Below are 72089 nucleotides of genomic sequence, written 5' to 3' on the forward strand. Positions count from 1 at the left end.
ATAGCAATGCAGGAGAAATACAGGAATGAAAAAGCATGGGCCTAACAGAAGAAGCAGTGGATTAATGAAGAGGAAAGGAAGGTGGCTCTGAGTAGTCCCTGACTGGCACAACTTGGGATGGGATTCACTGTAGGTTACATGGTGCTGTGGCGGCCCTGCTGCTGTGTGGCACCATCATCTAGCTCAGATGAAAAGTCAGATTTGTTTAGAGTGACGGGTGACAGCAGGAATTGTATCCAAATCAGTATATCCATCTTCTGTTTCTACAGGTCAGAAATCAGCTTTGCCCAGGCTAATGTAGGCAGTACCACAGTAAACAGGATTTCTGCGAGATAAGCCACTGTCTGTTTTATTAAGGAAGAATTTTCCCTTACAGATTATGCAAGCAACAAGCCATTTCAAAACACCATTGGAAGGATTGTGGGAATGAACATTAAGTGCAGCTTGTTCAGGCTTGTGCTGGTATTTGGTGCTGAAAAGAGCTTTTAGTGATGTCTGTGGGAAACTTCAAATAACAGCTTTAAGAATTTGCCTGACAATGAGCTTAGAGAAAATACCCTGGCATTACAAGATATTTTCCTTTCAAAATAATCACACGATAATCATATATATTATAATAAGTAATATCACTTCTTCACACAATAAAATTTAGTTCTATATTTCTAACACTTCAATCTAGGCTCAAACCACAGGTGGTAAATACTATTTGCAGTTATCACTTTTCATTGCTTTTCAGTTAGAAGTCTTTTTTTCAGCATTGCTGGAATGAATAAAACAAAAATATATATGTGCTCAGGAAATTTATCTGTTTTGTTTGTCACTCATAGTGGAAAGAAAAAAAGCAAGAAAATTTTTTGGAAGAAAAAAGCCAGTAATTCCAATTCAAGCCAATAAAATATTTTCTACATCTTAAGCATGGGATTCGGCTCATTTAACTATAATTCACAGTGTGAGCATGTACCTCAACGCTAGTTACCTTAGATCTCCTTTCCAGTCAACAGAGAGAACTAAACATTTTTAGGGTGCAAAACTCTAACCCATTTCAGATATCTACTTTATGGAGAGATGAATTTCACTCTACAGGTTCTTGTTTCTCTCCACTGCCCATAAAAGGATGGTATACAAGCAGACATCTACTTTTAGTCTGATGAATCCTATTTTAATTGACTAACATAAACCAACCTGCATTGAATATAGGCAGTAGCTAGGGTTGATGTGTTTTATCCAACGCGTATTTTTTTTCCTGTCTTCCTATGAAGGAAGGCAAGAAATACATTGGGGCTAAAACATGAGAAATGGATGTAGGAAATATTTTTTCCCTGTGTCAGATTGGCAGGACTTTGGGATTGTTTTGCTTCTCTGTAGTATGGAGCTCTTCCTAGGCTCATCTGAACAGGTTTCCTGAGCTGCATACCAAAGTCTTTATATACTGAAAGCCACAAGACACACACCTAACACCTTGGAAAACTGAGAAGGAGAGCTTGGGAAGGGGTACACAGGTAGGAGATGATGATGACTTCTAAGTGACCTGCTACTCCACTGTAGATTAGAAGCAGGCTAGGTAAGAAGCTAGTCCAAGATCAACAAGGATACATAGGCCTCAAAAGCCCTTGCTCACTCAATTTCTTCTCTAGACAGGGATTTCATTTGCCCACAAGGGCCAGGTCTGTTACAGGGAACAATCTCTTGTACAGGAGCTAGCTGCACCTGAACTGTCTGCAAGATCCACACAGTTCCACAGTCACAGTTGTTGACCTGGCCATATTTTTATAGGGCCCATGTACTAGGCAAAAGAGAAAAGAGAGGGTATTTTATAGTGACCTTAAGCACTGACACCATATTCCTCCCTAGGAAACTGCTGCAAACATGTTTTTGCATCTGGCTTACATGTCCTGAAGTTGTGGAAGGAAAAGAGTGCTGTTGAAGTTTGAGACCTGAGACCATCCCCCATTTACTCAGTGTTTTTCTCCTCTCTTGAGCCATAATTGGAGAAGTGAGAGGTGAAGCATTAAATCTTGTTAATACTTTTGGTTGGTTTATCCTTTCCTTTTTGACATTAAATCTTGTGTTTGCCATTTTTATACAAGTACATAAAATTGGTTTAAGGAACAAATTCAATTTGGCATCTAATTTTTAACCAGTGTTGCTCATAAATCATACATGGTATGTATCAGTTTCAAGAGGAAAAGGCAATGATGTCCAAGGTTTATGAATTCCTCACAGCTCATAAATTCTCTGGCAACCTGGCTTGTAATAATGTGGGCGTACAGTTACCACTTCCATTTTTCTGTAATTTTGACTAAATCTCAGACTAAATATTAAAACCTGACTTACTTTTAAGAGTTCATGAATTGTATCAGTTTATTCATTTGGTTAGAAATGTGGCATTATTAAGCCTCACTGATTTTTCTCTATCCCTCATCTTTGATCATACTAATAAGGATGACCATATTGCTGTGCATAGATGTAATAAAGGGGGAGGTTTACTTTTATATATTAGCTGTAGAAGTTTGAATTTCAAAGCTGCTGAACTGATTTCCAGTGGCTGTCTGCCACTGATTTCCAGTGGAGCTGTGGTATCAACTTGCATTTTTGTGCATCAGAACTTTATTACTCTCCTTTTGCTTTTTTATGTCATTTTTTCTCATACTTGTCTCTTAGATAACTCTTAGAAAATGTTTATGACTCTTAGAATTTTGAAGTTCTCTTCCCAGGAACCAAAGCAGCATGGACCTCTTACAGGTGAGTACTGGAAAAAAAGGTGTTGTCTCCCAGGAAACTATCTTTGATATGAGAGTTTCTATACTTCAGGGAGGGATCAACCCCTAAGGGACTGAATGAGGCTGACCATGATTTCTGGGACTGAACTGATATTTTTGTTGTTTCTGGAGGAATGGGACATTTCTTTTATAGAAGCAGTGCCGATTTTGATCAATGCTAACAGAATGTTTGATCAGACTACTGCAATGCTTGTGTGAGGTTTAGTGCACATGAGAAAGGAAAACTTGTCAATAGCAATTAGTTTTGAAAAAACAAACATTTTCACACAGTTGTATTGTAATTCTTTTTTTTTTTTGGATCAATCGGAAACCTTCTCATAAAAATGCTTTAATGGTGCTTTAATTAAAAAAAATCACTTCCAATCATGAATTTTCTCTTTTGGTCAAGAACAATTTAAATTTTGGGTTTCTGATTATATTAATGTGCTGCCTTAAGACATTTAAGACTTCACTTTTTCTTATTTGCATGAAGTAATTACATTTCGTGGTTAGCGATAAAATTCAAAAAATCACCTTTCCTCTTTAAAGGGAGATTAACTTTTTCCATTCCTTCATGTTCTCAGAGCTCTTCCTATACAAACAGCACAGCAATCTTGTGCCTGGGTGTCACTTGGAACTAAAAGGCTTTGCAAAGGAAAGTTCTATCTGTTTGATTTAAACCTTGCATAACACAACAGTAGTTTAGATCCAGAGATTTCCAGGTGTGGGTCCTTCCTCAAAGTTCCTACTTCTACATCTGGGTTTTGTCAAGCCTCATTTTAATTCATGACCTGAAGGGACCATGTTGTAGCAGTAGCCAGAGGGCAACATTCACTCATAAGAAAGTTTGCACAAATGATTTAATGAAGTGCTTCCACTTCCATTTCATATAGAAATGATTGCGTGCCCATTTTTTGACTTCTTGAATTTTGTAACCAGTGCATTTTTAGTTCTAATACACATCATATAGATGGAGGTTACACTTCCTGCTTTCAGAAGTAGATGCTTTTTCAGTTCCAGTCTGGGACAATGATAGTCTTTTACTGGCTTGCTGCACTTGTTCTTTCTAAACCAGTAATTCCAGAATTACAGTCCTGACATTTTGTCACTTCTTATTTGTGACTCTTAAAAGAATGCAAGCCCAAGGGGAATTTGATTGCAAAAGCGAGGCTCACAGCTGGAACAGAAATCAAGGCTTGCAAGAGAGGGAATATGACTGAAAATGGGGTTGTGATTCAATAAACACCGTTAGCATGTGTTTTTCTTCCCTATTCCTACTTCAAAGACTCAGGAGCGGCTCCTATTTCAGCTAATTTTCTTTCAGAAGGATATTCTGAGAAATGAAACCAAGCCTATGATCAAGGATGCACAGAAGCAGAGAATCAAAAGTCATTCTATCCTCACAGCTCAGATGTGAGATCAATTCCCCCACAGCATGGACTTGTCAAGTTTAGTTAAATCCTCTTCCAGAAATTCACTATTCAAATTCACTGTCATCAGGAAATCAAACATTCTTAAAAGTAGTTCCTATGCAGACTGCTTTTGGCATTACTTGGCTGTTTCACTGTGCCAACGACATTCATTACAACAAAATATTGTCACCAGGTAGGCTAGAATACATTCTCTTTGTGATTTCAAATCTAGTCCATAAACAATGTAATGTCAATAGTCTGGGAAGGTTCCGATCAATAATAAAGCATGGAGCAAGTTTATTTTGACAGACAATGAATTCTCTTTTACTTCCTGGACTTAATTTAATTTTATATATTTTTGGGACCCTTCACTAATGCTGTTCCTTTGGAATGATTTAAGAGGTAAGTGTCTCTGCCAACTCTGAAGTACAACAGTATATTCTCAACTGATGTGATGTGCTGGTTTTTAGTTTACCATCATCCAGCAACATTAAGATTTGCAGCATGGCTTACATCCAACGTAGTAAACATATTCTCTTCATAATCTAACCAGACTGCTCTTGCTTTATAGGTATTAGACCCTATTTTCATGCTTTATAGGCATCAAAAATGTAGGTAATATGAAAGCAAGTTAGACAGTGTAAATGTTAACTTATATTTCCATTTCCAAATCTCTGGTTTGATTTAGCTCAAAAATTGGGTGATAATTTAGAAGGGTAAAGTTTCCCTTTGGAGTAGGATTCCTAATGTTTCTGACATGATAATGTAATTAAGGAGAAAAAGAAAGATGGGAGAGATGGCAGGAAGTAGAGGATGTTTATCTTAAAAAGAAAACTGAGATCATCTGATATAGTGAGGGCTTTAGGTTAAATTGTACCTTGAATAGCTTTTCCTAAGGCAGGAAGAATACTGGTAAAACAATGATTACTGAAAAGCTTATATCTTTAAACAAAATGTTGAGTTGAAGAGGTGTTATTTCCAGAGAAAAGTAAAATATTTAAGAGGTCTATTAAACATAATAACATGTCCTCCTGATGAGGTAGTGAGCTCAACAGTGCTTGGAAAAACCTGTCTTGCATGCTGTAAATAGATCATATGTTTGTTTATGCAGCAGATTGGCCAGTGGAGGAGGTGAACTTGCTTTATCCTGTAGTCTGAAGTTTTCTGCATTGCAGACAGTCAGAAACAGGGTCTTTCCAAACCCAGGGAGGGTGGGTGAATTCTGTTAGGCTTATGCTTAGATAGTTCAGTAGCACTGAGCTGTTTTTGCAACTGTGCAAGTGATTAGGTTGATTAAAACATATAAGTTTAGATAGTATTTAATTATTAAAATAAGAAAAGTGGCTACTTCATTACCACTGTGGCATGTCAATTATTTCTTTTCTAATACAGAGAGTTTATAACTTTTGAGTTGGAAATGGTAGGCTTGATCCTTTACTCTAGTATGCTGTTTATCTGATCAGATGATCTCATTAATGCCAGTGCAGATACAGGGGTTGAAATTGAGGCAAGTGAGAGAGGAGCTGGTACCACAAATTATCCTAAGGAAAAAAACAAACGGGGCAGGTCTAAGGGATGTGTGAAGAAGCATCTGTCAGCAGTGGCAATGAAAATTCATAAAAAGGAAACAGGAAACAAGGAAAGGCAGGATAAGAGACCTTATTCCTAATTCTAGGACAGGCAAAACAATGTTAAGAACCAGCCACTGTGGCTGGGGAGAAATACCGCAGGTGCTGTAACTTGAAGTGACACAAGAAGTCCTGGTTAGGGAGACAGGACGGCGGGGGAGAGAATACTGAGGCAATGAGTCTATGATCATTCTTTTATGGGGACAAAGATCAGGCCAATTCCTCCAGAAAGTATTCCTGATAAAATTCCCCCATGGAAATACTAATGGAGACTCATCCTGATAAGATAATGAAGCCTGACAAATATGACTGAATATGCAGCTTCAACAGTCAAAAGGATCTTTAAACAAAGCAAGATAGGGTGCCAGGTTAAATAGGAAAGAGCTGAGGAAACTTGATTTTTAAAATGTATGATGTACTTTTTTCTTCTGTGTAGCTTAGCTAGGTTTAGGAATTCAGGAAATTAGGAAATCTAGTGTACAAATGTCTACTTTTGTTTTACCACTACTTACTCGTTTTTTTAAACAGAACTTACTGTGCAAAAAGGCTGATTGACTACTTAAGTTTTAAAGTTATCAACACGATTCTTCATTTCTTTTATGACTATAGTTGATGGCATGAATTGGGATTTTCTATTTAATGCACTGTATAGGGCTCTAGCAGATAACTACAAGACAGAAAGTGGCAGATACACTAGTGAAATGTGTATTAGCAAGGACGCGCGACAGAACACCTCTTAGAGAAGCTTCCTTCAGTAGTAATACCAAGTTTACAGGGAGAAGAGTGGCTCCACTAATGAGTCTCAAGTAGAGATCAGGACAGTGTGAGCGACCTCTGATCTTTTTCTATTGCAAGTCACATGAAATACAGTGTTTTTTTGAAAAACCTGGCCTAAGTGCTGGATGACTATGATAAATTTCAGCTTCCTTTCTCATTTTCTTCTAATTAAGCTTTTCACCCTGCCTCCGTGATTTGGAGTAAACATGGCAACTTAAAATCATAGGGCTGGAAAAACAGAAGACAAAGTGCAGGGACACCAGAATATTGTTTTTTGAATGTCATTATTTTTAAACCATTCAGTGATTTTGAAAGCAAAGGTTGACAGTATAACCTGTCATTTTAGTTGGAAAAGTAAATAATTCTGACAGCTTTGGAAAAATTTCTCTTCAAATTTTACCAGTTTTAAAATCTAGCACGTATTTAACTTAGATAATGCCAATTTACTATGCATATATTCATGCGTTCATTTTTGTTAAAAATATTTCTGTGCATATATTTTCTCCTGTGTTTTTTAGGAAGCTTGCCTATCCAGTCCTTGTCCATAAGATACATAGTATGTAATCAGTCAAAACAAACACATGAAACAAGAAAACAAAGTATTCAAGAATCTACTGTATAAAACTGTTCATCCTTGTCTTTGCTATTAATGTAACAGCAAAGCTATCAAATCAGGGTATTTCTTATGTCTGTGAGTGCCGTCTGTATCTGATCTTTGTTCTTTCCTGAAAGGGTTTGGTTTAAACAATCCCAGTAGTACAAAGTCTCACATTCACAGTCTTCTATTTTAGTTCTCCTTTCAAGGGAATTATTGCAGTTTTAACCTGCTTCTTACTCTCTCTCCTAGTACAAAGCCGTGTGATTACAGGGGAAGGGTGATGAAGCACATCGGCTCTGTCTCTTAATCTTCTTACAAACCCTAACAGATTTTAAAGATGAAATTTGGCAAATGTTAATTGTATGTGCGGAATTCATGCTGGGAAAATCTCCCTTAGAAAAGAAAAGTCAAAAAAAATAGACAAGAAAAAAGCTGAGTGCACAGCCGGACTGTTATGTAAGATGTTTATTTCCATCAAATCTAGCCCAGTGTAGGCTAGGCAGAAAATAGGCCAAAGCTGCAGAGCAGTGACATCATAACACCATCAGAAAGGTCAAAGAAAACATTGGCACAGTGAGAAAGAGTACTTTATAGCACTGGTAATTTTGTTCTGTATTTAATACCTTTCTTCCCCTACATATTGGAATTTAGCGTGAGAGTGGATAAGCAAGCCTGAAGTGTTGTTTTAAAACTTTCAGAGAAACATGTTTGTGACAGCACATGGCAGCACAGGATCCCAGCTGTGAGAACTACTCATCGTTTTGATGATGAAACTGGAAAACAGAAAAAAATCAAGAAAAAGTTTGATAGAAAGTGAAAAGTCATATTTTGCTAAAATTTGATTTTGGGGTTTGTCTTAAACTAAAAAACTGAAACATTTTATGTACAGAATATCTGAATGAATCTACTGGTTTATTTACAAAATTAATTTTTTTTTTCTTCTGTCAGATCAAGACCAAAATCATAAATTATTTTAGATGCCACGAAACTGTTTTTTTTTTCTGTTGAATAAACCTATGATTGGAAACATTTCTCTGTCTCTCACTGTATTATTGTCAGGCCCAGAATCGCGCTGATGCATGGTTGCTGTTCTGTTCTGTCCTTGAGGGATTTACAGTTTAACCAGGTGTTTAATTACATTCATGTGGATAGGCTTTTCTATTGATATGCTTAAAGTGAGACATATGACCACATTTATAATACATTCTACACAAAGTAGGCATTTTTAATCCAGCTTGATTTTAAATTTCATGCCTCCTTATACTTGTGGATAGATTAAAAAAAATACCCAGAATGAAACAGGGCAATATCTATTCACAAATGATTTTAGGCTATAGATATGATTGCCTCAGTATAATAATAATTTAACTCTTTTTTTACATACTTATTAATGCCCATTTTTAATTGATTTTGTTTTTCTTATATGCTGCACATAATCAAATACCAGAAGCATTTTAAGTAACCATGTGGAGGTTTTCCTCTTTGGGTGTAGGAAAAGATACTGTTAGAAGAGTTCCACCATAGCCTATATATTCACATAGATACAGTTTTTCTTTTAAAGATTTATTATATCCCTATCAATCTACTGTTTCAGTCTCAATAAGGCCCCCACAGTACTACTACAGGACAAACAATAATAGAATCTTACCTGCTTGGGAAATGAGGACATGAGGAAGGATTGTTTTGCTATCACTGTTGGACTTCACTGTCTTAGTTAATTCATGTTTTATTCCCTTGTCTGTGTGAATTAAGTCACTGCAAGAAAGGAAAGAATTTTGTGTTATGGTGGATAAGCTTGTCCCCAATAGGCTAGCAGGTCAGAGACACTAGTGACTTGATAGCTCAGAGAAGTTAGGAAAGGTGCATGAAGTTTTTAAATTCCAAGCTGACATTGCTGTGCAGGCAAAGCCTCCTACTGTAGGTCTGGCAAAGAGAGGCAGCCTGTTGTAGGGGCACAAGAAGGGGAGAAAGTAGCAATGTAATATCCACTATATGATTTGCTGCTCGAGAAACGATTACAAACATTTGATCTATGCAATTTTTTTATTTTTTTTTTAGCAATACATATTGGGTGAAAGCCTTCTGTAAACAAAGAGTGACTTTCCAAAGACAAATCTGGAAACCAACCTTAACAGCAGATTGTATTTGCCTCAGCTTGTCTATGCAAGACAAGCAAGGGGAAGAGAATGCAACGAGGCTGAAGATTCATCTGACCAAGTGTAGATACCTACAATGCTGTTGCCATATAAGCTATTCACCAAGTTTCCCAGCAAGAAATAGGCATTATTAGAGGGAAATTTTTCTCATCCTAAAGCAGACGTCCAAAAACACATCAGATGAATCATGCCATAAAAGGTCTACTTCTTTCATGCCGTTGTATGACATCTACAACATAGATGTCTGAAGTTAGATGAAATGAATCTCATCCCAAATCTCCTTTTGCATCTCCATCCCTTCTGGGACAAGAAGTCAACCCAGCTTCTCACACAAACTTCTTTTGGACACTAAGCCTACATAGCTTTGTGTGAGCTTGTATGGTGTCTGTCACATGTTTTAAGTTACCTTTGAAAAAGGCTTTCTTCATACAGTGCAACATCTAACTCTTCAGGGATAAGGATATTTTCCAGTGGCAGAACAGATGTTTATCATCCAGCTCTAATGTTCCAGCTCCAATGTAGAAATATCAAAATTTTGGTATTTCTACAATGATTTCTGTGATTAACATGAATTTTGGGGCTAAACAAACCCTAGAGGTCTTACCAGTCTAGACTTTAATTTTTGATAGTAAAAAGTTTAGCTGAGGAAGTAATTTAAGCCTTCCTCTGGGGAGCACAACTTACTGTTGCTTGCTTACTCACTAATGGGCACTTACAAATAGGAAATGATCCCACAGACCACAACAGGGTTAGGGCTACAGGTCTATGCTGCCTGCACAAACTAGAGGACCAGTTTATACTCCAGCCAGAACATTATGGCACAAACTCAATGTTTGCAACGACTTTATAACTTCTGCAGAACATTTGATGCAACTGAGTAATGGAACACCTCCTTCACCTATGGATAACAATGCTAAAATATTTATTTAATTCCCAAGAAAATATTTGATTGAGAACTCCTAATGAACTATGCCCTTGCTTGTTTGCATTGTGTGAGCTAATGTCTGGTGATAATGATGGACTTTGAAGACAACAGAGGATGGATTTGCAGCCTCAGAGCTGTTCAAATAGTTCGGCCTTCTCTTTTGTTACATTTCTCCTTCTTTACAGGCTAAATACTTTGCCCCACAAACATTCAACCTTTGAATGCCAGGAAAACCATCTATTGATTTATTTTCATTTGCTTAAGCTCTGTCCCTTGGCTAACTTCCAGTGGGATTTATTTGATCAGGTTATAAACGGGAAGAAATGGAATTATAATAAGCATTCAAACAAAACCAAACTTTGTCATGATTATTCTGTTTTCTCTTTTCCTTTCACCTTTTGACTTTCACCATAGAAAGAGTTTTAGATGATCACAACCTTTGCTCTGCTGCCCCTTCCCACTTTCAATTATAGTTGGATATTTTTAATATATTGATCTTGTCTCTCTTTTAAACCACAGTGGCTGTCCCCAATCTTTGTCTAGATAGCTCGCTTATTAAGGCTCATTCTATGCTGAATTCTGATAAGCACAAGCACATACTACTTTGTTGGCACGTGCAAAGTATGTGTTCATAGAAAAAAGCTTTATAAATAAACAGCTGTGTGTGTTTTCCTGACAGTGGTGGAATAACCAATATCTTCAGACTAGACTTTCAAAAGGATGTTCCTGATAATTGCTTTTTCCTTTTGGTTTCCCTCAGCTTTTATTTTGCTGACCAAGGAAAATAACTTTCCTGAACAATATAAGAACACTTTAAAGGCTGTATATATGAAAGGCTGTACACCTTTATGTTTGTCCTTTCAATTTCTATGTGAGTGACAGTGAAAGCAGTGCTTGATAAAATTGTTAAGAGGTTTCATTCTGTTACCTAGTGAACCTTTTTCATCTTCCCCAACCTCTGCACATCATCAAGATTAATGCTTCAGGTTACGGAAAGCTCAGTCTTCAGAGCTTGCAGATGGCAGCTATAGATGAAATTTCCCAATATTGATTCCTTCTTCCCCCATTTCTTTTCTTTCTATGTCTGAATCATATCTGTCTGAATTATGAGCCAGCACAGATTTCTTGTTCCTGTAGATTCTATTAGAATCACACAGCGCTAGGCCTTGTGTATCGATTAGCAGCAGACTGACTCCTGCTCTGTTAACCAGACGTTTCTTTTTATGCCAGAAACATTTCCATTCACAAATAGCGATGTGGAGACACAATCTACTGCACTGTAGGGGAAATTTTGCCGCCATTGTTTGAATGGATGTTAGTAAGAAGACCAAAACTGTTCTGTTTCTCTGGTGTCCTACAAAATTGACACAAACATAGCTGAGCCTCTTTTGAGAGAAGGTGTGTGTGTGTTGGGGAAGGCTGAGTGACCCTGAGGTCTCTTTCAGGTCTTTGCTCCAGTGATACATTAGTAGGAAAACCAATAGCTCCATGATTACTGATAAAAATGTAGCTGTGCTGATTTAGAAAATGCCACATTGGGGGAAACTGGCCATGACTTTTGGGCTTGATCCACAAAAAGACTTACTCATGGCAACGTTCAGCTTCACTTTAAGGTGCCTTGTTGTCAGTCTAGAATTCACAAATGATGCATGGGAAGGCAATTGTCTTTGGTGAATTCTCATGATAGGAATGCAGATGTGGCACACTGTAGTATGCCATATAGATTCAACAGCAGCATATTTTGTTATTTACCAGAACAAATTTTTGTATTATAGTGTTATTTTAAAGGGGTTATCCACAGAGTACAAACATTTTAAGACAGGAACAAATGAATGTAGAAATTTAATTTTATAAAGCCTGGAAAATGCGCATCAGAGAGTCAGCAGTATAGTATTTTAATGAGTGACAGAATTCCTACACGTAGTTCATTTGTTTCTCTTTCTGAGAAAAAATCAGTAGCGAAGTCGAAGGCCCAGATTCATGTAGTGAAGTGAAATGCCAACCTTGGAAGAATAGTCACCTGATTCTCCTTGCATGGCAGTGGAGAAAGATAGGAAGTACAAGAAGATAACTCAAACTCACACATGCTAAAATACCTTCTAGAGCTGCTTATATTCCTCCATTGTTAATTTGGGGAACACACAAGAGGCAACAGTCATCAGTCACAAGAAAGGAAGTTCCATTTGGATTAAGGAAAAAACCCTCTTCACAATGAGAGAGATTAAGCACTGGAACAGGTTGCTCAGAGAGGCTGTGGATGAGGCCATGGGCAACTTAACCTAGCTTTGAAGTTAACATTGTTTTGAACATCTGATTGGACTAGAGGTTGGACTAGATGATCTCCAACTTAAATCCAACCTAAATCTTTCTATGATAATTTATGCTATTAGCTTGGGTACTTTGGTTGTTTGAACACTGGAGAGCTGAATCCAGACCATACTGAAAGAAAACATGGGAATTATACATACTGAGAACAAGAAACAGGAATTATCAAAAAAGGCACATCAACATCCACATTTACAATCAAAGCCAAGAGAATGGATGGACCTTGGTGCAGATGTACAGAAACAATGGGGCCAAGAGTCTACTGAAACAACCATGCAGGAAGAATCAGAAGCAGAAAAACTGATCTACAGAGGAAAAAAAGTTAAAATGCTCATACCAAAAAAAAAAAAAAAAAAAACACCCCACCCAAAACATTCCTATACAGAGGTCTTGAAATGTAAATAAAATATTAACAGAGAGATTATTTTTTTCCCAGTTAAGAAGATAAAGCTGCTACTTTTAAAATCTCTGGGAATGGTATAGGATTTTTGTTCTTTTGAAATTAAAAATTATCATCACAAGATCACCAAATTAAAATAATTGCAGTCAGTTGCCTGTAGTGTTTCATTATGTTTTGCATCCTCAGAATCATACTGAGTAGTGCAGATGCACTTTCTTTATGAATTCATGTCAAAAGCCTTGAAATGACCTATGACAAAAAGTCAAAAGACTGGCTTTTTGTTGTGTGTTTTCTTCTGAAGCACATTACAACCCCCATCTGAAGACAGCTGCTTTTGTGTGGGAATCAAGGGGGTAGGAGGTAGCTACTGCATACCTGTCTCTTATCTCAGTGGGGAGTCAGAAGACAGACACTATAAAGGCCCCCATCTGGGATGTCCATCCAAGTGTGGGGACCAACACAATCTAGATGTAAATTGAGCTGTTCATTTCCCCTGACTTCACTTCTCATCCCAAATTTTCCTCTTTTCATGGTAGTATTGATCCTGAACATACAGGTGTACGTGGTCATTGCCTTTACTAGGAATACTTGTATGCATAAAATTAAGCATATTTGTTGAACTAGGCAACATATATATGGATACTGCTACAATCTTTTTCCTATCCTATCCTTCCTCCTTCCACAAATGCATCAAAAAATGAAACAAACCCCATGGAATTAATAGTTTTTCAAAATTTTTTACTAACTCCCATTCCAATTTCTATGTTTACATATGGCTGTAGTCCTTTATTTTTTGAAATGATTTCTATCTTGATTCCACAGAGATTCTAGTTGCCACTGATGCAGAAATAAAAAAATGTTATCTTTTTTCCATGCCCATCAAGAAAAGATCTTGAAAATGACTGGTAAAAGACATTCCTTTTGCCTCAGAAGTCGCTTGCATTTTTTGAATAGGAAAGGTAACTGAACAATATCGGTGAATTCTCACAGAATTCCTCAAAGACGAGTCACTACAACTGGCAAATGCATCCTTAAAAACACCAATAAGCTGTTTTCCCTTTTGTGTTCATCATTATGCTGACTGAAATGCTACCTTGATGTAATTTTCGTATGCTAGCATTGTGCTGTCCTACATTACACCGCATGAAAATTGTATTTACTAACTTACTTCAAATGGTCAAAGGCATATGATTTATATTAAAATGTTATGGAAAATTTGTATGAGCGGTGGTAAAAATCCACATTGCCTCTGATAAAATACACAGACCCTTTCAGGATCAAGTTAGATTCACCTAGCTATATAAATTCAGTAGAAAGGATATTTTCATGCTAATTATAAGATACTGCATATGCTCTGCTCATAAAAATATGTCTATATATGTGAGTACAAACGCATCTTCTCTTCAGGTGAATGGGAGGGGAGAGTAGTTGATACTGTTTAGCTTGAATTACCAAGAGATTTATCGCCATTGACAAACTGCTGAAATACAGGCTAGATAAGTAAATGATGAGTTGGACTGGCTGAATTCCCAGGCTCAAAGTGTTGTGATCAGCAGCACAAATTCCAGCTGGAGGCCAGTCACTAGTGATGTACCCCAGGGGTCAATATTGGTGCCAATATCTTCATTAATGATGTAGGCAATGGGACTGAGTACACCCTCAGCAAGTTTGCAAATACAAAACTGATGGGAGTGGTTGATACACCAGATGGTTATGCTGCCATTCAGAGGGACCTTGACAGGCTGAAGAAATGGGCAAACAGGAATCCCTTGAAGTTTAACAAAGGGAAATGCAAAGTCCTGCACACGGGGAGGAATAACCCCATGAACCAGTACAGGTGAGGAGCCAACCAGCTGGGAAGCAGCTCTGCCGAGAAGGCCCTGGGGGCCAGGTGGACGAGTTGACCATGAGCCAGCAATACACTCCCTGCCCTGGGCAAAGAGGGCCAACAGCATCCTGGGCTGCATTAGGAGGAGCATTGCCAGGAAGTCGAGGGAGGTGGTCCTTCGCCTCAACTCAGCACTAGTGCATGAGGCCACAGCTGGAGTGCTGTGTCCAGTTCTCAGCTCCCCCGTACATGAGACATGGATATAATGGAGTGGGTTCAGTAAAGTGCCACAAAGATGATTAAGGAACTGGAGCATCTGACATACAGTAAGAGGCTGAGAGAGCTGTGACTGTTCAGCCTGGAGAAGACAAGGTTCAGGGGGATCTTATCAATGTGTATAAATACCTGATGTGAGGGTGTGAAGAAGGTGAATACAGACTTTCTCAGTGGTGCCCAGTGAGAGGACAAAGGGCAATAGGCCCAAACTGAAATACAGGAAATTCCACTTAAAGGCAAGAAGAAAGCTTTTTCACTGTGAGAGTGGTCAAACACCAGAACAGGTTGCCCAGAGAAGTTGTGGACTCTCCATCCTTGGAGGTATTCAAAACCTGACTAGACATAGCCCTGAGCAAACTGCAGTAGCTGACCCTGCTCTGGGCAGAAGGGTTGGAACAGCCGATCTCCAACTGTCCCTTGCAACCTCAACCACTCTGTGATTCTGTGCTATTTCACATATATTCAAGAACAGTGGTTGGCCTAATTGTAACTCAAGCACCATGGTAAAGAAATTATAATATCTAAAAAAACAGGTAAACTAGCTTCTCTGAACAATTAGAAAGATCATCACCTAAGTAACTTCAGTGAATTCTGCATGCTCATTAAATATTTTTGTCCACCTGAATTGCACAACAGACTTGTGCAACAGACTAACGGTTCTTAAAACCAGTGTAAGTCCTAAAATGAAAGGTAATGCAAGGATATAAAAAACTTGATAACAAGTCATTCAAGTGATTAAATGCAGAAACTTATTTAAATGTAATTGTATTACATACAGACAACTATTTTGAAGAAATAAAGGCTATGAAGACATAAAAACAAAAAGGGAATTTATGAGCTGAAGCAAACACTCTTTAGAGGAAAGTCCTAGAGAACATAGAAAATGCTAACCTTTCAAAAGGTTTTGCACCAGCCTATGCAATTTAATGGGGAATTATATCACTTGTATAGATTTCTATGGGGTGCTTCAAAAAAACCTAGACTAAGGTTATCACTCTATTACATCTGAAGGCCTTTTAGCATAATTTTCATAGACCCACATTACTTCTCTATAGAGGACTTTTGACTTCCTTCCTTAAGAAAACTATTGTTCAGATCAACACCATTGTGAACATTCATTTATTTTACTGTTATTATTTTCTGCTTTCATAAAAATACTAATTTCCCAGTAATGATACACTCAATTCAGAGTTGTTGTGTCTAGTTATTAGAGCATACATTGTACTTGCCATAGTCTTTTAGGCCTCATAGAATAAACAAATGCTTTTAGCCTTTGTGACTCCTTATGGATAGAATGCATACATTACTCTGTTTTTTTTATACCCACTTCATGGGGCTGCAGCTCTTTTTTTTAAACTTTCCAGTATTATCTCTGAGCCATAACAGCTAAAAACACTATTATTTAACTTCAAAAATGTTTTAACTTTCTAACACAGGGTGGCTATGAAAAATCTGAGATAGAAAAGTTTTTTTTTTTTTAATATGTGATTGGTTTAAACTTAAATTTCTTTCAAAAGTAAAGTAAAATTAAATTAAATTAAATAATAAACAAAAACCTTGCTCTACCAGTTTATCTGAAAATGTCCTAAACATTTTTGACAATCGGATATTTGATAATCAGATAGGTATATAATTATCTCATCAGTGGAATTATACAGAAAGTGTATGACAGCCAGTCTCATTTCTGTATGTTTTATGTCAATCAGGAAGTGAAAATGATTGCATCTCAGGCCCATCTGACCTATTTTATATGTCTATATTAAGATGAGATGAATCACTCCCTAAAATGTCTGGCTATACAGGGAGCCTAGGCTGATTAGCTTAGATGTAGATGTCTTTCTTGTAGACATCTACATGTAGTCAGATGAATATCACTCACTGGAACTCTCTCTCTGTTGCCCCTTTTATATCTGTCTTTCACGTACACTTCACGTACACATGGTCAGTGGAAAACATTCCCATTTTGAAACCTAACCAATCGTGATCAAAACAACAGTCCCACATTTTCTTCATGTCATTTTTTTGCATGATCTTTACCTTCCTGTATTAGAACAAAATTGATCAGAAAAGGGCCTTATACTATTGAAATACCACCTGTTGTGTAAAACTCTTCTGATAAGCTTCTTCTGACACAGAGTGCAGAACTCTTATGCACTAGCCAAGCAAATCATTTTAAGTGAAATTTAGTCTTTAGTATGCACCTATGCGTGGTAGTGGAGAGCATTTTAGTACTGCACATGCTGTGGTTGAGCTTGTCTGTGCTTTCTTTTGTTGAAGAATTCTCATATTAATGAAATGTGTCTTCCAGTAAAGGTAGAATAGTTCTTCCCTTCCATAGGTGTCACATAAGAGTCTCCATAAGAGAATCAATGAAAAAGCATGTGTTTTCATGGTTGATAATTTTTTGTCTCTACAATTTTGAAATTCACATGAATCCAGTGATTTTATTCATTATTTATTTTTACAGAAAAACAGGTATGTCACTAATCGTAAAATGCACACTACATATTATTCAGTAAAAGTCCAGATGATTCTTCACTGGTGAACATTTTGGTTTTTTTCTGAATCCCTCCCTTGATGTTTCCTATCATTCCCTCAGCTAAGTGTAAGAATATCCAGCTCTTTTTTCTTTGTATTAGACAAAACTCTACTGTCTGCTAAAATTCATAGTGTTACAGTAAAGAGAGAGACTACATGAGACTTCACGGGGTGCTAGGAGGTTTTCTTCTACAAAAATGTACTTGTTCAGTGGGGTTTCAGTTGCATTTTATCAGGGTGTCATTTACCTGCACATATTTTGGCTCTGAAAGTTTGCAAAGGGCAAACTAGGTAATGTGATTAGTGACTGAACACAGTAAAAGTTTCAAAAACTAGGTCATTATTGAGATTAACGGCTGGATTAAAAGGATTTAGTAGAGTGGTAGGATTTTGATTTGCATATTACTCCAAAGACCTTTGACTTATGTAAAGCCTCCTCTCAAAGACTATCAAGCCAAAGTGTTACATCAAGCAATTTAGTTGTTGCAGATTACTCTTGCCTGTTTTTTGACCTTGTGCATATTACCCATATTCCTACACTGGAATTATTTTGCATAACTCAGCATTTGGATTGCTCCTTTGGACACAGCAAATGCAGGAGGAACACTAATGTGAAAGAGAGAAATTGTAAAATAATTATATCTTATCAAGTATAAGCTATGGGATTCTTGAAGGTTTTCACCTGAGAGTGTTTTAATCAGGTGCCAAAACAAGAAACTTTGTTTAAGAGCAAATTCTAGCCATTCAATCAAAATCCAAAAGCATCCTGAATTTATTTAGATTAACCTTTGCGTGACTCTTGTAGAGACAGCTGTTTTGGTATATGAACATGGCATCTAAGAGCTATAACTACTTTGGGAAATGAATATTGGAGGGTCTGCAGGGCTGAGGTCAGCCATTTAGCAACAGCTAAAGGAAAGCTAAGGTCAGGGCTTATTTAGTATAAAAATCCATCTACTGACAGTGCATGTTTGTGTCTCAGCCCGTGCTGTTCATGGTACTTGTATGTTTCTATTCATGAAAGGGAAGGGGGGAAGGGGGGTCTATATGGGCAATATAGCACAAACAAATCTGGTTATTGGCAAGAGAACAGATGACATTCTCCAGTGACTCTATAAGATGCTGTATTTGTGACAATAGGCAAAATTCTCTCAATAGACTACAGGGTAAGAAAAGGTAAATCATTTTACATTTTTCAGCATGAACTTGATAAATGACAGCAAATACTTGCAAATTGTATTCTCACAGAACATATTTTTCACCTATTAACCAGCCACTCATATCTCAGCTGCACTCTATTCATTTTTATAAACCTTTAACCTGGCAAAAGCTTTGATTATTTTATTGCTGTGCTTTTGAGCAGTGTTACTTCAAAATGTCAGTCTCCACTGGCTGTTCAGAGTTGGGATGATGCCATTCCAGAAATTGATGCAATCAACTTCAACCTTAAAAGTCCAAATTCTACTCAAAAGTATTAATTGTATTTCTGTTTCTGAGAAAAAAAATATATGCAGGGTATATAGGATTATTTGTTCAACTCCGGGATTCAAGTACATGCATTACTCATTATACGCATAAGTTTTTTCTGGACTCAGGGGGAATGGTTGACAAGACATCCCATTTAAATCAATTGTAATTCTTCAGCAAGTGAATGAATACAGAATACAGGCCAAGGAATAGTCCAATACTATGAATTTAGATTTATGGTTCAAGAATTGTTTTGCTGTCAGGATTTCATCTGTGCAATACAGTGTGAGATTCTTGGTAACTTTTAGTTCTATAAAAAGCCCAAACCAAAACACACAATGCTTGCATATAGAAAACAGCAGTGTTGCTCTCTGAAGGCAACTTCAGCTTTAACTTGGTTAACTGTAGCTTTCAATATTTTCTTTTTTCAGGATCTTTGTGGAAGAGTCATGATGACAAACACAGAGCTTTTTCACCTCCTGGCTTCATCTCTTCATTTTGTTTTCAGTCAAGCTGGATGTCTATTTTCATAACATTCAGACTTTGTCAAATGTTTTCTCCAATCTAAAATTGTTATTCTAGCTTTTTTCATTATTATTCTTTCTTTCCTTAAGCACTTTACCACTCTAATTGAGAAAAGAAATATTTTAAAAGTGTGTTGAGACAAGGTGTCATTCATAAGGAAAAACTCCAAGAGAAAAACACTGTAGTTTTAATTTTGGTCTCTAAGATCTTGAGCCTGAAATGGACCACATGGCCAGAGCCGCACTACAGCCCATGAGGTTCCATCTTTATATTGTCTCACACTGATCAGTTTTTGGAATCAGGGTTCAAGAATTACATTCAGCAAAAGACTTAGCTGCTTACAGATTTTAGACTGTAGCACCTAACTTAGATGCTTTGCTACATTTCTAAATGCCTGAACCAGGGCTTCAGAGACATCCTGCCATCCTTTGGGATCCAGGGCACAGAAATCTCTTCTGATGTAAGGACCTTCAGTTCCTTCCATCTATCTTTATATAATCAAATGGCTAGGACATGCATGAAGGAGCTCTCCAAAGCACATTTCCTCTCAGAAGAATACACCAGCCACCAGACAGAAAACTAACTGTGGTGGGGAAATGTCCTCCAGCCCATCTGTTGAAGCTATAGAATTGTGCAGAAAGAAAAAAAGAGAACAAAAGCTTGGGTGGTACACTGACCTTAGACTAATAAGTATGGTTCTGACCAGGTCCTGGATTTTGATCCCAGCACTTTTTCTCTATTTTACCTAACGGCTGTTGACTTTAAAATGTGAAGCTCAGAACCCAGGCTGCCTCACTTACAAATGAGCAGCCCAATATCCAAGCGGCAGACTTAGCTTCTCTGTATTGCTTGCTTATTCTCTCCTGAAGTCTTGGCTGTAGTGTCTTCAGAAGAAAAGCTGGAGAGTCCCCTCTACCCAAAAGTGCTTGTAACCTGATGGTAAAGCTGATCACTTCAGAAGCAAGAGCTGTGCCTTTGAACTTTGTTAGACTGAGGAGATGACCAACCAGATCCTCAAGTCCTGGAGAAGTGATCTAGCCCCTAAGCTATAGCGTTAGAAGTGATTTGTAGTGATAAGTAGTTGCCACTACCTTTTATGAAGAGTCACATCTTGTTGATTTACTTTGGATGTGTGAGGATACACAGAAGATTAGTCCATTCAGTGGATTCACACTGAGAATGCCACTGGATTACTGGATTCTCTTCAAGTTTGGAAGGAAGGCTGATGCTGAAAAGTTTAACCAAGAACACTCACAGTCCTGTAGAAAACAGAATTTTAGCTGCCCTAGAAACTTTGAAGTTAGCCAGGAAGGCACCTAGAGGTAAGGTAAACAGCTGAGTAAGAAACCTGGAACTGTAATATTCAAATCTGCTGCAGTGCTGGTTTTTGTGTGCAAGTCCCTTAATGAAGTCCTGTAATGAGACCTCTAGTTCTCAGGTTCAGTACATTAGAACAGAAGTGTTTTGAAAGTGAATTCCCATCCCCTATGTTCTCCCCAGCACTTTCAGAGAGGTGACTGCTGTCCCTCTAACCAACCCTGCTTAGAGGTCCCAGGAAGTGTTGGATGAGATTCTCACTACTCAGAGCCTGTGATTGCATAAAAGCAATTAGTAGCAAACAAGCACATATTTGTGGCTTTTACTAGTTCATAATTACTGAGATCAAACTGTTTATTATTATCTACTTTTGGCTTTAGTAGCTGTATGTTTATCGCTCCAGTAGAGGTTTCCGTTTAAGGAAGGATTAAATGATGTTCTCCGCAAAATAAGGAAGACGTAACTAAGCAATATTTTTGTTACTTTTGAGGATGAGAAAAAGTTGTTTCAAAGCAAATGTTTTGATGCACACTATCAGCATTATCTTTTAGGGAAGAATTATTAAGTGGGTTAATTGCTAAAACTTATTTCAAGAATCTAGAAGGAAGCAACCCTGAAAGAATAATCAGTAAACATCAGTTATAACATTACTGCAGAACAGCAGAGAATCTGGAGAACCCATACCTTCATAAATCTGGAGAAACCATACCTTCTTCAACTAATCAGAGATAAACCACAATTTTTCATCATAATTCTTGCAGACATTGTTTGTATTTTGAAAACTGATTCCTCATTTCTCTCTGTTTCACATCTCTGAGGCAGTGAAAAGTAGCTGTGTTCTGCCTAAACATAGCCAGTGGGGAATGTCATTTCCAGAAAGAAGTTCCATGTTGCTAGACAATTAGTGAAGTTAGAGTGTTTGGCCAATGATGGCTTAAAGCAGCTTGGCTATTGCAGCTGAACATGAACACGTGTTCAGAAAGCTCACTACCAAAAAATTTTTAAAAATTCAATGTTCTACTTGAAAATTCTGTTTTTCAACCAAAATGAATTTTAAGTCTGTGTGTGTGTAGGACAAGGACAGTAAGAAGGGATTCTTGGACCAAAAATCTTTTTTTTTTAATGCAAATCAATTTTATTCTCCTAAGAAGCCACTGGAAGTGCCAAATATTTTAATACAGTATTTCTAGTTTTGCTTTCACACAAAAATAATTATAAATCTAAAAACTCAGGTGTGCACCCCATAAACCTAAGTAGGCGGTCATAAAGAGAGCTCTGACTATAGCACTGGTACAAAAGAACTGTGCAGTACCATTGAATGTTTAACAACTGGAATTCCCAGTAGTTCCAACAGGTCTCAAGCAGCCCCAAGGTCACAATGCCCTATTTAGGCACCTAGACATAAAGGGCCAGCTCTTCCAAGATACTCAAGATAGGTCTGGAAGATGTCAACAGAAAATTTTTGGTAGAAACCAAAAAATGTGTGTATGTGTGGTTCTGGGATTTTCGTTGTTTTTTTTGGGGGGGGAGGGGGAGGATGTTGGAAAATCCCACACTATCTACTGGAATATCTGGAAACCTAAAGTTGTGACCATGAATTTCTTTCCCAATTATCTTCCACTCTAAAGACAGGATTCACCTTCCTTTACCCATGTAGTAGTTGGGCATCTAGTCCAAGCTAGATATCTGCATTCCCTCTACAGAGAGATGGGTGGCCCACTTCCAGAGGGCAATTCATCAAAATAGGTATCTGGCTAAGATACCTATTTTAGGATAAGGTAAATCACCCTCAGGAAGTTCCTGTCATTCTCCATTGACTCTCATTTAGACTAGATGATTAACTTCTAGATGGCTAGAGTCAGGTGAATCCCATCTGAAAAGACAATGTATAACTCACGAATGGAATAAACAGGAAGTTGACAAGAAAGGAGGAGGAGAAGACAAGGGTTTTTAAAACATTTTAGAATGAATCAGCACAATGTGCAATCCTTATCAAACCAGCATCAGAAGCTGCATTTTTAAACTTACTTAAGTTTTCATGACATCAGTAATTGCAATGTAGAAAATATCTTTTAGCAGGAGGAAGCTGGGATCTGTCACTCAAATTCAGCCTGCTAGTCACAGAACTCCTTGCATTACAGAAATCAGTTAAGTTGTCTGTCCTCGGTAATTCAGATTACAGACCACTTCCATCAGGATAGCTTGTCATATCAACTTAACTCAAAGCAAGTGATCTGATCACATTATATTTTGAATACATGCACAAGCATGGATATGTTTCTTCCAATTCTAGTTGCAGAATGAAATAACATCCAAAAGTATTTGCATAAATTTAATTTTCTCTTCTTATTACTGAGTGCACACAAAGTTTCTATCTAAATTTTGGAAGAATGAGCAGAAGCATTGTGAATATTCTTTATTCTGATATGATACAGTAGCTGTCCTTGTATCACAAGGCAATACAATCCAGTCCAGGCCCATAAATGTGCATTTTGACTGTAGCATATCCCCATGCACCTCTGTGTCCTTTGGAAATTTGGAAGCTCAGAGTGCTTCAATATGCTCCAAGACATTTCAAAATCAGGGGCCAGAACTCAAAATGCACCTACTAGCTAGGCAGCACAGACCCAAACAGTGAGATCTAATTAAGTATGTTGCACTAAAAACAGGGTAGATTCACTAGTGCTGATTAACTGAAAACAGAAGAGTTGTGGCTCTGAGTTGAGACTACCTTACTAAACTTTCAGGAGTGCAAGTGTATCTGCAAATTCTAAAAGTACCTACATTATACTTAAGTTACCAGCACCTTGTTTATTGCTGCTGTCCTTGTGTGGTGCTCTCACTTCTAGTTTCCAAAAACCTTCTGCTTACATTTTCTTCTGTTTATTCAAACAGCAGCCATTATATTCAAAGAGGAAAAAAAATCAATATGGGTCACATGTCTTTCTTTTTTAAATTAATGAACTAATTCAATTACCTCAAATGAATTCCTGTTGTTTCCAGCTATGTCTTTTAAAACTTCCCACAAGTGATTTATATTGTGGGATTTATAGTCCATAGCCAGTCATGTAGTCATATAGTCATAGTCAGTGTCTGAAATACCATTTTACAACTGCAGAATCTCTGAGAGATATGAAATTCACCACAGCCTGATACCTGTTCACACTACACAGCCGAAATACTGTCTTGGGTAACCCTGTCCCAGCCAATACAATAGAATAGCATCTTCTGTGGCTCTGCATCCTCTACGCAGAGATCTAGAGACTGATCCAAAACATCATCTACATGCCTAAAGTAAAAGATCCAGCAGGATTAGGCAATGTCTAGACTATGGACTAGATGTGCTCCCCAGCACATCCCTTAATCCTTATCCCACGACTGGCCAGACTGAACATACAGCCAGAATGTGTCGGTAATAAACCCTTCCAGCCTGTGCACTTGGGTTTATTACCTGTGGAAGCGGTGGTATGAAAGCAGTGCACACATGTGATAAGGAGAAAGTTGTAGCTAAGGTACTCCCAGAACTAGGAGGTGTTGCAACAAAAAACAAACTATACTGTTTGTTAGTACAGGAGATACTATACGTGTTCAGATCTATGAAAGTGAAAATTAAAGATTTTTCAAGTAGAAAGATCAAGAGAAAATGGTATTGTCAGTGGTTTAGGCTAATAATCTGTGGACAAGGTACTCTGAGTATCAGTTTATGTGATACATTACACAAATCTCACATTACAGAGTTGGGACAAGAATTTATGTGGAAAGATGATTGTTTTTATCTCTTTTTTGGCAATAGAAAGGAAATCAAACTACAAAAAGCTTAAGGAAATATGAAGGATCTAAAATCAAACCAAACTGAGTCAGTAAAGTCACACTTGTGTCTATAATTCATGCACTCCCCCCCCCCCCCAACTTCTGTTTTAATTTAATGAAATGACTACTTTGGACATGACATTCTGACTTAATTTTGCAGCTTGAATCTATCACTTTTTTGTCAATCTGACGGTTCAGAATCAGAGTATTAGAACCAAAAATCAAAATTAACAAGGTTGGAGAAGCTCCTATCAAAGTCACAGCCTAAATTCTTACAGTTTGCACTGAGGGAACTTCAAAGAACTGAGACATTTTCATATGATTTTTACCTACAAAAATAGACTTTATAGGTATAAATGAAAAAAATGTCAGTTTTGAAGACAAGGAAAGATCTTTTCCTTTTTGTATTTTATCTTTTTCATAGCACTTTTTACTATTTTTTACAACACTATAGCAAATTCAAACTCAAGGAAAAATTTTATGAAAGTTGAGTTGCCATTTTGTGTACTTCTCCATTTTTCGGTTTCCAGTTTCATCAACACTGAAAAATATTGTTAATTATCCTTATATCCTACCATTCTTGTTAGAGAAAGTAACTGAAAATAACAATCTTGACATTTCAGATAGTACATTTTAAGCTACATCATCATGTTTTAGGCTACATCAGATTTAGAGATATATTCAAGCTATTAATTTAAAACTAATCATTCATTAACTATATTCATTTTGTTAACTTGTGTTGACTTTTGTTAATTTTATTAATGTAGTACCTCAGCACATCCCTATCTTCAGTGCTGTTATCCTAAAATTCCATTTCGATATATTTACAGATGTTCCAATTGAGGCTATGTGACTTGCCAAGACAGTCTGCGTGAGACTAAACTCATGCAAGCTTCAGTACCTATGATTCAGATGTCTGTTTCTGAGCTCCACATATAGAAAATTGAGAGAAGTAGGTACTCTTCAGGAATGATTAATCTAAACTATCATAGAGATCTACTTTGGGATGAGGGAAAGCATGTCCTAGAAAGGTCTTTTCCTTTCCTTTGACCACAAAGGGAGTCCAGACTTGTGACAGATATGTCCTTCAAGGACTGTATGATGAATTCTAACTTTCTGATTACTCTGGCCATAGGGATGTCTTTGAAGGTGTGGTGATACAAAGCTCCTAGCTCAGAATGCTTTGAGCATAGGATTTTAATTGCTGGGATGGGAGTCTATGGAAGCTTTAGGTTTTGTGTGAATTTTAATTCCACTACTACTAGTGTATTTTTAAATAACTTTTTGTGAGAATATTTTTCTTTTGAGTTAGTATTGTTCTGCAGAGTTAATTAAAATGTGGATCCAACAGTGGAGATGTTTTTAACGGTGTTTTCATTTCTTTCTCTGACAGGTTTTTGGCCAGATTGTACTCATCTTCACCAAGCCTTTTGCAGAATTTTTTATTTGGCCTCTGCAAAGTCAACTCTAATTTCCCTTTCAGATGCCCATTCTGAGGGCTCAGGTTGACCCTCAGTTTCTCCTAGGCATCAGCAAAATTGAGTGCTAGGAGACTGCATGCAGAGAACTAAAGACCGCTTTTGATATGTCAGACTGAATTTTCAACTGGACCACGGCTTCATTAGCTTTTTTTGTTTCCCTGCAACATGTGAATTCCTATCCAGTTTCTGCTTTATTCTCAATGGTATGTGGAGGATATTTTGGAATGAGTCTAAAACAGCTTCAGGGTTGTTTCAAAATATGCTGTACACTGACCTTTCCACAGTGAAATTTCTGTCTAGAACACCATCATCTTCAGTGCTGGAAAGAATAACCCTCTTGCTTTGTAAGCCTCCTGGAGCTCCTACAGGGCTGTTCAAGGGTTTTAGCATGGTAGAGCCTTATCTTATTCAGCAACAGAAAAACAGATTTATCTCAAACTATTCTGACTTGCTTACCATTGTTTTATTCCTATATACATGCATAACAAAAGCAATGACTCATTGTTGAATGAATATTTGTTTAATTGTTTTTAAAACCAGACATTACAGAAAGTAGTTCACAATATGTAATTCCATCTTGTAATATTAACATGTATATGTGTGTGTATGTGTAGAGTGTTTAAATATGCACGTGTATATCTACTATGAACTATGTTTACAAATGTATGTTTCTGTATACATGTATGTGCAAAAGACTGGCTACCAAGGAATGAATGATTATGAGTATTACACAAATGCTAAACAAACAAACAAAGAAAGCTGAAAATCCAACCATTCATCAGAATGATGAAAAATTGTTAAGAGACCCAATGTCTCTCAGGAAATTCCAGGTTATGTAAACATAAACATGTATGATGCTTCAAAGCAGTTATGGACCATAGCTCATACGATTACTTCTGCATACAGTCCTGCCTTCATGGTTTCCAGACACTCAGACATGAGAAGACTATCAGCAATTCCTTATTAACATGTACCTGACTGCATCCTAGCAGAACACTGTGCTACAGAAACAGCATTCTACACAGGCTATCAATTGTTTGCCTTAATCATTCTCATCCACAGCATTTAAACAATGCTATGTCTAATGCTGAGAAACCATTCCTGAACTCAAACTGCATGATTATCTACACTACATATTTTAACTTATTTTCCTTTTCAAATCAAGTCAACCAGTAAAAATGATTTTTCACTAGAAAATGAACAAATCTTCTATCTCCCCTTCAGTATGGTGACCTAGATTTTAGACCTAGTATGTTTTTAAAGCCACACTGTACTTTAAAAAAGGTTCTAGACAAAGGGTAGTAAGAAATCGCCAAAAGCCTAAGGCTACCAATAATATGGTAAGTAAGCTGCTTTCCCGGATGGATTCTGACTCACATTCACATAGCACCAGAAGTTTCTTGTCTAATCAGAAGCTAACAGGATGGAAAGGAGAAGACAGAGAATAAAATCAATATAGGGGAAAGAAGAAAAGAAATAAAAAACACTGTGCAAAATTAAAAGGAAAAAGTCTACAGGAGCAGGGGGAGAATGATGACATTCTTTCAATTCACTATTGAACTGTCTATCAGCACTGGACTAAGGTGCTCCCTAACTCTATCTCCATCCCTTCACAAACATTCCTTAACTATTCCATATCCCCTTCAGAGACTGCTCAGCTTTGGGCAATACCAGAGGGGAAGCACAAAATTTACCTGGACTTCTCTTTTATAAACCTTCCACATGACAGAAAGGCTCTAGCATTTGCAGTCATGGGCACCCTTTATCTGTGTTTTTGCTAGCATTATTTTAAAGCTATTCCTATTAAAATAGTGATTTAGGAAACAAAAAACAAAAAGCCAGGTTAGGATAATCAATTAATTGGCTTAGGAAGAAAAGAGTGCCAGACGCTTTCACCTTACATTCTTCACATTACCATACATAGGGAAGGCAGCTACCCTGCTGTGCAGAGACATCTTTCTCCTTGAACACCAAATAACACAACTCATCTCTAACTGGGAAGAGCCTACTGAAGATATAGGATCATGATCTAAGCTATTTTTACAAAGCTGAGTGATTTGGTAGGACTTCCTTTTATATATTCATCCTAGCTGCACATTCTTCATCTAGTTTGCAACAAAGACCAACATTAAAGCTCTGCTACTTCAAATGTGCATTCATCCATCTAAAACATGGGGGACTAAAATGCGTTCTTAAGTCATGGCCAGCATGGGACTGAATACACCTATACTGAATATTTTAAAGGAAACCCATTTTCTCTACTGATGATCAGGGTTATTTAGGATTAGAACTGCAGAATAATTTTAAATCTTTAGAAGCAAAAAATGCTATACATGACCATGAGAATAAGTGGGAAGTTAAGATGAGCACTAGGTATGGAGAGTTAAAATATGAATGAATTGTGAAAAAATGATTGAAATGATAGAAGAAGACTGACAATTTTATACTCAGATGAGTTGACAGAAGACAGTGCAGCGAGATGACATAAATCAAAGAGTTTGCTGCTGTTCCCGATAGCATGACGTAAAGCTTTTCAGCTACGACTTTTTGAGTAGGGATAGTCTTCAACTATTCTTAAAAACTATTTATGTTCCCATATCAGGGGAAAATGAGCTAAATGTCTCTTTTATTTTTATTTTAAAATCCTTTCATTATTGAACTCTTCACATAAAACATCTTTCCACTTGGCAGTGCAAGTAGTGTAATTTGCAAAATATAGCTTGCTCTGAAGATTGCCAATATATGTTTCGGGCTGATAAAGACTACTCCCCAGCTGTTTCTCATTCACAGGCAATATGTGTGGCCTTCCCTAAAGAGGATGGAAAATGTGGTACTATATTCCAGTACCACATGTCTTGTACCCACTTCATGTGTTTACATTGGGTTTTTGCTCTAGTTGCTAAAAAGTTGAATTTTCTTGAGACATTGCTTCTTGCTGTATTTTGTATATAACTATGGGCTTTGTTATTGTTGTTGTCTTTCATCCTGCTGTTTATGAAGACATTTGTGGGGCTTCAAATGACAAACAAAACTGTGTAACCCCTTTGCAAATTTGAGCCAGAAGTTGTTTGATACTATCAACCATCACTCTAAAGGAAACCATAACTCAGCTAGTGTGCAAAACCTAGCAAATCTACAAAAATTGGTCTTCTTACACTGCCCTTTAACTGCTGGCTCCATTGTCAGCAATAATAGAACTAGGGGATAGACCTTGGGAGCTAAGTCAGTCATTGATTTGCTCCTGATACTTGACAGTGTGTTGGTTGATGTGTGATCTCTTGGTTTCACAGAGATAAAGTGCAAATTGTTTTTAAAAATCACTGTCAGGAGCAGAGCAGCTGCTTTTTGCAAAATGTCACACTCAGTGAGCTATGACACACACAGTCAAGCTTTGGTCCTCATATCAGGTGGAGGAATTAGGTTTACGTTTTATGGAAAGATTCCAGATTAGCACAGCATCGTGCTGAATTAGTCTTTTTTAACCTCTTCTTATCCTCAGTGGTCTGCCCGAAATTGACAGATTAACATTGTATCTGACAGAAACTCAATGAGCAAAGCAATAGCTTTTCAGAAGATGGTGAACCACAGCATACATTTATTAAATACATACCCTCACAACTTATATTTATTTTCACACTCTGGTGTATAAAGCCCTTCTTCAGTGTTCTTGTTGCACATAAAAGAGTCTAGCTCAAGAACAGATTACTAGGTCACAGAAAGAAATCCCCCCCATCCCAACTGGAGCAAACACATTCCTGTCTTACTGAATTACAGAGGAATGAAAAACACTGTCCTCAACATAGCTTGCTCCTTAGTCTACCTACAATCAGCTTCAAAGAACAGAGTACTGCCAAATCCATAAATGGAGGATGTGCATATGAATAGAGGGGATCCTCAAACATAACACAGAGATCATCAGCTTCACTGAATGAAAGAATTTCACTGAAAAGTCTGCCTAAGCTGGCTATCTTTGCACTGAAGCAAGTGTTCCCATGAACCATCCTCCCAGCTCTACTGCAAGGCTAGTTAAATCCAGCTCCAAGTTCTCTGCCTAAATTCACAGCAGTGTATCTGGCCATTTAGTTGGCAGTAGCAGGTCTTGAGAATATAAAGACAGAAAGCTCTTCAACTGCAAAACGCTGGGGGCTGGGAGAGCACTCTGAGGCAACAGGCAAGTATACTCTTGCCTTGTTCTTCTCTAAGCATCCACCGTGAACCTCATTATTGCCAGGATACTATGTCGCCTTGGCTTTTGGTCTGATTCGGTAAGACATCCTCTTTTAAAGTGAGGAGCAGCTTCTTCAGTAGTTTTGATAATGCCCAAAATATTTGAGTTTTTTGATTGCCCAGTCTGGAGAACTTGAGCTTATCTCTTTGGGTACAAGATATTGTTATCTTGCTCACGTACTCTGCACTTTAATATAATAGGTCTTGGTGGCAACAAGAGAGCAGTTCTCAGCCATACAGGCTTGTGGAAGAAAGTGTCCACTTGAATAAACTTTGAGTACCATTAAAGGCACCTGTCCCACAGTTTGGGATCCCCTGACTTACATTCCAAACTCAGTTTTAGATACTGTAAGGCAGAAATTAAATGGGAATCTCTCAAAATGAGAAAAATAAATGAACAAATACTATTCTGTTCTGCAATGGAGTGAATCGATTCATTTGTTTATTTCCTTCTGGGTTTCTTCTGTTTTGCAGATCTGCTTGTACTGTATGCTTATTGGGCTGGCACTGTCTCTTGCTAGGCCTGTGTGCAGAATGTCAAACTCAACAGCATTACAAAATGGGCATTAAACACGAATCCCAGTGGGGAAGGGCCCCTTTCTAACTGGGTATTTGTAGTCCCCCACCATTGCACAGGCACCTCAGTATTACTTGGAACTTTTAGTGAGATCACAAGTAAAAAAACAAAAAAAAGAAAGGAGAAAAGGTAAATTAACACATCGCTAAATGTGCATGCCAGTCTCAGTCACAACCCAGAAAAAGAGGCTGTAGCTAGACAGGAATAAAAAAAGGAAATACTGACCTTTCAGAGAGAATAGGAGACAATGTGCTGAAAGGTGTAGACTATGCAAGAGCAGGGGTCATAGAATGCCCTTAACTCACTGGGAGGAAAGGTGGCCACTGTGCGACTGCTGCTCTGTGAAACTACTCTGGCATAGGGTTCTGCACTACCTACTTGACTTTGCTTCCCTTGAAAACAGCAAAAGCATGACAAGATATTCTTTCTCACACTCAACACTGAAAAGAAGATACTATTATGGAAAACTTGTACCAAAGAGACAAAAGTGAGGCAAGAACCTGATAGAGGCTTGCCAAAACTGGCAAAGATGTGCTCCATCATGAAGCATCCCCAAGAAAGTGGTCATCCATGAGTTAACTGACCAGCTGTCATGTCCTCAAGGAGTATCATGTACAGGCATGTAACTGCTTCTCTCACTATAGAATCCAGCTGAGTATTAGAACGGACTTTTCCCTGCCTTTCCAATTTTCTCAGAGGAAGGAAACAAATTATTTTTGCAGCTTAAAAAAAGCAAAAATTCCTAAATAATTCCTCTAGCAGTTAGCAGAATAAAAATGTAGTTATGACAATGATGAAACTACAAATTATCTGCAAATGTAAACCATGATCAGTGTTGCCAAAATTCATAACCTGACTGATATTTATTTTATATACACATCTATCGTAATGCAAATGAAAAACAGCTCTAAAGATCCAAATTACAGGGAGCATAAAAACAGCTCTTACAAAATAAGAATTCTCAGTATCTTTGCCCAAAACTTGGTCTGAACCCAAAATAAACATCATCTGAGGTTCAGAAAGTTCAGGTAACTTTCCCTAATTTTTTAATTGCCATATGCCTCTTTACAGTTCCTGGAACTAAAGGCAGGAGTGCCAAAACTGTCCTGGAACATGTTTCAGTTGGAGTTATGTGAATGATACAAAATGTTTTCCGCCAAAACTTTTTGAAATTTCAGCTGACTTTTGACTTGACTGAAGGGATTATCAGAACAGGCAGGGCAGAGATAATCCAATACACAGAATTGAACTAAAGGAGTTTAAAAAGGTAGAAAAGTGTGCTTTTTCTCACCTGCTCTTTTACTGCTGGTCCTTTATTTTAATCTGAAAATAGGAAGGGGGAAGAGAAAGAACGGAACTTGCTTGGCTGAGTTCTGTTTCCCGCTCCCCCCGCCCAGAAGTGAACATCCTTCCTTGCCAGCTCCTTTACTAAAATTCTTCCAGACAATTCACTCTGCCTGCAACAAATTCTGAGTTTCCACTGTCCTTTAGCCTATGTTGCAAGGATGGTTTCTGCATTTCAGAAAAGGGGGGTATTTCAGAGTCTCGCTGTCACTCTCAGTGTCTCAGATCACCATGCTTACTGTGCTCTCCTGAGCAATAGAAGCATGTTATTCAAAGGCTTATTATTAAAAGGCCAAAGTTATGAAATGGCTGTGCCTTTGATTCACAAAATAGTTTTGTTTGGGGGCTGGCATGAGGTGCAACTTTATAGAGAGTCTGTGCAGAAATAATGTCTCTGAGGTGAATGGCAGACTGACTGCATTATTGGGTACTGTGGGTTTAAGCAAAGGAGTGTTTGGCTCAGAGTTGAAATTAGAGCTTATTGTGTGCCCTTGAGTAAACAAAGCTATAATGGTTTATTGAGACTGCTGACTTCTAACAAACAATACTTTCTGTGTAAGCATGACATTTTAAAACTATGAACCTGAGGCATATATACTTATTATCATATGTCTTTTTATTGACTTATTTTATGTAACGCTTTTAAATAAAGAGCACAGAAAACTAGAATTTGTAAAGGGAACAGAGCTGACGCATGTGGATAGGACTGTCACCAAATATTGACATATGCCATGATGATGGCCCAGGAAAAAAAATCTAAGACAACACTTCAGAATTAGCTGTAATTAGTTGTAAATTGGCAACATTAATCATCTGGAGATGATGCAGGAATACAACAATCCTTATTCAATCCTTGTGTGAATCCTTGTGTTCACACAATGGCCCATGAGTGGACTTTTTTCAAATCCAACTCTGGCTATTATTAGCATGAAGAAGATCTCTATGCATCTTTGCTAGCGTTACATTGGTGAGAAGATGGGGAAGTTTTACACATCGTTTCTGAATGATTCCCGTGTCCTGGGTTTCTTTTCTGTACATTCTTTGTCACTTTCATTATTTTTACAAGCATTTAGCCTGTTCCTTATAGGATCAAACCCAAATGAAAAAAAAATTGGATTTAGTTTTTCCTCTGCTGAACGTTTTGGTTAAAAAGACAGTCAAGTAGCAAAAGCTCTATAAATCAGCTGCTGTTTGAGATTTTCAGGACCTAATGCATTTCAAAGCATAATACTAGAAGCAAATGGAGCTGCCTTTGTACAATTTCTCATTCCCATCACAGCCTGAATGAGTAAACGTGGTTCTGTCTTCCATTCCCATCACAATTGGAGGCATGGGGATGGGAATGGTTTCATTTTGTGCCATTGTCAGTTCTCATTTCTATCTCGTTATAAACTCATTTTGGGGACAGAAATGGTAATAAGAACAGAAAATCACATTAAAAATATTTTATGAAATTTTATGACATTCTTAGAGTTGTGAGGAAAACAGAGAAAAGATATAATCCATTTTTAGGGTGAAAATTATCCTGAAAAACAGACAACCAGAAAAATACCCCACCAATCATTGATTTCTTATTGATAGCAGCATCATGATGAAACGCATAAATGGCAGGTTACATCCTGCAAAAAATAAGCTGAGGAGGTATTGCTCCCACAGACCACTTCTTTGAAAAACCTTCCTTAATCCCAGTCTGTGTGGTAACCTCTTGGCTCACAAAGACTGATACTGAAGTCGTTTAGGCAGACACAGACTGATTTTAAACCAAAAGCTTCTTTTGTGTTTAATTTGACTTGGCAAAGTGAAATCCCAAGCAAAATACTGCATCTTGATTTTCCAAATGGAAAGCAAAAGGAGAACTGGAAAAATCAGAAATTTCCTTAGGAACCAAGCATCAAATGCTTCAGTCATGACGTCTCCTGTCTTGCCCACAGTTCAGCTCCGTCAGAGATATTCAGCTTGAATAAGTGACTACAAATAGAACTAAAGCTCGGTGTCTATCTGTCTACCAAATACCCTTTCTCACTCATGAAGTAGTAGCTCACACTGTGTATTTAGGCTTGCTTGGCTCTGTAACACAGCAGAGCTCCACTCCAGTCTTTGAGGTTTATCCCTGCTGGGGTTCCATCAGGGCAACTTCTCTTTTCCAAATCAGAAGGAAAGCAGCATTGCAAAAGCAATGTAGAAAACAGCGTTTTTCCTATGCCCTTTCTATTTATTACCTCTAATTTCCAGATAATGTACATAGAAACCTTTTGTGTTTTTTCATTTTCCAATATAAACCAGGTTGTCAGGCACTGAGTTTTCATCCACACCATAGACACGAAAATATTTATAACCTGACAGTAGCATACCAAAAGAAACAGTTACACACAGTAGTACCTTGAGTTGAGGTACCTCACTATTGAACATGTTGCCTATTTCACATAAAGCAAATCTATTCTTCATATTTTATTACATATGAAAAGAAGCAAATACTACACTTTAAATGCCCCGATTCACTTGGATCTGTGATTTTACTGGGAAGGAAGCTCAGAGGAGGGTGGAATGCCTTTACTTCTTTTGATTTTGACTGTGTTCAAGTTTCACTTACAAAGGCAGCAGGCTTGAGGGAAATAATTTGATTCACATCAGTGTTTTTTTTTTCTTTAATTTATGGCATTATGAGTTAGATGATACATTTGACATAAGAGCTGACAGCTGGCACCAAGAAATTCTTATTTGTCATTTCTTAATTGTGTTTTTGTGCCACTTTACATGGAGTGGTTCTGTTGGGCAGAGATTACATTCTCTGGGAAGACAGTGTTTGCATACAGTGTTTGTAAATATGGGTAGTCACATAATATGAAAATATAATTAATATCACAAAGTAGTTGCAAGGAAGAGTGATGGAAGAGGTTTTCATTCAGCTAATTTATTACCACACTATACATAATATGTTACCCTTAGGATAAGGAAATAAACTTGTTTCCCAGATGACCTGGATTCTACTTCTGGGTCTGCTGTAGATCTCAGTTCTGACTTTGGGCGAGCCATTTTACATATAAATAGACATTTAAAATATACTGTTGCTGGTCTATAGTCAGACTTAAGGTACCACAATCAAAAACAGAATCTAAAGTATATTAGATACCTGCTTTTCTTCCTGACCCTTTTTGTCTCAAATACTTAGAGTATTTTAGATACAGAGTCTCATTTCTAACTTGTGTAACAGCCAACAGAGCAGGATCTCTGCTGAAACTTACAGGTATGATGCAAATAACAGTAATACTGCACCATGGTCATTTGGATAGTATAAACATGCATAAGATGAGGAAATATATCTGGTAGTCTTTCACCCATTTTTTCTCTTTTGTTTTCCTCCTTCTGTTTCCTTTTCTTTTTAGGTACAACTACCAGTGATTTCTTCATCGCTCTTTGTAGCAAGAACTCTGCACACTTGTTTTTGGTGACCCCAGGAGAAACATGGAGAAGGAAAAACAATGTCATGACTGAGAAATCTTTGGAAAATGACAGAGATATCTCCTTCTTTACAGTCTCACCAATGTAATTTATCTTGAATGTGATTTGGCCTTAGTTATCCTCCTTTAGTTTGGGTACCAATTTCATGTTACTGTGAAAATTTCTTTTGGGAAGGCATGTTCTAAAGGAACTCTAAAAAATCTGCAAATGAGTATTTTTATACACATCCTTTTTTAGCAATTAAGTGTTCTGAGTACTTTGTTCCCCAAAACTCAATTTATTCAATTTTATTATGTTCCTGCTACTATTACAAAGCAGCAAATATGCCTTACTCCCTGCAGCTGCATAACTAAAATAGTTCAAGATGAGTCTGTATTTCGTTTCGCTACTAGCTTTATCTGAATCCATTCGCTCGCAATGTTACATGCTTTGTCTTATGCTATGGTGAGATTGGGGACAATCATCAGTTCAAAATGATTATGGCTGTTTGAACTAGCTTTGACACTTATGTTTATTGGCTAGAAATAAAAAATGTTACCAGGAAACATCTTTATATCTCTAATTTGTGACTGTATTAGTTATACCATCTTTGTTATCAATCTTTCATCTTTTGATTGTTCACAAACGGTTCATTGATACCATTCAAAATTTGAAATGTACAAATTCACACTGCATGTTTGCACTGTAGTTTGATACAGATACATAAAACTCTACAAACACAGTTTTCATTATGGATATCCTGTTTATCAGTTCTAAATAAACTTTCAACAAATAGCCTTTAATATTTTTTTCCTAAACATCTGCCAGAGAACTTTTGCAAAGGGCTAATAGTGGAAGAACACAAATAAGAAGAAATAAATTTAGACTTTTAAACCAATATTAGAAGGGTTTAGTGTACATATATGTATATCAATAGTAATTAAGATAATGAAAATTAGATTCTAATCCAACTCCTGACATGGCTCTATTAAAAAACAGCAACTGCAAAAACACACAGAAATGCAATAATTTAAGTTAGTCAGGATGTGTAGTGATGCACAGTACATGTCTTAAATTAGAAGCTGGCTTTTCATCAGTATGCTAGCTAAAGACCACATCCTAATCTTAGCCATGTGACATTCTGCATAGCACATGCATGTGCATCTGAGGTTACACTGCTGTCCCAAGATGCGACGCTGAAAGAGGTTGTTCATTCTTGCTGTGCTCCACAAAACATCCCAGAAAAAAATAGGTGAAAAGTCAACAGGGCATAGAAATGTGTCTGATTCTGAGTAGTTTCAGAATAGTCCATTTCAAGTAGTTAATTTGTCAGTGTTTTTTTCTGAAGTGAAAGGACAACGCAGTATGAACACATAAAGAGTATCTTAATCACTCCAGCTCTTTGTCTCACTCCTTGCATAACAGCATTATGTAAGCATCTGATTTGCATCAGTGTACAGCTCTGATTGCTGAGAAAGCAGTTTGCAATTCAATAAGCTTCATACACAACGTTTCCTTTCTCTTAATTTCTTGCAGTAGTGTTGATAGCTGGCATTATACAGATTTTTTTCCTCATACTAACAAGCACCAATGCCACTGTGAATAATATGATTTTTGTCTCTGGGTATCTTAAAAAACCTTTCAAGACCGAAAAAAATACTGTTCATATTCTGTATACTCTAGGCTCAATATGAAAAAGAAAAAAAATGTCACTATGTCAGGAACATAGACATATGCTTTCTTCAGAGAGAAGAGTGGGACTGCTGTACAATAAAGTTTTAGCTCACACTCACTGGGCCATATGATATCTGGAAGTATTTCCCAGGTACTGATGATATCTAGTATCTCTGAGGGTTAGCAGATTATGTTTTCATTTAGAAAAGCTGAAGATGGCGTTTCAAACCCTTAATCACTAAAAACTACAATACAGACCTGAGGTAAAATCAGGCTTATTCATAAGAGGTGATCTCCAGACATCTATTACAGGAGGTCTCTGCTACAAAGAGCCCTCGGTATAACCACAGAAGACAAAAGTCAGGAAGCAAGGGGAAAAGATGAATTATCCTTTTCATTGTCCACACAAAACAATGAGTAATGAAATGACATACAGCGATCAACTGAAGGGCATCAAGAAGTACACGGTAGAGCTGGAAATGGAACCTATATTTTAAGAAGCTGGGCTGATAAGACTCTTCTTTCAGGTGGAAGGCTTTTCAGTACACCTAGGTGGAGAAGAGGTATTATTTTTTTACAAAAAGTGTCTTGTATGTGTTTTAAAACAAGTGGAAATTCTTTTATCAGTGATGTCTTCCAGAAAGGTAAACATTTAGTGAATCAGCTATCATAAAACAGGTTGAGTTTGCCAGCCCTGTGTTTGAACCATTAAGTCATCAGTAGTTCAGTGAAAAATTTTGCAGGGTTTGGCTAGAGAATGCTGTGGAAGAAGTATCATAACGCGTGCAGTGTTGTGGGTATTCAGTATAACCAGAATGTGGGTTGTAATCAACAACTGCAGAAATATCCATGATTCCTAACAATTATCACATCAGCTTGGAGCTCTGAAGAAACGCTCATGCTTTCTATTCAACCAGCTTCTCTGCAAAAGCAGTAAGGCCCACTCAAGAGGTAGCAACAAATAGGGAGTTGGTGGTCACATTTAAATTTCCACAGCCATTATGTGATTATGGGCCTGCGGATGGGCCTGCTTCCACTCTTTTTCAAAATGGCCAGGGTGTAAGAAGCCTTTTAGATAGTCATTAGCTGCATAAATGTACTCTATGGTGTTCCATTTTACATAAAAATTTCTGTTGGTAAATCCTTGACTGCAGCAATTTCTGAATTAAAATATGAAATAAACACTAGGGAACAATGGCAAATGATTAAAATGGTTAGGTATTATAGGCAAAACCACAGGACTGTTAAATATTGGCGGCACAGAAATGGATCGTGTACTCTTCAGCTCTTTATTCCAAGGCTAATGCACTAAACAAATGAATTAAAGCTATTTTTGAGAAAGTATCTGAAAGTGGGCCAGTAAGCCAGAAATTCTCAATTTGGCCTTTTTTCAATTCTATGAACTGGGAATACCATCATCACATATGACAGATGACTAAATTCAGGTGAAAGAAGTATTGTGAAGTCTTAAGTTTCCAACTTTGAAGTTCTAGTGCTCCCAGCTTTTTCAAATACAGTCACTGAGAGAATCCAGAATTTTTTTCTAAAGACTTTTTTTTTCCCTCCAGAAGAATGAAACATTTGAGATACCCTTTGGCAACCAAAGCGTGTGAAAAAAAGTCAAAACAAATGGCATATTTGAATCTATGAATAAAATCCTAGTAGTAAAACAAATGAGGTCTTTATTAACATGAACGAAACAAACACATTACATCAACTGCTTCTGAGCTGCTTATTGGATTTCTGAAGCCAGAAAAGTTCATGACATCTGTATCTCTATTAGTCACTGTACTTTATCTGACCTTATTAAAATATTGCAATGGTATTTCTTTTCCTCTTCTTTTTAAATCATTTAAGTTCCTCTTTAAATTGTACTTCTAATGATTTTTTTTTTGATACACCATTTTTTATTATATCCCACTTTTGGAGATGTTACTAGCTTTCTACAGCAACACGTAATGGAAACAAAAAGGGTGCTGCTGTTAAAGCACTGTTCTGCAGCCCTCCTACCACTGCCACTACTTAGAATATTTCTTTACTAACCAGAAAGCTGTGTGATACATTAGGGGAAGATCATTTCATGCTTTACAGTTCAACTGACAAAAGTGGGCAGTTGAAAGACAATGCACCTGCCTATAGGTGAAAACCACAAAACATTGCTCTTTTAAAGTGTAAGTGTGTGTGTGTGTGTGTGTGTGTGTGTGCGCGTGTGTGAACGCGCGTGCTGGGGGTGGGGGTTATGCTCACCTTAACTGCCTTAAAAGAACATTAACAGTTCATTAACAGACATTAAAATTTTCAAGCTCACAAGGCTTAAGGAAATATAATAAGACACCTTAATTCAGTTGAAACAGTCATTATTTTACCAATTTTAAGCATATGTTTACTTTTTTTCACCAGGACCCGATCTGTGTGATCTTTGTTTCTTTTTACCACCGACTCCCAATACCATTTAATTTTCTACCAAATTACCAGTCTGCCTTTCTCAGGAAGTTCCAGCCTTGAAGACCAGCTTTTCATTGCAGCACCTTGCAGCAACTTCCAGCCTCAGTTTCATTACCTCATGTTCTTTTCCCCAGTCAGTTTAGATCAGATCTCTATGGCATCTGCTTCCAACTCAGATGGCTCTCTCTTCTTCTTTGTTTCAAAGAAAAGAAGAGAAGACAAAAAATATTTTTGAGACTAAACCCCCCAGCTTAGTCTACCAGTGCTTCGCAGAGAAAGTAAACAATTTTATCAGATTTATAACATGGATGTTATATATATATATAGCATGGATGGATTTTTAAAGGGAAGGCAAAATGAACAACTCCCACAAAACAGTTAAACCATTTGAAGAAGAAAAGCCTCAGCAGACACCTAGTGTAAGAAAACTCAGTTTGCATGGCTAATTCCAATTGTTAAGCACTGCATTTTGTAACAAGAAGCAGTAGGGTGCCTGGGTAGTAAATATTGGTTACAGGATGGGTTCCTTCCATATGTAATACACACAGACATCATACACTAATCCATCCCTTTCTCCTTCTCTCTGGTTCTTCTCCTCCCCTCAAGTTCCTGAATTTCATTTTCCACTCCTGTCCTCCCATACAATCATTTTACAGCTTATTTCAATTAAGTGGATTTTTTCCGCTTTTCTTCCTATTTGTTTCTCTTTTTCTAAAGCTCTGTAGACATTAAATTGAACTTTGGAACACACAGTCTTGTAACAAATTTGAAAGACACAATAGATTTAAAGGCAGTACTGTGCCCTCAAATTCATCATTACAGGAAGATCATTGAAGAGGTTTGGGAATACAAGAAAAACTCAGGCGGCAGAAGGAGAGAGAGAGCCCTACCAACAAGTTTTCTTTGTCAGCTGATTCAAATATCTTCTTGGATATAGATGGTTTTTAGAAATGTGTATAGAAAATGGTAAGCTTTTCTGTCAATTTGATTTTTTTAAACTTTTATCTCCTCTTAAAGTTCTTTTAGCAAAACATAACTTCTAATACCCAATAGTCCTAAATCTAACATTCTTTTTCAGGAAAAGAAACTCTGACTTTTGTTTAAGCCTTAGCTTACAGTCTTAGCTCCAAGTCTTAGCTTGGAGCTAAAATTTATAGTTCTAATATTCTTTCCTATCCTTTGGCCTCCTGTATAGCTCTTTCTAACCACACATACCAGTTCATTCAAAAGGCATTCCTCTCAAAATCAAGATCCCAAATCACGGACTCTAGCCTCCCCTGCAAATGAATAACCCAAGTGTGAGAGAAATGAGATCTGTATCTCACTTCAAAGTATTTTTTGTTCCTTTTTTCTGGGGTGGAGAAGTGTTTTTTTTGCAGGAAATGAGGGGTTACACCCTCTCAACAACATATCAGGATTCATAGAAAGCCCCAGCATCAATCACTTCTGACATCTAAACAACACAGCTCTGTCTACTGACAACCCCACAGGGCTTCTTGGATGTCACCTCAAAAGAGAGTTCTGGCACTGGAACCAGTGTGTGACGAGACACATACAGACATGATGCCTTCAGACATGCCTTTGGAGGGTGGCCCAGACCAGCAGGCCCTTGAAAAGTTTCTCCTCTTCCTGCTGAATTTGCAGGTGGTCTGTGAAAAAAAACTCCACTGGACTATGGAGAAGAAGCACAGCAGAGACAGATTTTTGACCTTCAAAAAACATTAAGGAGCATGTGTCCCAAAGAATCTCTTCAGACGCTAATCCTCCAAATGAGCAAGAAAGCAGCAGGCATTGAGCCTGAAGGCACTGACAGCATCAGTAGTATGCCCTCCAAAATATTAATTCAGGAGCAGGCACAGATGTATTCCTCTAGGCTTGAAGTCACCTTCCAGTGGTTACTGTATTGGAGGAGCTTTTCCTGCAACAGCAGTTGCACCCTGGTACTACAGCAAACCCCAAATAACTTGCAGTAATAACAGTAATGAAAAAATGAAAATAGCCCCCCCCCCCCCCCCACACACACAATTGCACCAGCTAGCCCTATGGCACACATACAGAATATATATTTTGGGTATATGAGGAAAAGCATGTCTTCAGTATACTTTTGCTTTATTATTAGATATGGAGTAGGTAAGTTCCACGTTCAACTTCAAATGCCTTTTTCTGTGCTTTCTCCACAAAGCGAAGCAAATCCCTGCAGATTTGACACAAGTAACTTCCAGAAGAGCGTTGTTCTACACAGAGCATTCTGATGATGCTATAAATAAAAGCATTTCCTGTGAACAGACTGAAAGGAGAACTGACTATGCAAAATTCAGCTTTTGAGCTATTATACAAAAATATTTTAACTGTCTTGGATTCGTCCTTCCTAAGTGTTTGGTTTCTATTTAGTGTGAAATTAACATGGTTTACTTACAATGGGAATACATTTGCATTGATTAGAAACTAAGCCATTCAAGTCAAGAACTGACATTGTTAAAATCTCCCAGGCTGTGGAGAACAGTGGTTGTCTTCTTGTCTTCAGATTTTTTTTTAAATAGACAAAATATGATTTTCAAACATTAATTTCAACAAATACACAGCCAGACTCCATCTCTTTCCTGATGATGCTGCCATATAACTGAACAAACAAAGTATAAGAGAGGGAACAGAAACAGGCAAGGTAAAATGCATAATTGTCCTGCATAATACACAGGGTGGTTCACAAAACCAGAACTCAGTCTCACTTCTCCAGGTTCTCAAAATGGTGATCCATCATCCACTACATTGTACTAAAACTCAGGGGTGATATATCTTTGAAAAACCAAGGCAAGTAGAAGGCCTTCCTTTCCCCCTCCCATGACACAAGAAATTGTGCCTGAAAGGAATGGTGGAATTAAACATTTATATCTTTTTTGCCCAGGTTATATCTGCTACCCTTCAGCTGTCAGTAAGTATGTGGAGCTGATCCTGTTAGATTGCACAGTATCTCTCCTCAGAAAACTCTCACCTCTCCACAAGTGGGAATGGACTATTCATAGTTGAGCTGTCATTTTGATTTTGACTTCAGAGAGCATTCCATGTTCCTTCTTTGGAAGTCTGATGCTTGTAGCTTGTTTGCGTTACTAGCATCTTGGTATGCTAAGCTGCATATATCAGGTCTCTCACATGGAAATTCAGGGGAAGAATATAAAAATAAGGTATCACACTATCTGGATAAAAACAAGCTTCAGAAAACTATTAGCATTAGTGAACTGATTTAGCTTTTTGAGATATTTCTAACCTGTGACTTCTTTTTTTTTTCCCCCAGTGATGAGGGGATGAGTTCTGCATTGTGGAGGAACAAACAATTTCGGATAGAAAATTAGTGATTTGGGGGGAGGAATATAATTCATAAAAGCCAGCAAGATCTCTCCTTTCTTTGTGATCTGTCTTAGGGTTGGTAGCAAACTCATTACCTTAGCAATACTGAATAGAGATTAGTGAGCAAATTCTGAGACAGAAAAGCAGAAAACAAGAAATGTTAAGATACATGATATATTCAAAGAGCTACCTCACTTGGTCTTTGAGAGAATAATGGTATTGCAGGTGCAAGAACCAAAAAAAAAAAAAAAAAAAAAAATCAGTTACAAGCTCTGCATTTATACAAAAAGCTCATGAAACTCACGCAGTGAAATCTGGGGGATTTAACTCAGACACACAAAAAGTAAAGAAAACAATGGAAAGGATGTGAAAACACAATCATATTGTAATGTCACACACTTGTAATGATGTGAAAAGAGACCTTCAGCTCTCTACCAGACTAAATGCTATAGGAATATCTTCCAACAGTGCATTGTCTTATACAGTATTTATAGCAACAATGCAACTTACCTTTCTAACTCTTTAAAGACTCCCTGAGACAGGAGACTCCACTGACATCAGTAGAGTTCTAACAACTTCTTCAACGTTAGATTTGGCCTGGATGGTCAGACGTTCATTAAAACAGGATTATAGGCTAACGCAGGTTGGAAGGGACCTTCAGAAGTCCCTAGTCCAACTCCCTGCTCAAAGAAGGTTCAGCTACGAAATTAGAGCAGGTTGCTCAGGGATTTATCCAATTAGGTCTGGAAAACCTTGATGGATGGACATGGCACAGGCTCTCTGGGCAATCTGCTCCACTGCTTGACTGTCCTTGGGGTGAAAAGTTTTTCCTTACATCCCATCTGAACCTCAGTTGTTTTAACTTATGCCCCTTGTCTCACTGCGAAAAGCCCGGCTCTCTCTTCTTGATAGCGCTGGGCGGCTGCTGTTAGGTGCCTCCCGAAGCTGTCTCTACTACAGGCTGAAACAGCTCCGGTGCCTCAGCTGGAGTGCTTATTTTACCTTTTTAACTGGGGAGGGAACTCAGACTCAACAGCCACATTTGCTCAGCTAAAGATACGTGTACAGAAAGTCCATCCATGATGTCAGCCTTTTTATTCCCTTTGGGCTCATTTTTCAGCAGATTTATGGGGAAAAATGAAGGAAAACCAGTTCTATAAAATGAGTCACTATTTATGAGGCTTGCCTATAGGTATTTGCCATGACAGACACAAAAATGACACCAGTCAGCAAGTCTTTTGTTTACAATTGCTTCTACTTCCACTCCTCCTATCTTCACTGGTTTGACTTTCATACATCTCAGGAAGTGTTTATATTTTGAAAGCAATTTTCTTGGTTTGTTATTGACATGACAAAAAGGTCTGTTTGTACTGGGTTTGCTTCTTTTCCCCACTTTCTTTAAAGCAAAGAGAAAGTGTGAAGTGTGAAGTGTGTCAGTGTGGTATGATTTGCCAAACCACCTTCTGACGACAGTTAGAAAAACGTAAGGGTTCCCCTCATTTGTGCTGGTAGGCATATTCGAATTGAGGCTGATTAATTAGATTTAATGGACTGAAACGAAGTAAATATTTAACAGAGTAGGGTGATCAGTCAGAGCAACCAGTTTTTAAACAACTCACTGGTCAAAAATTCAAATTCATCCAAATAACTTCAGTAAACATGAACCACAAACACACTGTCCAACAACCACAAACAACTCCCAGACAGAAAGAAGAGCTAAGTTAGCACGAATACTATTTGTTCAGCCCTAAACTTTACATTAAGTTCTATGAGGCAAAAGTGCTTCACATTGCACAGCTTGAGGATTGCAAAAAAGCTCTTTATAAAAGTGTGTTTACACTTCCAGAACAGAAAATCTTTCTTATTTTAGAGTTTCCACCTAGTGAAGGAACACAGGTTTCATCAAAATTTTTAAACCAACGACAGTGACTGTTCAAAGGTTTTTAACATTGTTCTCCCTTACCACCACCTTTGTATATTCTGGATTTTTATAGATTTTGATCATAAGATCACTGAAAGAAAACTTTCAAAGGCACACTGATAATTTATATTTAATCTTAGTGTCTCTCTTAAGAAAGGGTCTAAGGGTCTAAGTTAACTGTCCAGTTACCTCTAAAGTCAAAGTTACAATGTTATATTAAGTTTTCTTGGGGTTTATGTCTTGACTCTACTCTTGTGAGGATACAGTGTTTTTGTAAGGAATATGCCTTCACTAGAAAGCAGTCTTTGTTCACTAAATATTGTATCTTATCTTAGCAGGACAGCTGTCTTTGAACTGATGTACTCATACAAAGTAAGATTTAATGACAGACAACACTTGCATGCAACTTAATTACATTTGAGCCTAGAACGTTTTTTTGTGGTTCAATGATAAAACTATAAATGAACACTTTGAACAAAATCCTTAAACCACATTATAAAGTAGCACCAGTTGACTAAAGAATCAAAACCACACAAATAAATAATTACGTATGTATGTTTGATGCAGGCTGTGCATATGAAAGAAGATGAGTCACTTTATTTTTTTATGTTGGATTTGTGACAGCTGAGCGATGTAATTATCTTCCTTTGAATTGTGCTAGTTTTATCTTGGTGGTGTTAGATCTCTATTTTTTCTGTATTCTAATTTCTGCAGTGTGTGAAGTGCAAGACTCAAGGAAGTAAGCCATTGCAGAAATTCATTTTGCTTGGATTTCATTAAGCATGTAAAGAATATTTCAGTACTTTTAGACAGGCAAAAATAAAGCCAAAAAAGATGAAAAAAACCCTCATTATTATACACCTAAACACAAAGATTAATAAATGTTCCTACTGAACAGTTTTAAGTTGGATTAATTTATCTTAATTTAACATAAGGAAAGAAAAACAAACAAGAAAATCCTTTCAGCCAGGCCAAAAGTTATATGGAATGCATACTACACATAAATTGCATTAAACAAGGGATTTAAAGCTAGAAACATGTCTGGGGCTTTTGTTCCTCATGCCAAATAAAATAAAGAAAGTAGCAAAAATAACAATATTCACAGTGATGAGACTGCCAGTCGACTTAAGAAATATGCTTGAACACATGACAAATAGCAAAATGCACTCCAGGCTATTATCATTACCACCAAAATATATGTAAGATGAGTGAAAAATACACAAAAATCTTGAGGTTGCAAATAAACAACAGAAAGTCTAGGTATACTCTTAAATACTGAAAACATTAATAAATACCCTATCATTAGTTATATCTGGTTGAAATTAATGGGAAATCAAAAAGACTTCTTCTGATAAGAGGGTTTGACAAGATCCTTATAAAACAAGGAGAGAACTGAAGCTGGACAGATAAAACAGTAGTAGCTTTAGAACAACATGGGACAACCTTTTTATTAATGAGCTTGAAGAGCAAGCCCTTGGACAGGTTTGTTCATCACAAATAGATTTATGGGAATCAAAAAGAAAGAAAAGTGTTCCTGGTAAATAGTATACAAAGAGGAAGGCAGTAATATTTTGCACTAGTTGTGAAAGATGAGATTCATCTTATTAATATGACATTGTTTTGAATATGACGTATGGCAAACATTGTCCAATTTAAATATGTACACTAAAACAAGATAACTGTCACCTAGAATAGGCCTCCATAAAGCACATATCTAAAGTTGGTGAGAAGCATCTCACCTGAAATGACTAATATATAGAGTAGTCATGTTTTTACCTAAAAGAAAATGAAATGTCTCCTAAACAATGTGAAAGGAATATTATCCTGAAACTTTCTCATGGTAGCCTATGTGCATGCACAGAAAAAAGGAAAAATACCCTGGCTATCAGATCATATCTGTTGTCTGATCAGCATCATTTTGGCATTGCTTAGGCTGCATTTCAGCCAAGGCAGTTTACAAAGAGTCTCAGTTTAAATATTATGGTATTTTATAATACTGGTTGCACTGTGAAAGGCTGAGATATGACGTACATATCATCACTACTCTTTTGAGAGATTTCTCCTGATAACCTTACTGCTCTGGAGGTACAGAACAGAATATGTGAGTACTTCAAAAAAAGGGGACAGAATTACTAGAGTTTGAGGAAGATAATTATCCCTCTCAGCTGCCTGAGTTCTGCTGGTATCTGAATGTTCTCTCAGTGCTAGACGACCTGTCAAAGAGCGTGTAGTAAAGGAGACACAGTGGTTGGCAGTCAAAAACACTACACCAGATCCAGATTCCATTACTCATTTTGTATTTCAGTGACATTTCCATCAACTGAAATGAGTTCTAAGAAAGTGGAAAAGTAACTTTGGACCATGAAATCTGGATTACTCAGTGCAGCAGCAGATATTCTTACTAGCCTATAATACTGATGAATGAGTCATACAGAGAGGTTTATGAATATGAAAAATTAGGAATTTTTGAGAAGAGGAGATTCGTTATTTTGATCTTAATATTAAATTCTGAATGCATGTGGAGAAAGCCAGTGCAGATTATCTTTTTATATAAAAATACTCCAATACTGCACATTTCCCCAAGGCAGCAAATTCTGCACAAGCAGTAACCTAAAAATCTTAACCTTAAAAACAGTAACTTTCTTACATGATTGTGAATAGTAAGCAATACACTCACAACACTATTTAAGAGTAAAAGGATGAAGAGTTTCACACATAAAATCTATTAAACCTAAAACCACTAGGCTCTCTGTTTAAGGCATTCAAAAGCTGGAAGTCAGAAGCATTACTAATGACAGGCACATGAAATAAGATCTGACTGGTGAGGCTGTTCATCATTGTGGCCAGTTTTAGAGCCAGATCATCACTTTAGAAATATCAGTATCTGGATAAGGTCCAAGTTTATTCCTCATCAAAGCAGTATGACTCCTGACTCCAGTGAAAATAATAACCTCAACTTGTGGAGACAAAGTCTTGATCAATAATGAATCTTAACACGTCTATGGGATCTTCTCCCTTCTCAGATCTGAATTATTACTGACACCTTTTTGGCACTCTGTCAGCAATGGCTGCTCACTGAATGTTGAAAAACAAAAAGCAACTGTAAAATACACCCACTGGAAAAACTAGAGAAACATTCAATTGTGGTTATTTCATTTCTGATATGAAATGTAGCCTGACATAAATATGGTTAGGGCCTTGAATAATCACACAGGATTAGTCCTCCAAACCAGCTCCTCAAGTTTTGGAGCCCAAGGACAATCAACAGTCCTTTAAGTTTCTCATGGATTGCCATGCAGCCTGATCACAGAACTTTTAAGTGAAAACACCAATTTTGTTGTTTAACAGAAATTCCACAGATTAGCTATGGGCCACATGCCATAGCCATATGAAGTGTAGCTGGTGAAGCACAGCTCTATTTCCTTCTGCCAGCTTAAATTTCTGATGCTTTGTCTCTCTAAATAGCACAATGTTCATCAAGGATTCTGGAAAACTCTAGGAAAATAGGAATTGTTTTACAAAATTAGACCCCTGACCCATTTAATCCTTTCTCTTGTAACACGAGGATTTAAAGAGCCTTTAGAAGCCAGGCACTCAAGACCACCAAGCTAGGTATTCACCCAGATCCTTCAGTGTATCCAGAGACTGATTTAAGCCCTAAATTGCAGACTTTGTTCTTCCTTCCATATGTTTATTATCATAACTCTGGATATGAATTACAGCTTGAGAATCACTACATTCACAAAACTGTATTTCAAAACATGTTCTGAAAGTCTCAACTTCATGTCTAATGTTCACATGAGGAAAGAAAATCATTTTAAATTACTCGCTGTCCCAATTTTCTCTATGATCAAGTTTCATGTTATATCCACAAGCATGCAGGCACACATATACAATTCACCATGCTCCAGGAAATGTGTAGTAGGTTAAGGATGAGTCCCCAAATATACATGTTTTGTAGATTTTATATAGCTCTTTTATTAGTTTAGTAAGTATTAAAATAAATGTTAAAATTCAAAGTATTCATGCCACACCACTCTGACAGAAATGTAAGTATCTCACAGTAGCATTTAAACAGACATTCCAGCAGGACAGACTGGTAATTCATCAAAGAACTTAAATGCTTGCCTGAACACCCACTGATGTTGGTGGCATGACTGTATGTGAAACTTCTGACTGAATCAGGACCTCTAACTGCTTCAAGCTATTTTTTATGTCTGGGCTCTAATCTGAAAGCCACTGGAGACAACAGAATTCCATTGACTTCAGAATAGGCTTTCCACGGAAAGCGCTCATATACGTATCTTGAAAGCACACTTACTTGACTGATCCAGAGAAGTCACTACAACTCCACTCACAGTCCTGCACTGTAAGGTTGCACAGATAATGCTTCATACATATATGTATGATATATTCAGACTCCAGAGGCGAGAAAAATGCATTTTACTCGTAGCATTACAAATCTTCCCTGGAGCACATATACATATTCTAAATTCTAGAATCCCTGACTTTGTAGTATTTCAACACTTTTTCACAGCAGAAATTAAGACTCTGTAACGTTTTCACAGTGAAGAGCTGGAGATCAGGCTTCTGAACTCATGTTTAGAAGGTTTACGAAATGACCTTATTTTAGAAGTACTGAGCCTCAGGTGACTATGCTGGATTTAGCAGAGAGGTTTTCTAACAGAGATGGAAAAAAGGCCTAATCTGTTCCCTTTGTAGTTAGTAGCAGTATAACTGTTGAGCTCAGCAGCTAACTTCTAGACTTCTGTTTCTGAAAAAAGGGTAGTCATAGGGACTAAATACCAAAGAATACTCAAAAGAATTGGGCAGGGTTTTCAGAGCACTGCAACTGAAAAGTGTTCTCTACTTCTGTTTACTATCATGGCTTGCTTGAAAGACTATCAGGTGTGCAGGGAATAGCATATAGGAAAGAAAGATGTTTTCTTGTTTCAAAGTAATTTTAATCCTATAATATCTCCTAGTCCCCTTTCCTGAACCTTGAAAGGGTAAATATGCCATCTGGTTAAATAGATAAAGACAATTAAAGGTAGGTATGCATACAAACACAAATGTGCATAATCAGGGCAGTGCTAGAACTAGAGAAAGCAAATAAAGAAGCTACCTTTAAAATGTTAAACATGGAAAATTATGAAACAATAAAATACGTGTCCTTTCAGCACTCTGTTCTTCAATCTTTGGAGAAATACATTTAACTACTAGAAGCACATTTATAAATTTTCCTTGGAGCAGCATATTTTTGTGATCATCAAAGCTAAAAATGTGTATCATTTAAAGCAATGGAGTGGAGAAGCTACAGTAAGCTCAATTCTCCCCATTTCTATTTATTTTTACTTTCATTTATTGATTACTAGGAGAATCTTTTCAAGTATGTTTCTCTTCTAGGTGTATTTTCTCTTAATGATTGAGTTTCTTCAAATTGAAGCTGATGCACTTTTCAGTGTTTCAGTTATAATTACCAAATTTAGAATGAAAATGACCACTTAATTATGTAATTGTCTTAGAGACAGTGAGATAATTAAAGCCCTCAGAAAAGCAGCCCAAAGGCATTGGCTGAGCAAAAAGGTAAAGAAAACATAATCCAGGCATCTTAGAAAAGTATTACATAAAATATTGTAAGAAAAGAAATTATACATTGGTCCCTGAACAGATGCCCTTAAGAACCATTTATCTTAATCAATATAAAATATCATATTTATGTAACAGAGCACGTGCAGCAAGAAATGCTACCATAAATTGGTTGTTCAGAAGTTATAGAAGATAGAGACTGAAGGTATACTTCACATTACAAGAAGCAGCATTTAAGATGAAGCATATGAAAAATGAAAGTAAAATGTATGGCAAAAATTAAGAAGATTATCAGAAATATAGCTGTGATTAAGCTGCAAATAAATAAAAGTTAATAGTTTGTAAGTAATCTATAAAAACAATAAAAGCTGGAGATGTTCTTGATGAAGGACTAATCTGAAAAGTTATCTCGGGTCATGATAAATCTGGAAGAAGTGAATATAGAAAGTCTGGGGATATCATATGAAATGTCAATATAAACACCTTTAGACATGTATTTCCAAGTTATTACACTTTCTTAAACTTGGAGATATTTGCAGCTGCACACAGCAAAACCAAAACCAGATGGACTTTCTTATACAGCAACACAGCAAATCTAAAGAACCTTCCTGTTTACAATTTGCATGAAAAATATTTCAGTTAAATCGAGAGAAACATGAACACTTATCCTGCTAAAAAGCCTTAACCCCTTCATTCTGGCTCGGTGAGGTGATGACACAGGAGAGGATTAGGTTATGATCAGATGGTGGGGCTGGTTAAAAAACACAAAATTCACTCTGCTGCCCAGAGACAGGAAGGGTTACTGTGTGCATACTGGAAAAGTCCCATCGGCTTCAAGGGGTGATATGAGCCTATGAGCCCTCAGGAAGTGTTCAGAACCCACATGGAGAATGGTGCCTCTGTATGTAACTTGCACCATCTTTGAATTAACAGTGCCAGACTTATGATGCTATTTCTCATGAATATCATCACCATACAGAAAATACTGCTGCATTTGAAGCTAACAGAATACATTTCTTCTTCATGCTAAAAGCCTCAAACTGCCACACCATGAAATCAGCTTCCTTCTGTTCCCAGCAGTTAACATTCATTTCACATGTGTTTTAGCACTTGGTGGCAGACAGTTATTGGCTATACTCTTTGCTATGAGGTTCTTTCCTTTTATAATTAAGAATCCTTTTGAATTGTGAATAGTTAACGTTTCTGCTGCTAAAGATTACAAGCAATTAATATGTAAATTACAAATTGACACTGAGAGGTTATATGGACAAGATAAGGAATGGCTTGTTCATATACTGATGGCTACCTGTGCTTAATGTAAAATAAATGTGAAATAAAATTTTTTAGACTTTTCAAAGTGTAGCTTAAAGTAGATCAGAACATAGAACAGGTTACTTCTTTCTGCCATTATGAATCAAGGAGCAGACTCAATGCAAATTTGAAGATGCAAATTTCTTCACAAGAAAATCTTCTGCACTTCACTTCTTTACAGTTCTTACCTTCAGTAAACTTGGACTCACATCTCTCTGATGCCTAATCCTCATGGAACCCAAGGAAAAGCAGGTTCTGGAAAAGAAATATGAAAGAGTCAAAACACTCCTTGGAATCGTGAGATCTTTTAACAGTTCCAGAGGTGTTATCCAGAGCTTGAATTAGTTAAGAGACATCCTGCAGATTCTGATTTTTTTTTTTGCTTCTGCTTTCCCAATCCCCCCAGCACATTTAATGAGTATAAAAGACCACCAGATCAGAGTCAAATCTTATCATTATGTGTGTGTATGTATATAATATGCAAATATATAATTGCAGTGATATAAAAAATTGTGCCTTTTTCCAGTGAAACTATTAATTTGAGGCATTTATTGTACATTAGATTTGGAGGCACTTGCCAAATTCTCCATTGTAATTGTTTTAACATTGATTCTTGAGAATTCCATGAAAAAAATGACATCTCTACTCCATTAGGGTCCTCTCAGCTACCTGTTGTTTCCCTGAAATACCAATCTGTCCACACAGGTACGTTGTATACACAGAATGCCAGGAACTGTGTTTAGAATCTACAAAATATTTGAAAATAGCTTGAAAATGTATAGTTATAAATATTTGTAAAGGGGTTAAATTTACACAAAAATATCTTTGTTATTTTAAACTATCAATATGGAAAGAAATCCTGCAAAAAACTGGTACAATGTGCTTAGCATTCTGGACATAACTAATTCCACTGCATCAAAGATAAGCATGCATTTACGCGTGTGAAGGATCCTAGTCCTTCAGATACAAAACCCCCTAGGGCAAAGATTGTACTTCCGTAACTTTCTGTACAGTGTCCCAATGAAATAGATACATCTTCAGGATAAGGAGCACAAATTCCAGTCGGGCCTGAAGCTCCAATATGGCAAAGAGCTTGAGCACACGCTTAAGTGTTTTGCTTGATGAACCAGGGCCTGAATTTCTCTTTGTGCAAGTTTATTCCCAAGCATCAGACAGAAAGATAGCACTTATCTTCTGGGTGGGTATTCTCCGTTGATACAGAAGTTGGCTGTTTCCTTTCTTAAGAGATATGCAAAAGGGTAATTATTTACAAGCTCCTTCATGTTTGATTAAACAGGATTAAAAAAGAAATGAATAATCAAAGAGTGGGTCATGCATAGGGACTGGCACCTCGAGACATACATAAACATACAGACATCTATCATACGTGAATGTATATCACTTGTAATGTATCTTCAAAGGTTTAGAGAGCTACTGGAAAGCCTGTGCAGAAATATTACATGCTTACCATGGGCTTTGTCCATTTATAAAAGCAATAGTTAATACATACTGTTCTGCTTTTTTTTTTTTTTTTTGCGGGGGGGTTGTTAAGTGAAAGATAACGGTTACGAAACCGGCCTGCACGCTTACACCACCTTTATTCCACCTCAGCCTCTGGGCAAACGCTCCTTGCCTCAAGCCACCGCCGAGGCCGTTGGCAGCGCGTGACGCGTCGAGGCCCCGCCCCACGCAGCCCGCGGCGGCGGGGAGCCGAGGCGGCGGTGCCCCGTCCGCTCGCCGCCGCGTGCACAGGGCCACAGCGGCCCCCAGAGGGTCGGGCCGCGCCCGCCAAGCCCAGCGGCTCCACCGTGGGGTGCCCGCTTCCTCGGGGTGCCCGGCTGCTGGTGAGCCGTTCCCGGTGCGGCGCCGGGGGGGAACTGCTGCGCCACGGGACCAGCGGACAGCATTTCTGCACCCAGGCTGGCACATACGTCCCTTAAGCGAGAGCTTTTAAGTTTTAGGGAAGTGAAAGCACTAAAAAACTTGGCAGTTAGCAGGGGAGTTTCGCACGCTCAGCACCACCCGCGAGCAAGCCGGCTGCCAGTTTACCACTGCCCCGTTCTGCCTAAAAAGCGCCGTGCGTGGTGCGCACACCTCTCCTCACATAACGGGTGAGTCACCCCTTCAGCGGCCACTCGGGCGGTCGCTTCAACTCCGCCCGCTTTGTTCTGCCCGGAGCTGCCAGCGCGCTCAGCAGCCCCGCCGCAACGGCCGCCGCCGCTCCCATAGGCTGGCGGGACCGCGCGGGCAGCCAATCGGAAGCCAGTTGTTAGGCGGCCGGGGCTATTTTTAGCATGGCCAAGCGCAAACAGGGAGGCCCCCGCCCCCGCGGCACGCACGTACCCAGGGACACGCAGAGCGGTACACGGGGGAAATGACTGTCAGCGGAACAAGAGCAAACAGTGGCCGGCGTTGTGTTGAAACGCTGTTGCTTTAACTGAATTAGTGGCAGGGTGCTAGAAACCAGTTTTAAAGCAAGGCTACATCTGTCTTCACATACATCTGCCTTCAAGGGAAAAGAGAAAAACACTCCGCTGTGAACAATACTTTTCAAAGAAAATTTCAAAACCAAAAGTATTACATTAAAAAGCTATTTTAATTACAATGGCTACTACCATGGATGGCTTTGCAGACCTCTGCCTCCTGTATGATTGCAGCTTTGCTTTCTAATGCCTCTAAACATAGGCTTAACCTGCACAGACACTGAAAGGAACATGACTAATGTGCCTGTTTAAAATAACTGTACTGTATATGCAGTTGGTACGTAGCATCTTGAACAAATTAGCAGCATCTTGAACAAATAAGCAGCAGAAGGGCTAATTATGATGAATAGTATGGGCTAAATTTTGTGTATTTTGAGGTTTATTTGTATATTTTTGTAAAATAAATCACACGATATTGTGGCTGGCTATCTCTGAGGTTAATGTACTTATGATAGATTGTTAGTCACTGTTGAATAGTAATGAATTTATAGGTTTTGAAAAAATCATATTGAACATAAATTTACGAATAATACTGAAACAGAACATTTTGAAGGGTTCAAATCGTTCAAATAACTTGAAATGCATTTTCCCCCCAGTTTCTTGCACAGGCCCAAGTTACATAAAGCACTTTCATATATCGTTGAATTCAAAGGGATTAGGCATATGCTAAGCATGCAGTGAAGTACCCTGATGAAGCAAGGACCCGAGGTTAGAAGAGGAAATGCTAAAATACGCCAGTGGAAATTGTTCTTCCATTATTTAAACTGAGACTTAAAACAGTAAAAACATCAATATATTTTAGAAATGTTAAGGAAAAACCTGGTCTTGCTAAGCAAGTTTTTTAAGACCCTTGTGCAAACTTAAAGAGTTTAGATGGCTGTCTAAATATTTGGGTATTTAACCCCAGGTGACCAATAATTTGGAGGTTCATGCATAACTATGAATCATACTAGCTTCTTGGGCTTTCTAGCAACCTGCTCACAAAAAATATGAAGAGTGAATGAAATGCAGACCTCTGCACAGTGAACCTGCAGCCCCCAAAGGAGTAAACTGATTTACAGGTCTCGTGCTGTCCCTACAGCACAGGGATGGATTTCACTGTCAGTGTGCACTGCAGTTAGTTTCTGGACACCTTGAAGGAAAATCTTGAAAAATAATACAGAGGGTACAAAGTCAGCCAACAGCCATTCATTATGCAATGAAAAGTATTCACTGAAAGATCTCTTCAGTATCGGAGCAGAAGTTTTGCCCAGCTACTCTTCATAGTCATCAGCCCTTCAGTGATGGTCAGTGTCAGGCTGTTCTGAAATCCTTGTCCTCATTACATGATCCCTGTGGATGCTTTTCAGTTGCCAGTGGGACTTACCAAATCAGCAGTGAAACAAAAGAACAAAGTCTGCCGCGACAATGTTGGGAAGTCATTTCAAAAAGTGGCCTGTGGATTTGAAATCTGCCTGGAAAAATGTTGTTTATTCTGTCATTGCCAGAACATGAATATAGTCAGAAACATTATTTCAATTAAGTTTTTACATGCCATTGAACGTTTTCTCTGTGTTCACAGGTTGTCAGTCTTATGTACAGATTAAACTAAGTTCTCACAGAGGAAGTTCACGCAGCGTGAATTCCGTTAGCTTTGCTGATCCCATTATGCACCATAATGTGAGAGCGAAGATTGCTCTGCATAAATATTCATCCAGCATCTTTCAAGTTTTCCCTTTCATTCTACTGCTGCCTGACCCTGTCTGCCACTTTTCTCCTGAATAATCATTACTGCTGAGCAATCCATTTGAAGAAAAATGAATTTGGAGGACTGAAATATCAGAATAACACTGAACTCATGGGGATTGTCACTAGGACAAGATGCAGCCCATTGCAATGTATAGTTCTGGACATTAAGATGATCTAACATGCTATTTGGAATTGCATTTTTCTCTGCAGAGAATGTTGTGGCTCACACAGAGCCAATGCCAAATACACTAGTGGCATTGCTCCCTGCTCACTCGATCACTGAGTCTGACAAATTTCAAATTTTTCCCATTTTAATTCTAGTAGGTTTTGAATTATATCAATGACTTTTTCAGTATAGTTTGTGCTGTTACTCCACAACCCAAGGCTGTGCGTTGAGGTGGACTGTAACTAGCGAAAATAACATTGTGAACTGTTTTTGTGGTAGTAAGGAGGCAAATACAAGGGCTCATTCTATTTCAAGTGATTTGAGGTGGTTACAGATGAAGGATTTAGCCCAAACCTGACAAAGTTCACCTCTATTTGCTTGTGAATCCTCAGTATGTCCTGGGATGTGAATGTCCATTCCCCTCAACCATTAATTTAGCCAGTAATGGAAATTGTTGTTATGGTCTGTTTCTGGAAGCAATGCCTTGTGTTTCAGACCATGTGTTTTGACCATGTGAGGACAGGGACAGATTTACTAGGTGAGCTAAGGGGATTGCATCCCCCTGTTCCTCCACTGGCATTACAGTATGTGGAGTCTACTATCTGATCCTGCGACACCAGTGTTTTCTAGTTTCTTTTTTGAAGAAAGAGTGAGTCCCCCTGTGCACACAGACACACACATTATCCGGCTGTGTTGCCCACATTTGGGAAAAACACAGGGTCAGCACACCCAAAGTGTAAGGGATGTTTGTCAGTGGGAAAATCATTCTCCAGATCATAGTGTTTCACATCTATGTTTCCATGTTGTGACTTCCCCTGCCTCAGGGAGATGAACAAGATAAGTCATTTGGTTGCTCAGTAATGCAGTATCAGATCCCTAATGCAGAGTGCTCTGACAGAAGAAGACTCACCGGGCCCCCCAAAGGAAGCCGCTGACTGAGAAAGGCGAGTTACGCAGCAGGGATACATCCCCACGGCAGGATGCAATGACTGACTGCCTAGTCCGTGCGGCAGACACCTCCCAGAAGCTTTCGTTGGGCAAAGCTTCAGAGAGCGCAGTCTCTTCTCCCATGCACTGCTCTGAGCCAGGCTGACAAGGGAGCCATACTTTTATACTTAAGAGAGGTGTTTGCTTTTGCTCGGTGTTGCCATAACAACTTTTTTTCCCCCTTTTTCATCCAATCAGAGTTCCCTTAGACACCACTTACATTATTTCATTGCTTATCAGCTGGACATCTTAATTGCAGACACTGTACCAAGGTGGAAAAACTGCTAGCTTGTAGGTGCCAATCCCACTGACAGGTAGAAAAAGTAATCATATTACTCAAAGTAAGAACAAAGTGGTGAAAATATGCCCTTCTTGAAACCAAGTGAAACCAGATATATTCCCATGCTGACTGAAGTGTATGAAATCTCTTTCCAGTTAGACAGCTTTGATCCAGTGCTGCAGCAAAAAATAACATGGGGTGAAAACACTCATGGGCATAGACCACAATGTGATGAAGTCTGCATGACTCAGAAAGGTCTTTTAACAGCCTAACTTTCAGCCAGCTGCCTGGCTGCAATCCTGCACTATTCTAGTTTGCCTGTGCATTCAGATGAAGCTTAATAGAAATGGCCCAGGCATTTTCCAACATAAGATCAGGCTGTTATTCTCTCTCTAACGAGCTAAGTTTATAATGATGCCCCAGTTTTGTTTAGAAGAAAGTTAGAATGGCAGTTATTTTCCCATTAGCAATAGCATAATCCTATTCTTAATGTGTACTTCTTATCCGCAAGCCTTAAAATAGGTCTTGTCTCTATGTTTTACGATGACTGATGCTAACATTAATATCCCTCAATGCCCTATGCCTTTCTCTAAAGAAAATTGTCGTGTAAAAGACCCTCATTCTTCTAATTAAGGTCAAATAATACATATAGTACATTATATATTTTGGACCTGTCACATCACAACATGTACATCCCATTGACTTATGCATGGTGTGGTCAATCAGCCATGTGAGTGAAGGATTATGCATAAGCTTTTTGGATGCTTTGGGGCTTAAGCCCTCAGAGCAGTAGATCACAGATGCTTTCTGTCATGTATTAATAGCCAGCTCAGTCTGAGGAATGGAACCCCAGAGCTCCCAATAATGCTAAAAATGCTTTACCTCTAGGACATAGAATACATAACGCACTATTGAAATGCTCTGGAAGCTGCTTTTCTTTTTTTTCTGAGCTGCTTTTAAAAGGACTGCAAATTCAGAGAAACAATGTGTCATAAAATTTTTAAACTAATGTGACACCCTATGATCCTTTTATTTTTGAAGTCTTTCCATGAAAGTATAGTAACTGGTTTCACAGGCAAAAATACTTTGTTCCAGTCATTTAAGGACAAACTCACCTGTTTGGTGTTCCCAGTTGAGCAGTAAGAGATGAGTAAACCTGGCTTACCCTTGATTAGAGCCTTAATTGTACAAACCTACAATATCTTGCCTTGAAAATGGTAGTGGAGTGAATGAATAACTGACAAGTCAATGGCTCCTAGTCCTCTTCCTGAGCCAACACTGTTCACCATGAGACCTTATTATTGGCAACATCCCATACCCAGGAAGATGTTAGGGAATGCAAATTTTTTTAGCAGTTACTTATTGCAGACTTAGGAAGGGATTTAATACTGGGGTTTGGTTCTGACCAAATTGGGCTGTTTTTAAGCAGTGTCTTGCAAGATGTCCCTACCTATGTACAGCTTCAAATAGAAAAAAGTTTGTTGATAAGCATTTAACAAAAGAGGAGACTGATTTTTGGGAGCATTCAAACATTGCGATACTAGAATTAGAAACAGCAGTAACATGGAAGTTGATTTCCTCTATTCAGAGCCACATCTGAACCATTTCTGAAAAACAAGTTGTTTTTCTTCTTTTTCATGTAGCGATAGTCTTTTAGTTAAGTAATTTGATGAGTAAAGGCACATCTCATGAGGAAATCTGGAGATCTGTATTCAGTCCCCATCCCTAATACACAGCCAAAAGATTTGGCCACACCGGCTAATCTAGTCAGCACCTTACTCTCCCCATTAGTGAAAGTGTGATAATACTCTTACCTTAAGGACTGGAAATGGATTCAATAGCACTTATGGTAGAATCATGATAATGGAAAAAGGTGAAGACTGGAATTGATTCTGGCCTTGTCTCATGGCTTATGTCCAAGGGCTGACTAACCTAGCCCTTAGAGTCACTTCTTATCCCAAAGTTAGAAGTCCAAGTTACTGATTTCCCCCATCCACAAGGTCTGAAGTCATATTCCAGGCCCATTTCTCCATGAGGTGGTGTCTGAAGTCTGTTGCTTCCTCAGTGCTGCTGTCCGTTAACAAAAATGCTATTAAATCCTGTCGTAATGTGCCATTAGGCCTGAGGAATAACATTTGTTTCCAGTGTGTGTTTGTTTTTTGGTTTTTTTTAGTTTGTTTCTTCTGTTAAACCAAATATCTACAGATGTGGTATCTGCTCTCTCCTGGAGCCATTCATTCTCCTTTGCTGAGAGGGTGCAGAAGCAAGTTCTGCTTTCCAGGTCTGATTTTACTTCCTCCCTTTCTTTCTTACCAATACCTCTTTTAAACAGAGAATAATTAACCTGCCTTTTGTCTCTTACCTAAGGCTCCCACTTCCTCATTGCTTTAATCTGTCCTTTTATGAACTGATGAGAAGGGTAGTCAGTTCTCGAAGAGCACCCTTCCTCCATCTCCGGATGGCTTTAGGCAGAAGCAGGGCACATGGCCTAATAGTGGCTGTGAGAAATCTTGTCTTACCATACGGGAGAAGCAGCTGTACAGGCTGGGCATAGCAAGGTAACATCTGAGCTGAAGCTTAAATCCATCCTTATCCCCACGGTGCTGTGTAGCTGGCAAGCTCACTGTTGTGTGCTGGCTCCCAGCCTCCCCCTTTTCCTGAAACATCGGTGTTTAGCCACTGCCAGGGGCAGTGTCATTGGACTTGCTTTTCATTCTTGTTGCTGTTCCAGGTCAATAGATCCCATGTTCTTATAGTGCTCTGAAAAATAAAGGAATGCTCTCCCAGAGCTGCAGTGGTGTCCTTATTTTTCCTTCAAGACTGCCATCATCAAGCGAACAAATATTGAAACAGTTCATATTTTTGTGATTTCTTTTCTTAACTGGACATTTTTAAAGCTTTCTTTGGATTTGTCTTTTGCTTGAAATAGGACTATGTATTATATACATAATATAGTATATACATTGTAAGAATATATATATAATTATATACATACATACATACATATACTTTATATCTTCTGTGGCCACCATTAGTTCAAAGCCTGATGTGTTGCTTTGTAGGTGGTTAGCCAAAAATTAAAACAATAATTATGTAAATGCAGCCTTCTTTTCTGTGACTCTCAGTAGCAGTTTTGCTGTGAAGCAACACTCATTTCTGAGAAGGAAGCAGACTGTTTTAGGAATATTGATTACACTAAGTGTGATAGAAATGTAATTGGAAAGAATGTTCAGGAAGTCAAATATATCCTGGCCTTGCTTGACGTGTAAAACTGTTTGCACAGCCCCACTTAATGACTGGACAATTAATTACTGGATCGATTGCTCCAAGAGAAGGTGCAGTTAAATGCTCTCCACACATCATTCAGCTCTGAATTCAGGTGACCTTTTAAGATGTTTTTAAAGAGCCGACTACTGAGAATACTCTTCATTTTCCCTGTAATTATATCTACTTGTGTCTCGCCTTACCTTAGAATTTAAGCCTTGGAAAAGATTGCCTTTGTGCCATTTGGATTTCTGGCTAGAATGTTCCCCTTCCTATTGTGAATTACAGCAGCCTTCACAATGTCCCTAATTTATGGTAGCCATGTGAGGGTTACCTGAGAGCATTAGCAGAGCTCAGAACTTCCTTGTCACAAAGGTGCTTTGCAGGAGAGCAAACTCTTTGCTAAGAAAGTGATATGGACAAGAATGGAGATGTATAACAAAACTGAGACAAAATTAAAACAGAAAACAGTCAAACAAATGAACAACATGCCCCCCCCCCCCAGCAATATGACTCTGAGATGTAAAAGCATTTAATATCCATTTATTTGCACAAATGAATACAGTAGTAGTACAGCATTTGAGGTTTTAGTACTTCCTTTAGTATCTTTGTAACTTGGAAAATGATCTGCATTTCAAACTGACAGGATCTTTCACCCATCTCATGTGCAATTTTCATGAATTCATCCTGTTCATAGTTTAAAATTAAAGTGCATTAAGAAGGAAGAACTCAGCATGTTTTTAAACAGCAGAGACAGTCTGAAATTCATGAAATGAAAGATCACCTTAAGCTGTTGCTTTGAAGTTTCACCAGTGTTTTCCAACTCATTTCCTACTCGTGGAAAACTTGCCAAAAGTACTCCCAGAAGAGATAAAATTATTTGGCCTGCTGAAATCCACACACTTGGAGATTATTAGCAGATCAAAGACACAAGAGTAAAGCTGTATGCTATAGACAATTTACATAAAATGCATATATATATATATCACTGCATATGTATCTCTAGCTAATTAATGCATGCATTACTTATGTGGGTAGCTCTAAGCAGGATGGACCAGCAAAATCTATATTATGAAAAGCACATTTCAGATGATTGCTTTGGATTTAAAATATTTCAGGCCGACCCTACTGGATTTGTTTTCCTCCTTTTGAAAATTTTCAGTGATTCTTAAGTTCCTCTGTCAACTTTTTTTTTTTTGCTGTTACAGTGTCTGTAGAATCAAAAGTTCCTCTTATGTTTTATTTCATTATACAAAAGCATCTGGATGGTTTATCTTTCATTTGATCTTGGTTATTTGGAAAGGGTACTTTGCACAGAAATGACAACAACTGAAACTGAGTTTCTTATTAACACAAGTGTTTGAACTGATAACAGGCCGTGAAAGTTTGTGAGTTTCTTTCTTTTTTTTTTTTTTAATTTCCTGTGGAGTGAGTTTTTTGATGTAAATGGGCCTTCTGGACAGATTTATTTGCATTTAGCTGTCCCTGCCGCCCTCCTGTGGATGATGACCTCCCCACTGGTGGATGGCTGTCTGATGCAGGACTTGGGCCAGGAGGTGGTGAAGGGCTTCAAAGGGGCCTCTCATCCCCATCGTGTGATCGCAAGCCCATGCGACACAGGAGGCACCAACAGCGGGCCCACAGCTGCCTTTCTTTGGCCCGTAGATCTGCCCTAAACCTTACACTTTAAATAACGTTAAGCAGTGAAATGCTGCACGAACATTAAACACACCTACCAGACAAAAACTTGTTAAAAGTCACAAGTCTGGATAATGCACACGAGATCTTAAAACACTAGCTGAAGAGAGTCCTCACTTGTCTATTCATGGAAAATTATTGCATGGCATGTTTTTTAATGTGCTGCCTACCCCCCCTCTATCCGGGATTAACATCCCTGTCACAGGGAGGGCAATTTGTCTTCACATCTCTGCTGCCTCCATGCCATGGGACCAGCTGGTTACTGGATCAAGTCCCGCTCTGGCAGCTGCTCCAGCTGCCCGCTGAGGCACGTGCACTGGTGCCAGCCCAGCGCCTTGAGCTGCAGCTGGTCCAGCACAACCCAGCATCGCTCTCGACTTCCAGCCAATTTCTCATCTCGAGTCTGGAGTAACAATCGCTCCACTGAAGGAAACTCAGCTCACTACAATGAAGTACTTGTTCTTCTCTGGGCATGACACTCGTCATCTCTCATAGAAGTAGCATTTGCAAAAGTTTGTTTGACAGGGCCAAACGTTCCCACCATATGTTTTAGCATTGGGAAGGGCTTTATCAGAATACACTGTGGGGATCCAGATATACACTAGCCACAGAGGAGGAAAGAAGAGATATTTTAGCACCGCATTTTCATGTAGGTAATTGAAAGGTTTTGTTTTCAACAAATTGGTGAAAAAAATGAAATGCTGAAACTTTCAAAGTTACCACAGAGTGGAATTGTCCTTTGTTCAACCCATTTCCTGAGCTTACAACTTATTTCACAGTATCTTACGCCTTTATTCTTGGCTGGGTGTTTAGAATATATATGAAAAGTCAGAAATAAAATGGATTGGAACATTTCAATAGAAACAAAAAGTAATCCTACTTTAGATGAAAGTCTCAAGGCAGTGCAGTGTGGATTGTCAGTGCCTTTTTAACAGATCTGTAAAAATACACAAAATAAAGAGCTTATTTTAATAATTTATTTGCTTTTTAATTCTTCCCTTGTTTTGAATGCATCAAGGCTTCTTGTCCTGTGTATTCTGTCCTCAGCTTTTTTTCATTATTGATTGATTATTTTTTGTTTCTTTTTTTTTAATTATTCCATTTCTCTTTACAGAGTAACACTGTTTCATCATATTTCAGTCTCAGTTTCTGGGCCCATTTACTACAGACAGTTTGCTAAAATTAAGCTTCTTTTCCCTTGGATGTATTATATAAATTCAGTCCTTAGCTGTTATACAGTGCTTCTCAGATCATGCTGAGTTGATTTCACTCATATCTTGTGTAACCCTGATGATGCCGACAGAGACAGAATATGCTGATCATGTTATCCAACAAGTATTCATATCAAATCCTTTCCCCCTCTTTTTGCCTATATCACAGTCCAATTTAAACATATTTAAAAATTGCTATGGTCATTCAATCTTTTTTGATATGGTTACTGTCATTGCATGTAAGATGAATTTCATTTTCATCTCCAGAAATTGCTTGTGGATATCTATGATATTTAAGGTAGTCCTGAAATAAATGTTACTGTTTGAACTGCCACACAGGATTACTCTGACAGCTTGGGCTGGCCTCCCACAGCCTTGTTTATCCTGTCAGTTTCTTCTGATGTATTGCTGTGTTGTTCCTTAGATCCAATCTGTCCCACATTACATGCCTGTCTCTGGCCTGTGCCTTTCTTTGTAGAAATCATTGGGTGAGGTACCTTGACATGTTTTATACAGCCAGTCAGACCAGATGATCATAATGACCTCTTAGGGATTAAAATTTATTAATCTACTTCTTGCTTTGTTCAGATACTTCTGTTAAAAAAAAAATGAAGAAAAGGAAAATTATCTTAGTAGACAACACTATTCCACAATGCAGAATATTGCTATAAACCTGTGTAGAAATGGACTCAGGAAAAGAACAAGGATGCAAATGACCAGGAGCAAAACTGGGGGGAGAGCAAGGAAGGAATATGGAAAAATTTGAAAAATGTAAGGATCAGATATGACACAGGCCTTACATATTCATTGGTATAAAGGAGTTAGTTATCTTAAATACTATCAGTTGGTTTTAAGCTGTAAGTATGCCAACACCTTAACTGTTACCAGTTAGGTCAATAACAGGACATAGGTGCCTATGTACTACCTAACTGCCTCATAGGTATGTAGATATAAAACTTACATTCTTAAAACTCTTGCTCAGCTGCTGCCCAACTCCAAGGGCCTCTTTATTCACAGTCTTGATAGGCATTCACAGGAAACACCCACAAAATTATTGTCCAGTAAAAAGCTCAGGGCTTGTTGCCTGCTCTATAGGCTCAGCTGCTAGAGGGCTCCCTAGGATGCGAGGTCCAAATTTCATTGAATCCTTGGCCTGCAGCAATAAAATTTATTCAGCTCCAGACCATCTGTTGAAACTTCTCCATGTGGCAATAAGTAATTATCAGGGCAGAGAAAGCATGAATCTATGGCCTAGGGACAAGGATGGGAGTGGCTTGACTTCTGCCCAAGCTCTGTTGAACACTAAATGTAAAATACTCAAGCACTTGTGAGAGCAGAAGTTGGAGCACAGTCTCTCCTCTGTAGCTAAGAATACTCTTCTTGCCAAAGCATCAACGTGGGGCCTTTGAGATCCACCTTCAAGTCTCCACAGGCACTAGAAGAAATGGGGCCCAGGTCTCCCTCCTGCTGAGCAAGAGATCTCACAAATGAATTGCATTGTAAAAAGAGGAGGGGTACACCTTCCTCTGCTGGGCTTCGTATGAAAGGGAAAGATCTAGATTCATGTTGTAAACCATCATCTTGAAACTGGCATCTGCTGACAGCCCAGGGGGGTCACAGGGAAGAAGCTCACCTGAACTTTTATAGCACAGACATTTGCCCACTCTGCTTATAGCTTTTTGTGGCTTCTGTTCTTAGGATACCTAGATCTTTACATGAAGTTCAGTCTGAAGAAAGGCTCATGAGTTCAGAGGCTCATCTGTTTCTTCTAGCAACATCAGCTGGTCTAATAGAAGATGCTACTTCACCCTGTGAACCCTCCTCATTTTATTGGTGTCCTACCTGCCTGAATCAGGCTAGGGATACCACCAAATAGTTTGGACAGACGCAATTTTGTGGATCTGGCTCATAATACTCTTTGCATTGCCATTGGCAGGCAGAAATGGTGCATGAAGCTGCATGCATAATCTACTTTTTTAGTTGGAGCTTTTGTTTTACAGACCTTATTAAAAATTGCTTTTTGTCAATCCTGACATCAGAAGTTTATCAGAATGTCATATGACCAGACAGGATTTTGATAAAGCAAATGCAGTCCAGATTGCTACTGAATGAATGTAGAAACACTGTCAAATCTTCATGAATTAATTAATCTACAATATTATATTGAGGAGAGATGGAGTCAGTTCACTTGTCAGAGATTCTTATCCTGAAATTACAGAACTGGGGACATAAATGGGAATAATAGAATGGACTGACACACTGCAATCAGTTTGTCTTCCTTTTTCCTAAGTAATTTATTAACCTATTTGTAAGGACTTGTGTTTTTTCTTAATCTTCCTATTATGGCATCACTGGCAAATTTTTGAAAAGCTGTTTAAGATATAAAGGCCAAACTCTCTCTCTCTTTTTTTTTTTTTTCCTGAAAGGGAAGGTAACAGCAGTAGTTTTTGTAGCTGTAATGTTTGGGTGGAACTCTATTATATTACAGTGAAAGGTAGGCTCCAATGTAACTCCAAAACCATAGGCCTAAGTCTCATTTTTGAAAGTGACTTAGTTCTTAGGATCCTGCCTCATCTGTGTGATATCTGCTCTGTCTTCTGTGGATCATGACAGCTCCAAATACTCAAAACCAGCAAGAAAATGGAGGAAACAAAGAAAATAATGTTTTTTTTCTTAGGTACAAAACTGGGAAGGAGAAACTCTACAAATATAAGTGGCACATCCACAGATATCCTAGATCTATGACAGTTCTGGCTTGAGCATCCACCCTTGGGAAGCTGGTGAATTTTGGGAGGAACCTTATTATTTCTTCTGAGCAAAAGTCAGTTTTTAAAATGTTCCTTTAGCCTCCTGTGGTTTACTAGCTCTCTCTGTTTTCTAATTCTAAATTCATATGTATGGAAAAGTGGAAATGATTTATTAAAAGATGCAGTCTGGAACCTATGTGGGAAATCATCTAATCTCAAATTGATCTAACCTTTAACAGGCATCATTTTATGTCTCAGAGGCCTCCGAGAGATCTCAGTTCACTGCAGGATTAGTCCATTTGTACAGATAACTTAATAGACCACTTGATGTCACCCTTGCTCTCCCCTGAAGCAAGCACGCAGCAATAAAAGGCAAAGAATGTAGTTTTTAAATCCTGGACCCACTAAGAGAAACTAAGTGGTGGGTTATGACCAGAATATGGATATTGTAGGATAATTTATGTATGACGCATGAAAAAGCCTGCTATTAAGGACTTATATTATCTTTTATGTGAAGAACTCTTTGAGGCCAAGACTGTTTATTGATTTATTTCTACAGTCCCTTCAACAGTGATACTCAAAAGTTGAAGCCTGTAAAACCTACTCTAGCACAAATAAAATTTGCAGTTCAACACAGAGAATTGCCACCCTACGGATTTTGCATTTTATTAAACTCCTGCATTTTGTGTATGATAAGCTTGGATTTCATTTGAGTAAAGAAGAGGAATAGTTTTTAAGCCTTTTATTGGACAAGCTGTATCTCCCTTATTTTTTGTTGTCATTGCCAAACAATTCAAATACTATCTAATAGCAATAAGCCAAATGTTCACAGTTGTTTCATTGACTTTTGCAATAGCATCCTTTCAAATAATTTTTAATCTTGTCTCTCCTCTATAATTCAGTGTTATATTTGACTGCTGTTTCATGACTGCTGAGAAAAGTCTCATAAAACCCCCAAACATATGCTAGGTGTTCATTATTAACCACTGCATAAGCTGTACAGAGGAAGAGAGAGGAAGGGGAAGATACATAGCCATTGTAAATTGTCCTAGTTCCATCTGAAGTGAACAGATGACAATTAACATAAGCTAAGAATTTGCCCCAGGAAGTTTAAATAAACCTGTTTAAAGTTTGCCTCTCTGAGAAATCCTCAGGCACTGCTGGTTCATTGAAGATACCCAAGAATGCAAAGTCCATTCAGGTTCCCCAACCTGACTAAACAGGGATGGGCTCTGAATGAGACTTTTACTCACACTTTTTGCTCATAAATCCTTCTTCTAGAACAGCATGGTCCTCCTGAGATACCTGTAATTTGGTGATTCTCTACCAGTAAGACAGAAGCTAAAGTTCAGGCAAGAATATTGGATAGCACATGAAAATGTTGATGAAATATTGCAGTTACCTTTGCTTGAAAGACACTATCCCACACTTAGAAGTATAAAACTAATTATCAGTCACTAGCACTCTAGTTGTTGAATAATGTTTATGTAGTGCTTTTTATACAGAAACATAAATGTCTTTTACAAAGGAACAAAGGCAGAGGTCATTGAAAATGGAAACTTTTGTGAAGAATTTTTATCAAAGCTTAATTCTCATTTCTCCTAAAAAAGAGGAAAAAAATCATTGCAAATGTTTCCATCAGTTTTTCACATATAGGAGAAGGGAGGAACATTCTGATAAATTTGATTCCCCAAAGTCACATAAAGAGTAAGATAAAGAATTGGAAATAGCCTTTTCTCATTCCATTTTAGAGTACATAGTGTACTGAACGGTCCATGCTGCAAAAATTAGGTAATTCTTAAGACTAACATACTACATAACCAAGAGCTGTAAAGCTGCCCACAGGTGAGGCAGTCTAAAATAGCTAAACCCCAAAGTTATAAAAAGACAAAATATCCATTATGAATTTGAAAAGAAAACTCAGATCTGCTGTGTTTCCACTTGGGCTGCAGTACAATAAGAATGAGGAGATAAGAACTATGATATAGATTTTGGAAAAGAAAGAGAATAGGGACTCTAAACCAAAGTTAAACAAGTCTATGCAGATATATTGGACACCCCGAAACTAACAGGGTTGAATGACTAGAACACAGGGCATAACAAATTATGAGAAAGAAGCTACAGAGCAATCATGTTTAGATGAAGTGTGTCATCATTAATGAAAAATTTGTGCCAGATTCTTTTACATTTTTCTGAAACTCCTTCCATTAAATATGTTTTTCTCATTAGTGTATCTTATAAATGGTATTTTCATTTTATTTTCTAAATCTCAATACTTAAATTCTCACAATCTGGCTACGTGTTTATTAGTAGTATTCAATTCTTTCTTAGCCCACTAGATGGTAGTACCAGCTTTAAATCAAACACCGTTAAAGCTGAAGCTACAGGGTGGCTTTATTTCATGATTTCATCTTAGGTCACAGGCATCAGGGACTGCATCATGTTCTCATCTGCCACAGCATAAATTAACTCCAGTATTTTTACAGCAGTCTCTCTAGGAACATCCATGGATAGCCAAGCAGAATTTAATGCCAGACCTTAAAATGAAATGGAGATATTTCAGCCAAAAGAACTGTTTGCAGGCAGGCCCTGTGGTTACTAGCCTCATATAGGGGATCACAGTTAAAAGATACACAAAATTTTTGGCTACGGACAGCAACTTCTTCCTTAAAATTGACTTTCACCTATAAACTACAAAAAACACAGACATCTTAACTTTCCTACAGCTAGAGGAACATTCTATTTATAATTTGGATTCATTAGCCCTTTTAGTGTAACTGTGCGATTTTGTGACCAGAAATTTCAAGTAATCTAAATCTAGTATGAAAAAACTGAACATGTTGCATTGATAAAACATATTTTAGTAGGAAAGTAGGAAAAGATCTGATTTCTGTGTCTGTTGTTGAATATTTCTTAAATATTCTCTGTTTTACTACGGACTGCTGTGCCTATGAATTGTGCATCCATTTCTGCAGATTTTCTTTAGAGAATAGCAGAAAGGAACCAAATTTGCTCTCTGGAAAGCAAAGAATAAGCCATCATTACTAAACCTTACCCTCTATTCCTGGCCAGTGAAAAGTTATTTATCAAAGGAATGAAAGCTGCTTCCATAAATCTTGATTGTAATGGACATAAATGAATTTCAAGCCATGGAACTGAGTGTTTTTAAGCAGTAGTGAGAGACAAGAGAAAAGTAGAACCTAGAGGGCAACATGTGAACATCCTGAATCACCATCCCCTTGAGAAAATGGAAAAAGGTATGACACCTGCAAGTGGAAGGACCATCCACAGGGCATGACCAGCCACACATTCTTGCACATATGATGCACTGGGAATACCATGGACTGCATCCTATCTCTGCAAAGATTTTGTCTGTCTGCTTTACTCCCTAAGGTTCTTATTCAGCAATGTGCTGTGGAAATGATGTATCTGCAGATGGAACAATCAACACGATTTGTTAAAGGAAAAATATTAATAAAAGAAAGAAAAAGGTCAGAAATTAATATCTCAGTGAAATTATAATTCTCTGGGACTTGGAAAGGGAGTGAGAGGGTCAGGAAGAGAAGAGAGGGTCACTAATTGTCTTCCAAAATATCCACCCTGCCGTCTTTCCAACAATTCATGAAGCTGATCCATATAGTTTTCACACTGAAGTGAGTCCGTCGGCTTTAGAGAAAGGTAAAAGGTTGCTGGTTTATGTGTACCTCTCATATGTTGACATACTCTGGTTGGGTTTCTTCTATATCTCATATTCTTCCAGCAGTTAGATACATGACATAACCTTCCTCTAGATGCTGTGCTTCAGCAAATGTAGCATTTCTTTGAGCTCCTGCTTTCCTTTCTCCTGTTCTGTGCTCCTCAAGTCACAATCCATTTCTTGTAGCTTGTAGTTCAGCTTTACCACTGAACAACTATTGCATTTGGCCTGAAATGATGTGAAGATGATGACTGTGCCTTGTACATAGAAACTGAAGCAGATTGTGTGACATAGTAAAAGATTATATTCTTTCAGTCAAAGGAGAAGACACGGTCCTCTAACTGAAAAGAAAATATAGAATGTTATTTTGACAATTACAATAACAGTTGAATCCGGATGACACATTTTTTAGTTTCATTTCTGGTTCTCTTAATCTTAAAGTCTGTTAAAGATGAATCTGTCACAGCTAAAAATGAGAATCTCCTTTTAAGGATGTTTGATCATGTTTATGACACTCTAAATAATTACTTTAGCCCTTTCAGGAATATTTTAAACTTATCAATAGAGAATAATTTTCTGTATTTAGGGTGTTCTGCAAAGTACTTTGTTTCTGTATTGACTGTGGTTTGCTCATATTCTGTAACAACTTATTATTAGGAAGTATTAGGAGGAAGAAAGCCATTCAGAATGAAATTTCCTAATGAAGCAGTAACATTGACCTTGATTTTCTTGTTCAAAGGTTTTATAAGCATCTGTCTCACACAGGAGTCATACCTTTGTACTCCAGCCATAATAACAACTCTTACAAGTCAATCTGTGAAACACAAAAAAGAAATGAAGTCCAAATTCATATTTACTGAAATGTTGTCCCCAAGCTTAGAATAGGAGAAAATGAACAGAAACAGTTGAAGTGAAATTGTTTAAAAGCTTTAACCATCACAAGCTGGAACCTTGTGCTTATTACCTGGGTATACTCTTCACAAATGAGAAAAGGTAAGAGTTCACTTCTGGCTAGTTTCTTTTTATGTTGGAGAGACTTCAAGACCACCTTGAAAATACATATATATAGTTATTCATTAATTTTCCATATGCCTATGTTGGGTATGTTCAGTTTGCTATGTACCATGAATATAGAGAGGATTTCAAATTCTATTATCAAAGCTGTATAGGTATTATAGATAATTTTCCACTGACACATTACATATTTTAATATTTTTGTATTCCCAATGGTTTAGCAATGGATCTACTAATGCTGAGATGACTCCAGACATTGGCTATCAATCATTTTATACCCCTGTGGTGTAGTGTAACTGAGAGGAACAAAGCATTGGCCAGGAAACTAATGGGATCTCCATCCAGGTAGATGCCAGCACCAGCACCATCTCTCCTGTTCTTTCCAATCTGTTACATGAGCCAAGGCAAAGTGGGACCAGTTGCTTGCTTGGTAGCTTTACTTCTTTTAAGCACCAGGACAATATATGCACTAGGACTGAAAACAAGTTTACACAGCTATTGTTAAAAAATGATTGTACTTGCATTAAGGCTTTGACACTAGTTACCATGGGGGAAGCTGAAGCAATTGTGGACAACTGAGGTATTCTCATTGAACACAAGCATACAGAAGAAATGTAAGAAAAAAAGACCTTGAAAATGTGTCTGCCAGAGCAAACAAATCAGGGACAATGATATTACTCACATTTTCTTATTTTCTGAAATTTCTGTCCTAAACAGGTTATTG

At 37.9% G+C, this 72089-nt stretch overlaps 1 long non-coding RNA gene across 1 annotated transcript; it reads right to left on the bottom strand.

Annotated features, from left to right (window-relative positions):
• Positions 1-7725: 7725 nt before the first annotated feature.
• On the bottom strand, positions 7726-54269 carry LOC106488494 (uncharacterized). Its single transcript, XR_001293197.2, has 4 exons — positions 54185-54269; positions 52279-52345; positions 8823-8929; positions 7726-7947 (listed from the first exon to the last, which is right to left on the bottom strand). It is a non-coding gene; the product is annotated as an uncharacterized lncRNA (long non-coding RNA).
• Between the last annotated feature and the right edge of the window lie 17820 nt (positions 54270-72089).

The sequence above is a fragment of the Apteryx mantelli genome, chromosome 1 (genome assembly GCF_036417845.1).
Source record: "Apteryx mantelli isolate bAptMan1 chromosome 1, bAptMan1.hap1, whole genome shotgun sequence".
NCBI classification, from domain to species: Eukaryota; Metazoa; Chordata; class Aves; order Apterygiformes; family Apterygidae; genus Apteryx; species Apteryx mantelli.